Raw genomic sequence first — 72,089 nt, 5'->3', positions numbered from 1 at the left:
CACCGGGCGCTCTATAAGAAGAGCACCGTCATACGCGCAGCCAGATCGCTGCCGGCCTCTGCGGAAATAAAGCTGTTTCGCAGTCCTTCCTTCGTCTGGCCACTCCTTGCACCGCAGACATAACAACTGGCGACGAAGATGGGGGCAACAAAGCCAAGACGAAGGTGAGAAGCCTTAAAGCTGCGTCCAAACAGACAGCGAAACGTCACCGCACGCCGCTGGGTACTCGGCGACAGCAAGTTTCTCAAGATGGCATCTTCCAGTCATATCGGCCAAGTAGAAGCCTTCGATGAAACTGTGAGTGACTGGCAGTCTTATGAAGAAAGGTTGACGTCCTTTTTTCTGATCAACAAAATACCTGACGACCTCAAGGTGCATGCTTTTTTAAGTGTTATTGGGCCTAAAACGTACAGTCTCTTGAAGTCTTTGACGGCACCTGCCAAACCGTCAGAAAACACGCTAGAGCAACTAACCCAATTGCTGCGAAACCAGCTGTCACCGAGAGTATCAGTGATTGGAGAACGAGCGAAATTCCATCGCCGTAGTCAGTTGGAACACGAGAGTATCGCACAATATGTAGCGGAGCTCAGGAAGCTCTCTCAAACCTGTGAATTTGGCGGTTTCCTAGATGAGTCGCTGAGAGATCGGTACGTGTGCGGTTTGTTCCGTGCGGACATACAGCGGTATTTGTTTGCAGAGGATAAAACGTTGACATTTCAAAAAGCCGTTGAACGCGCACTCGCGTTAGAAGAAGCTAAAAAAAATGTTCAGGAGGCGCACGCAAAAGAAAGGAGCGATGACTTGCACAAGATGAGTACCGAAGATTCCGCGAAAAGGAAACAGTCGTTCGAGTGTTATCGCTGTGGCTCTGATAAGCATTTCGCCCGGGCGTGTCCGCACATTGCAGATAAGTGCATGAATTGCGGCAAGAAGGGTCACGTTCAGCGTGCATGTCGGAGTGCCAAGAAGAAGACTGTTGGCGGAAAGAAGTGGGTCCGGACTCTTCAAAGCGACGACACATTCAACGTCAAGATGCTGTCACCGCAAAGCCGGCGACCCATCACCGTCGACGTGGAAGTTCAAGGAACTTCCTTGAGCATGGAATTGGACACGGGAGCCACGGTGTCCATAATACCGAAGCAGCAGTTCAAGAAATTTCAGCCTCCTTTGAAGCTTGAACCCACCGAGCTACGCCTCAAGACTTACACCGGGGAAGTCGTGCAACCCTGCGGTTTCGTCAAAGCGTCCGTAAGATACAAGGGTCAAGAGGACGTTCTACCCCTCTACGTAGTTGACCACAATGGCCCGCCTCTTTTGGGCCGCGAGTGGCTCACACGTCTTCGTCTGGACTGGGACAACATCTGCGGCGTACACAAGCTGTCGGACCCTCATCGGTCTGATGCAAGCAAGAAGTACGAGGCACGCCTAAAAGAACTTCAAGCCAAGTACAGCCGCATCTTTGACGGCACCCTTGGCAAGATAGAAGGTGAGCGAGCCACTTTATTTTTGAAAGAGCAACGTCCGAAGTTCCTCAAAGCGAGAAACGTGCCTTACGCACTCCGGTCGGCCGTAGAGGAAGAGTTGCAGAAGCTTGAACAAATGGGCGTCATTACGCAAGTGTCAACCAGTGAGTTTGCTACGCCTATTGTACCGGTAGTTAAAAAGGACGGCACCATACGTGTGTGCGGGGATTACAAAACAACGTTGAACCCTGTCCTAGACACGGAGCAGTACCCCCTGCCCAAACTTGAGGAAATACTAGCTGCGCTCGCCGGAGGCAAATACTTTTCCAAGCTAGATCTTAGCAGGGCATACCAGCAGGTAGAGATGTCGGAGGACTCAAAAAATCTTCTCACACTAAACACGCACAAAGGGCTTTTTGCGGTGAACAGACTCCCTTTCGGAGTAGCGTCTGCGCCCGCGTTGTTCCAGCGCATTATGGACAACATACTTAAAGGACTACCGGGTGTCATATGCTACCTTGACGATATTCTCGTCACGGGAGCAACCGCTGAAGAACACCTCAGGAACCTTGAAGCCGTGTTTTGTACACTTCAGCAGAAAGGTGTTCGCGTCAAGCGTGAAAAATGTGAATTTTTCAAAGAAAGCCTGCAGTATCTGGGGCACATTATCAGCGAGACCGGCGTCAAGCCAAGCGAGGAAAAAGTTCAAGCGTTGCTGCATGCCCCAGCGCCTACTAACATCGCACAGTTGCGTTCACTGCTTGGACTGATAAATTACTATGGAAAATTCACGCCACGGCTAGCAACGCTGGCAAAGCCTTTCTACAGGTTACTACAGAAGGATGCTCCCTGGTGCTGGAATCGGAAATGTCAAGATGCCTTCCAAGCCATCAAGGAAATCTTGTCTTCGACGGAGGTGCTGGCACACTACGACCCGGCACGCCCGCTGCAGCTATCCTGCGATGCGTCTGCGTATGGTCTCGGCGCTGTGCTGTCGCACGTCATGAAAGATGGCACGGTAAGGCCAATTGCCTACGCTTCCCGAACATTATCAAAGGCTGAGGAAAACTATAGCCAGATTGAAAAGGAGGCGCTCGCCCTAATCTTTGGCGTCAAGAAATTCCACTTCTACATTTATGGTCGGGAGTTTACGTTGACTACTGATCATAAACCTTTGCAAGCGATCCTTGGGCCAAAGAGTGGGATCCCGGCAATAGCCGCCGCAAGACTGCAGAGGTGGGCGGTAACTCTGTCAGCCTACAAGTATAAACTTGCCTACAGGACGTCCGCAGAGAACGCGGACGCGGACTGTTTTTCACGACTTCCGTTGCAGCCCACAGAAGTAGACGACAGTCACGACGAGACGTTTTATACGCTGCGATTGGCATCTCTACCAGTCACCAGTAGGGACATCGCGCGTCATACAGAGCGTGATCCCGTCCTCAGCTTGGTCGTAGACTTCACCAAGAAGGGATGGCCATCAAATCTTGATGATAAAGTGTTGAAGCCCTATTTTGACAGACGCAGGGAACTCACAGTCCACGAGCGGTGCCTGATGCATGGAATGAGAGTCGTCGTGCCCCCGAAACTTCAACAGCTGGTCCTGGAGGAGCTACACCAGGGACACCCAGGAATAGTGCGGAGCAAAGCACTCGCCCGAAGCTACGTATGGTGGCCCTCCTTGGAAACGGACTTGGAGAACCAAGTGAGACACTGCACGGCATGCCAACAGTAGCGCCACATGCCAGAAAAGGCACCATTGCACCCTTGGTCATGGCCGACACAACCGTGGTCACGGGTACATGTAGATTTTGCGGGCCCTCTTCGCGGTCGTATGCTACTAGCCATTGTAGACGCGCATTCTAAATGGCCGGAGGTTTTTGTCATGACGTCTACCACCGCAGAAGCGACGATAACAAAACTGCGCGATTTATTCGCTTGGTATGGGGCACCAGAAGCTCTGGTTAGTGACAACGGTGCGCAGTTTACATCGTCCGAATTTAAAGAGTTCCTTAAAGAACAGGCAGTTCGACAGGTTCTCACTTCTGCATATCACCCCAGCAGCAATGGACTCGCAGAGAGATTTGTGCAAACCCCAAAGAACGCACTACGCAAAGGCCCTGCAACTGAAAGTATGGAGGAAACCTTGTCAAAGTTCTTAATGACATATCGCAACACTCCGCATGCGACGACTCAAGAAACCCCATCTTTTCTTTTTTTGGTCGTCGGCCACGAACACGGTTGGATGCACTGAAGCCGGCTCTGGATCGTACTATCCGAGCACGTCAGTTTGAACAGACTTCACGGCGCAGGGGTGCTAACAGTGTGTTCGAAGTGAACGATGAAGTGTTCGTGCGTAATTTCAGGAGCGGCCCCACATGGTTCCACGCAACAGTACTGCAGCGGACGGGACCAGTGTCCTACGTGGTCAAGGTGCGGACACCGGATGGACTCCGTACTTGGAGGCGACACAAGGACCACCTGCGCTCAGCGTCTACTGCAGTGACAGCGCCGTCCCTTGTGGGGGAGGACGATACCGACACCATCTATCCTGCGTCTGAAGCCGACGTACCACCTCCGTCTACTGTCTCCGCAAGACAAACGGTGCCCGTCACCCCCACTAACGCTGCGCCTCGGCGATACCCACAACGCCAGAGAAGACCCCCCGATCGCTATGAAGCCTCATGACGTTCCAAATTGCGGTGGAGGAAGTGCTAGAGGCCGCTGCCGTTGCTATCAGCAGTACGCGTAGTACTGACGTCAATGGGCGCTCTATAAGAAGAGCACCGTCATACGCGCAGCCAGATCGCTGCCGGCCTCTGCGGAAATAAAGCTGTTTCGCAGTCCTTCCTTCGTCTGGCCACTCCTTGCACCGCAGACATAACACTTTGTTCGTAATATACCCTATAACTGTTCACTACAATTAAAGTTGCTATGAAACATTGGCCACGAGAGGTGACTCGGCCAACGCAGCCTGAAAATTTCTCACATAATTTTCTTCATGGGTCATTTTGGACATTGACAAATTTTCTTATGAATAATGAGTTATGCACATGTGTTCTACTTTTCGTACAGGTACTTCAGTTAGATAAACCCCAGCAAGGGCAGCAAGACAGTCTCATGGGGTCACACCAAGGATAACTGCATTCCTGCTCGAGTCCTGAGTCTTGTCACCAAACTTCACAGAACATAATGGTACATTCCGTTTCCTTAACTTTTTCTTCTGAAATATGTTTTTTTATTGTTGTTGTTGTTGCTTTTTTTTCTATTGAAAAAGGGGTGGTACAACGTTTAAACACCCAATGTTTTTTTTTCTTTTTGTAAAATGTGTAGTACATCGTTTAAACACCCAAGCGTTCATAAATGATCTCTGTACCAGACAATAGGGTGTCTTATACTCGGTTTCATTCTTAGCGTGCAACGCTGTCAAAGGTATTAAAGTGGTGCGCATGAAAAAATAGAAAAAGTGTTGCTCCGCGCGTTTCGTGGACGAGTGGTAGAAGCGCTGCTCTGGCGATACTGACGTCTCGGTGGCCGTGGTTCGAACCCATTTGACGCGCAAAGTTTTTTGGTTTTTTTTTTTTCTTTTTTAGACACTTTTCGTGCAAGATTGTACGCATTGACGAAGTGCATATTTCAGTTCCTCCTTCTTGATTTTTATTTATAAGTCGCCGAGAGGCCAGATTTCTACCATCTGGTCTGCCGCTTTGCAAGTGTTATATGCCCCCAGCACCGAGTTATATTTTTCTTTCGTGCAGCGTGGAATGAGGGATCGCCCTGATAGCGGCCTTGTCCCAAAATTTATAATAAAACGTTAATCGACAATAGTTGTGGCCTGTACAGTTTATTTTGAAATAGCTGTCAAGGGTAGGAATCTCCCTCTCAGAGCACTTGCAATGCACCTTCGGGCGAATGGTGTTCTTTGTGAAATCTTCATGCTTGACGGTCCCCGTGCTCGAAACTTTCACGTTGCGAGGTCTTTGCTTCGGGGACGCCACCTTGCCAGATAGGCACTGCGCCTAGCACTTCGCGACAGTACAGGGCACACTCCAGTGTCGTTACTGGCCGTCTCCAGGACTTCACGACCGAATTCTCCGGGAAATGTGTTCTTATACTCCCGTACATATTGGCGATCATCTGCTTGCACTCTTTCAAGATTTTAGCACAACGAATCTTCGAATACATCCGAGCAGGAGAGGTACTTGAGCTTGCTGCGTAAGACGCCATCTTCTCAAAACCAGCCAGTGCCACACAACCCGAAAACCCACAGCGGCTGCCACAAGGACGAACACGAAAACAATTTAAGGTGGTTTACACTATCTTTTCCTTTTTCTTGAAAAACATATGTGCTCCGTTGAAATCATAACGCCACTATCAGTTACTAGCCCCGAGGAGGCACATTTTCCGACTTTTTTTTAATTTTTTTTGCAGGGGACGCACTATCTTATGGGGCGAACGTAGGCACGGTCAGCAATGCAAACCGGTGCGCTAGCTTTGACTGCGTTGCACTCTAGGCATGAAACAGAGTATAGGATCGCTTCAGACGGGGCAACCTTTCCAGCAATTTTGGGGCTGCTGGCGGGTTGTTCCCTAGCTTTCCCTAGATCGACACGAATTGCTGAGATTGGGTCCGGCTCGAAGCGGACGAGCAACTCTGACTACTCGGAGATGTTTAAAGCGGCAGCAGCCAATCAGGAATGCAATATTTTCACGTGACACCCCTGTGGTCGTGATGAGGAGAACTGAGGACTTAGGTCTGGTTCGAAATGGATCATTTTTGAAAATAAACTGTTTCAAAAAGATGAGTTAGTATTCTCAACGCAATTTAAAGATATAAAAACATGTTTTTAGGATATAACTGTGCATCTAAATACTGTAAGAAAAATAAAAGTTCATGATTATGTTGGCAAGTCATAGCAATTTGGTTGCTGCATGTGAACGCGGGCTGGTGTTGCGACATGAAGTTTCTGGGCGAAATTGTTCTGTCTGAAGCGGGCTTTAGGGAACTGAATTCAAGGGCCATGGAGCTCTGCGTGCAAGCCCACCTGGAAACATTTTTTTTTCTTTTTTGCCTTTTTTAGTATTTAAATAGATTTAAGTTTTAACATATAGATGCATAATTTATACACTCATTCATTTTCAGAAGCGCTTTTATTCACATCTGTGTCTTTCTAGTGCTTGCAATAGCTTCTCGGTGAGCTAATGCCAGCTCTGCAAAGGGAGAGGGATCTTCCCACACTTTGCAGGCTGTAAAGCTGTGGCTTGCAGAGCTGTGTGTCACACCTCGCTCACTGGCTCCATTGCGAAGCATAGGTGCTGCATGAGTCGTGCCACACCGTAAGCCCATATACGGTCGGGTGACAAACCTGGCACTATTTGTCACTGCACTCAGCTATGGTATTTTGGCATGGTCGGGGCATGAAGCAGGGGTACAGCTTGGAAATGCTGATCTTCATGACATTTTAAACACATTTTTTATTACTTTTGTGTCGAGTTGTCAGCATTCTACAGGTGAGAAAGCAAGCAGCAGCGACAGCAAGAAAAGAAAAATTTAAGAGCTTTCACCAAGAATCAATTACGAGCACTAGAAAGGCATGGAGTGTAATTAAAACGCTTCTAAAGGTGAGTTTGCATATAAATTAAGTACTTGTGCCTCAAAAATACAAAAAAAAAACAATGTAAATATAGTTATAAGAATAAAAATATACACCAGGAGGACTTAAACCAAAACTACAGTCTGTAAGTTTGAAATTTGACACCTTAAACCACTTGGCCACCACCCAATTGTATTTCCAGGTTGTTCAACGAGGTATATGAATTTTGTTTGCAGCTGTCGGCTGCAAGAGAGATTGCCTTATTTTCATTTACTTTACTATTCCCACCAAATATGACAAGTGATAAAGAATAGAACCTCATTTGGTTGGCCGAGGCACTGTGCTTGCATCAAGGCAAACTAGCCTGTCTTGCTGGGTTCATATTTTGTTTCATCACCTGTTTAGGATTCTGTTGTCGCTCATCAAAAGAAGAAAAAAAAAACTGACTAATTCTGACTTATTCTGGTGTGCAGGTACCCTTGGCAGTAAACTCTGCTAAATGGGGCAAAATATAGATACTTTTTTTAGCAAATATGCATCGTTTTAGCAAAATGAGCTACACTATTTGACTTACGTGAAACAGAACGAGCCTCTCCACTTGGGTCTTTTTTCATCTCTCGCAGACACTATTTCCTGCTTTTTGTGGTTTGTATCAGACTTTTGTATTCTGTCCGGCCAAAGCATCTGTGTTACACTAAGACTGGATTCTTTAGGATATCTACAGGTATTCTTCGCAGCAAATGGCTGCCAATCAGGAACACGAGTTTGTTCTCGGCCACCGAGAGCAAGTATTTTCAAGGTGAGCTATTGCCCGCCTATATGAGTTTTGTATTTCATTCCTCTTGAATGCCATAACCTATGTGTAGTGGTCTTGCATTAGTATTTTGTTGTCTCTCTTCTGCAAAAACACCCAAGTTTGACTAAGACCGGGTTCTTTCTTATGCATGCAAGTCTTGGTGGCAAGCACCAGCCAATCAAGGCCAGAAGTTTGCTCTTTGCCGCGCATGGCAAGTGTTTTCAAGGTGAGTGATTGACGCCTATCTGAGTTGTGCGTTTCATTCCTCACAGACACTCTATTTCCTGTCTGTATAGTGGCCTTGTTTCAGGCTTTTGTGTCCCTGTCCGGCCAAAGCATCTGTGTTAGACTAATCTTTAGGATATGTGCAGCAATTCTTGGCAGCAAGTGGCTGCCAATCAGGGACACGAGTTTGTTCTCGGCCACCAAAAGCAAGTATTTTCAAGGCGAGCTATTGCCCGCCTATATGAGTTTCAGCATTCATCAAGGAGCGCAAAATCAAAGCCCAGGGGTTGGCCATTGCAAAAATGTTGACTCGGAAGCGCATAGGGAGGAAGCTTTATAAAAGTATCCACCTGCTTCTACAAAACAAACCAAAACTAAGAATGTAAGTTCCATTTGAAAAAAAAACACAAAAAAAAACATTGTCAGCCCGAATTAACTCGGGGGCGGCACGGAGCAAACAAGCCACGGTACGAGTATGCTTGGTTCAGGCGTTTGTAGGGGTGGTAGATGACTCGGTGTTTTCTAAAAAAAAAATATTTTTTTTTCTAAAAGTGTGGTGGTCGAATATTCAGGGATGGGCATTGAGTCGGGATGTTAAGGTAAAAATTTCATCCACATGCCGGGATTCATGTGCCTTGTCCCCCTAGCGAGGGGGACAAGGCCTTCAAAATTTTGGGTTCGCAAAAGGGGTGCGTCAGTATTGACGTCTCATTTTACATCATGCGTCTCAATTTAAAACGCACTATAAATGACATGCCTGAGATTCGTTTGGGTGTACTTCCTCTCAGCAAGTGTATGGTTCTGTCTCGAAAAGGTCTAATCTGATGTTGACCGCTCCTCAGGTCTCCACCGACGATTCATCAGGACGAGACCCAACCGGGACACTAGGGAGGAACGGCTTAAGCAAGGGAGGCTACATATACGACAGCTTCTTGCGGACAAGAAACGAAAATAGATAGATGGTGGGTGTTTCATTTGCTATGCCTTTTGGCGTGCACATTATGTTTGTTATATTTCAAGATTCCTGCAGAGTTCGGTTTCAACTATTGTAAAATACCGAGCATGCGCCCAGGTCGCAGAAGCGTCTACCCTCTGATTAGGAACGATCCGCAAATAAGCAAAGGGCATACCAGACACCCATCCACCTGTTTTGAGCCGTGCTCAACATATTGAAAGACCACATCAAGCGCCAGGTGCTGTGGCGTCTTTGCTACAATAGCGCCAGTCGTAGAGCTGAAAGGTCCGTGACTTGCGCAAACCATGGCATAGCCTTTGGGAACCTGGGAATCGAGATTAAAGAAGTAGCGCAGAAATTGGAGGCGAGTGGTGAAGGTGAGCAGAGTTCACAGAAAACAAGGACGAAGGGAGTTCCGTCGCATGAGGCATCTGTGTCCCGTGCATGTAATTTTGAGTGTGCTGTAGGTGGCTACCCAAAAAAAGTTTTACTTGGACGTAACTAATCGCAAATCTCTCTTGCAGTTTCCATGGCCCACAAGCCAGCCGGCGCCAGTTCGTTCTCGTTCAAAGGTGAAGATTCTAGATTTTCTAGATTGCTCTGAAGCAGCAATACTGAAGCCAGACAAGCGGTACGGCATATTTAATTGACAGAACGACTGGGGACGCTTTCACTGAAGCTTGTTTCGCTGCAATACACGTGTGTATTGCAGCAAAACAAGCTTCAGTGAAAGCGTTCCTACTCGTTCTGAGCTCCGTCAATTAAAGGTGCCGTACAGCTTGTCTGTCTGGCTTCAGTGTTGCTGTAGGCGACAAAACGTGTGCCTAGTTTTGTCACAAGAGGCATATTATGTCACGCACATGTAATTTTGAATTTATCCGGCTTAGTGTGCTATAGGTGGCTGGTCAAAGAAATTGATACTTGGACGCAGCTAATTGCAAATCTTACTGGCAGTTTCCACAGCCTAAGAGCCAGCAGGCTCTTAGGCTGTGGAAGAAGAAAAGAAAAGCAAGTTTGCTTTTCTTTAAAGGTGAAAATTCCAGATTCCCGAAGCAGGAATACTGAAGCCATACGACCGGTACAGCATTTTTAATTGACGGAGCTCAGAACGACTGGGAGCTCCTGCATTGAAGCTTATTTTTCTGTAATACAAGCGGGCGACATTCACACGTGCCCAGTTACGTCGCAAGAGGATATCTATGTCCCGCGCATGTAATTTTGAATCTTTCAGACAGTGTACTTTACGTGGCTACTCAAAGTACCTGCTACTTGGACGCAACTAACCGCAAATCTCTCTTCCAGTTTCCACGGCCTACAAGCAAGCAAGCACCAGTTCGTTTTTCCTCAAAGGTGAGCATTCCAGATACTCTAGTTAGGTGCGAAGCAGGAATAGTGAAGCCAGACGAGCGGATACGTATATTTAATTGACCGAGCTCAGAATGACCTGTGGCAGTGGCATTGAAGCTTATTTTTCCACAATCAAAGGCAGACATAATTTTGAATCTATCCGGCTTGGTGAAGGATTGCTACTGTCGCAAACTAATCACAAATTTTTTATTTTGCAGTTTCTATATGGCTACAGCTAGCAGGTGCTGTTTTCATTAAGGTGAAGATTTCACATTCTGTTTTCAAACATCAAGTTTTTGAATGAGAGTCCTAAACAATTAACTTTCTTTTGCAGTAAATGCCAGATCCTCCAGGTTCTTTATGAACAATTTGACAACAGCAACATTTTTTTTTAAATTTATCACTCAGAAATACACACAAGAAGAGACTGCGTTGCAGAGAAATGTTGCGCGAAACGTGATATTCCAACTCGTATATAGCTTTATTGGTAGCCGATATAATATATTGGATTCCAATATCCATAATACGCTGAGTATATTGGAATCGTAAACCCTTATTGGATCCCCATACGACATATCGGGATCCAATAAGGGTTTATACGGTATTGGATTCCAATATTTTCAGCGTATTATGGATATTGGAATCCAATAACAAATCCTTATTGTAATACAATACAATAAATGTAATGTTTTCCAATACACTGTCTATATTGTATTGCAATACAATAAAAAGATATTGTTTACCAATATCCATAATACGCTGTTTATATTGGGGTTTTCCAATAGGGAACCCACGGTTTCCTAGATTTTTTTAAATTTTATTTTCGGTCGGTTAGGGAATGCTTCATTGTAAATCTGCTTTATCTTCTGCAAAAAAGTTGTATGACTCAAATTTGAGTTGTTATCATTATAGACGTCATTCCACCTCGTATCTTCTATCATGTCACGGAAAGCAGCGACGGCATTTATACCAAAATTTGATTTACATCAAAAATGATGGTCGACCACGACGACGACGGAGTGATGTGGAGGGCTGATTTCGCTTGTCTCTAATAAGGCGGCTGCTGTCATGCTATTCCCGACTTCCTGCAACATCGTTGTCCTCTGGCTCCTGCTAATCTCCTGGCCGTCCCGAAATCTGACCGGGACGGCGAGGGGTTAAGGATGTTTCTGAGATAATAATCCAGAGGCTTTTAAACTGCCCATGCGAAACGCAAGGTGTCCAAAGGTTTATACTTTTCCCGTAATTTCAGCGAACGATGATGTGATACGAAATTCAACAATTTAATTAATCCGTTACAGGTTATTAATTCCCATCAATTATGGGTTGCTTTTGGTAAATCCCTTCCCATTTTCCTTCACTTCTAAAGCCGCAGTTCGCTGTCGTGGTTGTTACGCAAATGCGCAAGTTAGAGAAAGATTGGCAGTTTCTTCGCAGAACTGGGTAATTTTATATCCCGTAAAATGTTATTTCTGGGCGCACTGGACCAATATCTAAGGTAGCGACGCGTGCTAGTTGGCTCATGCTTAGTAGATTCAACGCAGGGCATAACAAATGCAGACAAAGTAGAAGGTGAGTACAGGACAAGCGTTTATACTCAAGTGAAATTTTTATATAAAATTAACACCGAAGTGGACAACAGCATTCACCACCAGCATGGCCGATTCAGAACGTGTTCCGATATCATATCTCTTCGCTATGTAGAGGACCGATGTTTGGCCTACACGCTGCCCAGACCCTTTCTTGATTGTGTAGGCCTCCAAACTTTCGCTAGCCGTCTGATCTCCCCCCCCCCCCCCCTTTCAGCAATCGTAACGTGATGGAAGTCAGCCTGGCATCCACGATTTGCGCAATGAAGCGCCAAATGCCCCCCAGCTATCGACCGTAGAGACCAAGCTTGCTCACCCAATATTTCATTAATAAATCGGCCCGTTTCACCGACGAATACCTGGCAGCACGTCAGCGGAATCCTTCCTGTAGACGACGCCCATCGTACATTCCACATATGTGTTCCTATATTTGACTGAGCAAATGCGCTTGGATACAATTTTGTTGACAACCCTTAGGCACAAGTGCGCGAGTTTGTTAGGCGCAGAAAACACCATAAGCGTGTCGCATCTCTGGGCCACTCTTAGATTGTGGGATATATGATGAAAGTAGGGAATGAATATCGCTCTCTTATTTGACCGATCTTTTTTCCACTGTAGCCCTTCCCTCACTTTCTTAAGTAGTGTCTGTGGAACAGGTACCAAAAACGATTTGGGCAATCCAGCCGCAACCAGATGCTCCAGCTGCTGGCCGAAACTGGCATGCATTACATGGTGGCATGATTTCTCCAAAACCGCATGTAGGCAAGATGAAGTTATGAGTTTAGAATGCGAAGAGTCGAAAGGAAGCAGAACCTTCTTCGACCTTGGGTTTTACGACCAGCAGACATGACTGCCTGTGAATTCTAACCAGAGGTTCCGAAATTGTAAGAAGCAACCATCCCGAAGTTCGTGCGTAAATTTGAGCCCTTCCGAGCACCGTACGAAAGCATTAAAGACTGCCATGACAGTTATTTCCTCCCAAACACACTCAGACCTTCTTATAACAACCAAGTAGTCGTCTACATATCCAAAGACTTTGCATACCGGTTCCTCATCCTGGTCGCAGATGGCTAAGCCGCATTAGGCTAAGAAAATGTCCCATATCATGATAGCCTTTACGTGTAAAAGGAAGGCATTTTTATTGCGTCTTGTGTGTAAAAGCTGATAGGAGCAGTCAAGCAGCGCTGAAAACAAAAAAAAGTACGAATTGTGTTCGTCGACTCTTTTGGCAATCAAGCGCACAGTGCATGCAATGTTGCGCTTTTAGTGTGCGCGTGTGTATTTGTGTAGTGACTACCAAGCTTCAACTTTGTACAGTGCTCTGACTTTTGCGAATATGAGCCTCAGCGCCGAGTGAGCGATAATGGGTCAGTCCATGTCAAAGGTCCCAGACGTTGCGCTTACCACCTTCGATATCTAAAAAAAAAAAATTCATGGCCTTTTGCCGCAATGTCTGTAGCCATGCCCTAAAATACTTTTGACGAAAAAAAAAAGTTTAATGGCTTGAGCGCGGTTTTAACTTTTAAAAATAGCGTGAAACTAGCTATCACTCTATAATTTATGAAAAATCTGCTTTTTTATGAAACACCCAACAATACTTTTTCTTATATCTGCACGGCTTTCGACTTGCAATGTGGTTAGGCTTGTTCAGTTTTGTTCAATTCAAATATATTTTTATTAAGAACACAATTTATTTTGTGAAAATTTTAACATGTTTGTCATTTTATTAAAAATATATAATTGCTCCGGGGACTTAACATAACTTTTTACCGGCTGCCTCTGCAGGTATATAATCTATAAAAATAGTTTAAACCACTCAAATACATATCTCGCAGTAAAACAAAAATCCCGAAGTTGCCAAAAAGTTCGTTTTCACGCATAAAGAGCCGTTTATTCCACCCTGAGGTGGTACAAGTAAAAATACAAGATATAATGGGTATGGAAGAACAATTGATTGTCTTTTGATTCTGAAAGTTTAATCAAATTAATTTTTGTTCAAAGCGAGAAAACAATTTTTGAATTTGAACTCTCGTACCACAATCCGGCGTCGTTCTTAACGCCTCTTCGCCGCACAGCACGCCACCGGTCCAAAGAAAGAACGGAATTTACTGCCGCTTCCCCTTGATCGTCCTTTCAGCTGCAAGGCAAGAAACGGCGGACATCGTGTTGATAATCAGAGGTGCCGCCAGTACGTAGCCATAGCAGGCCCGTTGTGCCCTTTGTATCCGAGGGCGGCTCCTCACACTCCGAAACGCGATGCCTAATCGACGGGAAGCAACAGCTGACGACGTGGCCTTCTCCGAGGCGACGTGGACTTCTTTATAAATGTATCTTACTTCTCCATGAGAAGTAAGATATATTTATTGAAATTTGTGACTTTTTTTGCCTAAAAACCACACGGTATTTGGATTGCTATATATAATAAGCATCATAAATATTAGCTTCAAGCAATTAAAAAAAAAGGAATATGCAAGAATTGTAGCTTTTTGTATAGTTTTGTTACAAACTATCTCGTTGCTGCAGGTGACTGTATAACTTCTTATTGACAGCCTTGTAGGCATACTACATAAAAGAAGAAAAAAAGTTTCAGGCCGTACAACTTAATATTATGTAGAAAAACAACTAAATTTGTGCGATATTGCGTTTTTTTAATTTCAAGAGCCGTTGATTCTGCCTTGAGGTGGCCCCCCAAAAAATACGAAGCATGGTGACTTTTACAGAGGAGTTTATTGCATTTTGTTCTTGAAAGTTTAAATAAAACAATTTCGTTTTAAAGAGGAAAAAAAAACATTTTGAAGTTGAGCTCTCGCGCCGAAGCCTGGCGTCGTTTCTTGCGCCTCTTCTCTGCACAGCACGCCACCGTCGAGCGTGTCAAAGAGTGCGACGGTGTCACGGTTTACGCACGCAGGTACACAGTAGGACTTCGAGTTTTCGCGTACATCTTGGTGGGAAGAAGCTTTTTTTCCACTCTTGTTGCTTGATGGATTTTCCTATTTCGACTGTTTTGCGAGGCGGTGTCCTCCTGGGGTCTTCCACCGTCTTGATATCAGCAGATGCTTTGCGCTGCCGGGTCAGAGCATCCACTAGTAAGCGTGCTGTTCCTTACGTACACATCGCAATCACTCTCTATCGTCAACGCCAGGACACTATTTAAACAGCAACACAAAGGCCCATTGAACAGGCTATCTCAAACGACTAGGCGATGTAATGTTAATGAATGCGCGCCGTTGGAGGCTCACGCCTCGTTTGTGTTTAAATCGGCTTTGAAACGGCAAATTCTTGCGTCGCTGAATAGTTCCGCTTTTAACCGCAGTATGCGTGACGGAAAAGTCCACGTCAGTTGATGACGCCCGTCGATTAGGCATCGTGTTTCGGAGTGTGAATTCAGACGTGTTTGTCTTTTGTGGAAGAAGTCGAGCCATCCTTTAGGCGTCGGGAAGTGTTGTGTAATATTGATATCGCACTTAGATATTCATCAGTCAGCCTCCCACTGACAGGTAGCTGTAGAGAGGACAGTGTTGAACTTCATGGGTGATGTTTTTACTTCAGTACCTATCTCGTGTTTTGGCTATGTATATACGCTCGGTTCGGTCAATCTTGACAGTTACAATGACAACCCATTTCATAAAGACGAACGTTTTTTTTATTTTTTTATTTTTTATTTCTGCAGTTGCGTTCGTCAGCTAATGTGACCCTTGCCCTGGAGTGCTCACGACTTCCGAAGAGAAGTCGCTCCTTCAAAGTAATATTGTCTTCCAAGTGTTATTACAACGAGTCGGGCTCATAATTGTATGTAGCTAGAAAAAGAAACATATATGTAAAATGAAAATATAGAAGGAATAGAACGCGGATCACGCTAATTGGACGCTAAAACTAGATTATACAACCCGCACATCTAAGCGTCAAGAAACTAAAGATGAGCAGGAGACAAGAGAGCCCTGGGACGTCAGAACGCCGAGCTCTGGTTGGAGCGCTAAGTGCGTACACATAAAGCTAGAAGCCTGTCTCTCCACTACGCTCGTCGAACGCGTCAGAACGCGGAACGCCGGCGTCCGGCGTTTGGCTTTCGCATTCGAATTATTATTATTTTTTTTTTTGTTTAGTGAAGCGTAGATAAAGGCATAGCCTCCTCTATATTCCAAAGCCTGGCAGTTCGACGACGGAGCCATAGAGTGCCCGGCCGCAGATTTGGAGCGCGAGAATCTGGTAGCACACAGCATCAAAGAGCCATTTCTCGGGAAGGAACGGACGTCCGCGCACAGCTTTTGCAGCGGCGAGGACCCGAAACACACTTGTTCGCTCGGAAGAAGTGTGTTTCGGTTTCTCGCCGCAGCGGGGCGCCAGTCACGTGGCTCTCCTCTCATCCGTTGCCTGCCGTTCCACTTTTGTTTTTTTCATTTCGGCGGACACTTTTCGTGGCGATCTGCCAGGCGTTGTGAGTTTTTAGAAGGCTATGATAGAGGCGGCCTTTGTTTGTACTGTAGTCGCTGAACGCCTTAGAACTCGTAACACCGGCGTCAGACGCTTGGCCCTTGCATTCGAACGCATTTCTTGAGTGCAGAGAATTCAAAGGCAGCTAGTGTTAATTCTACCTTAATTCTACCCAATAATCAGCTCGAAATTCTGTTGTCATCGCGCGCTCTCGTGTCGAGCTCTTCCTCAGTATTTCGGTGCATTGCGTTTCGTATTGTAATCTTTAATCATATAAATACACAACAGGAACACGTCCTATATCTTGCGGCGGAGCGTTTTTAGACGTCTATTATTCTAGTGTAAACAATTATGCATGATTATACGCCAATAGTTTTAATGCTTATTATTGAAGGATACCTGCAGACAATGGCTACAAACCACACTCTAAAAAGAGCCCCTGCGTCTACGTTCCCGCACAACACTCAGAGAGCCATTCACCGCAACTTAAAGAGAGAATGACGATGCCGAATGACGATGCCGAAACTTGTGTCTAGAACAAAAAACGCAGTCTGAGTTGCGACATTAAGCAATGCAAGCGTGACGTTTTGCATTGCTTAATGTCATAACTCAGAGTGCGTTTTTTTTGTCAAAACAAAAGTTTCGGCATTGTCGTTCGCTGAGCAGCCTCCGTAAGTTACAGTAAATAACTCTCCGAGTATTGTGCGGGAAAGAAGTCGCACGGACTTTTTTCAGAGTGCACTTTGCTTAGCACAGTCTTCCCTCGAAAGAACTATAGTGGTTTGTCCATAAGTCAACGCAATAGTCTCGGGAGCGTGAAACACAAAAGAGCAAAAGCTGCGTCGCATAGCGTCGCCGAGCGCCGTAACCATAGCAACAGTTGCTTGCGTTCTACGGTGGGGGAGCGGCATTCGACCAAGGCGTAGCATCAGAGGTGGTTGTTATCGTTACACCGCTGGGCGGCGCGGCTCGGCGCGATATTGGTGAGTTTTAGCAGACTGTTTCCGCAGCCCGCTAAGCACCCGCATTGCGCTCCGTAATCTGCCACAAGACCTTGAAGAATTCAGACAAGGCTGGCGGCGCGCATGCGCAGCGGCGCGCCGCCAGCCTTGTCTGAATTTTTTGCCAGCCTTGTCTGAATTTTTTTTTTTTTGCGGATATTATGGCGAAGGAGAAAAACGGTCTGCTAAAACTTCCCGTTTGCTCACATATATTTCACGCTTAAGAAAACGAATGACATGACGCGCTTATTTTGAGTCAAGGTGTTGCGTTAGGAAAGGTAACGACGACGACGATGCAGTGGCCGCGGCGGCGCGCATCACCGTCTAGCGCTAAAGCCCCCTCATAATTTAAAAGTAGGGCAAGGTGCGTCTATGCACGAGGCACGTGCAAGGTGTAGCACTTGGGAAGATCATGGCGGCACAGCGCAGCACTGATCTAGATTTCAGACGCCATATTCTTCCAAGAGGTGGCGCGCGGCACGTGTCTCGAGCATTTCCACGACAATGGATGGCATCACTTTTCCCAGGCTAGAGCGGCTTTATGTAGCGTCATCGCCCGTCATAGAGGACAGCGTAAAGGACAAAATAAGTGATGACAGAATTATTTGTGGAGGCCGAGCCGGCACGTGGGGCCTGGCGCCGAATAGTCGTGACTGCCACAGCGGCATTGTCGTCTTCACCTTCCTGGCAGCATTTGTTTTTACTTTGAGAAGAGCGGTTTCAAAGCAGAGAGGTAAAGGAGATAGATAGTATAGGAAAAAATATAGAAGGAATGTGTTGGCATGAATGAGCGCAGCTTGCAAAAATAAGGTCGAATTGCGCAGACCAAGCAACATCACTACACAAAAATTTACTGTATTCATTCCAAAGTACTATGATATTACACTGCATCTGAAAGGGTTACAGAACCGCGGTATGGTACGAAAATACTTAATTCGGTTTGTAATCAAATTGAATTGAAGTAGAGGAAATAAAGAAATAGCTGATTTATCTCCGCTTCATTAACGCGGTTTATTTCTAAACAAACTCGAGAAAATTTAATTATCAAGTAAATCTCTCGGTTTTATGGCCAGGAGCTATGACACATGGGGCATACATGCATTATTTCCACTAGTCAACTTATTCGTTCTCCATGAATATAACATTGAATGTTTAGGTTTCAAGAAAGTTACTTCTATTGAACATCACATTTTTTTATGTGGATACACCTGTCGTGCTTTATACTTACCCGTACACATTAATTCACATTCTTCTTTCGTTTTGAAAAGGTTTGAATCTCCGGTAACACGGCCACGAAATATGCGCTTGCGTACACATTTGTCAGAGTCTATGTCGTAGTAGTATCTTTTTACCAAACCAAGGAATTTATAATCTGGCTTCTGCACACACCGGTGTTTCACGTCATCTGTGAAATGAAATTTCAAACAATAAAACAATTAAACGTTTCAATAAAGTAGTAAAATATAATATTGCTTTTTTTTAAATATCAAGGAAGCCGTCGTTTGATGCCTCATTATAAATTGATAGTGCGTGAAGTAAGGAGGTTTCGCAGGCCGATTAAATCCGGGATTTTAGATTGTGTAGATATCACAGAAGGGTGTTAATAACTAACTGGTTTATTTATGCAACTGCCTATACAGGAAGTTTTATCAAGGATTATTGTCAAGATGCCTATTTATTGATAGACCTAGCCTTCAGAATAATTGCATAATTATATATATTTTTTAAAGATTTTTTTATAAACAATAATCAACTTAAAGTTTTATAATAGAAAGACTCTGTACATCATAAAAAGGTTCTCATTCAGTGAATTTTAAAACGATTTGAAGCGTATTTTTTTTTTAGGTTTCGAAAAGGCATCGATTTCCAACGCGCGGTTTTGTTCATTTGTCTGTTTCGCTCCGCCGGCCAGGCCCCTATAGCACAGAACCTGACTTTTGCGCACTAACATGCTTTCATCGCACTCCAAATATTTCTCAAAGTTACGAATTAATTTGTTTTCGGTTGCACCCAAGTTTCTTACTAAAACCTATGTTTACATTTGCTGATTCAAAAGATTGCAATGAAAATAAATAACCTTATTTATCTCAAACTTTGTGTGCGGCTTTCCAATTCTTGAATCATATCAATCGGGAGCGTTAACCGACGGGCCGTTAAGCGTCGTATTATGGACTGGTGTGGCGATATCAACGAAGATTGGTCCTAGAGGTGACATGAACACGTGATCTGACTTGTTTCGTTTTAAGTACTACGAGAAGTATGGGTTGTTAATAACGTAAACAATGCTCAGCCTCGTATATTAAATTAAATGTTTTTAAGGAATTATTTAAAAAAATTTTTTGTCTAAGGCCAATACTGGAACACATAATACGAAGTATATTTTTTTACCTTGAGCACAATCAATGCAATAAAAGAAGAAAAATATTTCTGGCTGATAAACAAAATATGCTAGAAAATGTGGTCAAGTCTTCTGTCTAGAATACTGACATTATAAGTCTTGAAATCTAACTGCAATAATACTTAAAAAACAAGTGAGCTAGTGATGTTTCATGGTAATAAAACCCGAGACTCAGGAACACCCCTTCTGTGTTCCTGAGTCTCAAGTTTTATTACCTTCAAATCTAAATTAGATTTGAAAGGAATATTATTAAACCGAAGGTGATACACGTTCTTTTATGGTGGTTGGATGCACATTATTAAGTTGATAAAGTACGAAAGTTTTTATATAAAATGCGTCGAATGTGCTAATTGAGATCAGAACAGGATTGTGCACTTACTTGTACAAGTGTTCCAACATTCCTTCGCATTCGGAAAATTGTTTCCACTATCTTCACATCCAAGAAACCTTTCACACCTTTTATTCTTCGTGTTGTAACCATACCTGTTTTCAAGCGTACGGCAAGAACTCATATTTTGAATTGGTAGCTTGCATTTATTTTCTACGAATCCTATAATAATATAGATTAATTAAAATGGCAACAAGTTAAAATGTAAATTATTTTGAGGCAAACATGCTATACAATGTTACACAAGAAGAGGGTTCATCTGTGGATGAAACTGAGGTTGATTGTGCCCCATCAGAAAGAGTAGTACTACATACCATAACATCCGTTTGCAGTCTCAGGAAGTTTCAAGGAAGCGCCTCGAGATAAAATCGAAACATTTCTTATCTTATTTTAAAAGCTATAATGGAAAAGACCTCCAGTGGTCTCCTTTATACTACTGATTTTCACTCTTTCCTCACCAAACCCAGAGCAGCACATCCTTCATAACGAGGCACTATGCGGAGAACAAGTCGGGTGCTCCTTGCCCAGGAGTTGCAGTGACTTCGGAAAGACGCCTAGCTCCGATTGTATTTGATTGAAAGGATAGTTGGTAGACAATGTTAGATGTCTCAAGCTCTACCCACTTTTTCTTTGGCGTTCTGCCTGTAGCTTGCATTTTATGATTCATATGCCGGGACAACCATGCTGGCGCAAGAGCTCGGGCTCGCCGCGCTCGAGCTACGAGCACCAACTGCGAGACCACGGGTGATTATATAAAATGCAGTTTTTATCGTACCAGTCGGTCGGCCAATACTTGTGTCTCTACATGTCATTAGCCGTAAAAACCCTCTATATTGAAAGTAGCGCCAAATTCATCTTTTCCTCTAGAATGTCTCGCTCTTTCCTCCTCTCCGCGAATCTCGCCCTTTCTCATTTCGATGCTAGCGCCTCCTAGGCTGCCCTCCTGCCAATCTCCGCAACAGGTGACTGCTGGCAAACCCTTGCTAGATCGGTGTTTTCTACGAGATTTCGACTCACAGCTTTCATGTTTTCGCTAGGATATGAGCTACGGGTATCCTCGAAGTCTTTGTTACTGGGTAAGTCTTTCCATTACTTCACGTCTGGAGCAGGAACGCGAGTTTTGTCGACGCTTCGGCTGTGTTCTGCTCGTATCATTCTGTTCGAGATCAGATGCGATCTTCAGCTTTATAAACGTGCATGCAATGAACTTTAGGAGTGAGAAAGACCGACCTAATATTTTAAGCTCTTAGCAGACAGGGGAACTAAGGCGATAAGGAAGAACATGTTTCTGTTATAATAATAATAATAATGTCTTTATTTTTTCATCCCATGATGAAGGGTAGGCCGGGGAAAAAAGCTGTGAAAACAGCTTGACGGGTCCCGGACCTCCTACAGTGGCAGAAACATAACAGCTAAACAAACAAACAAAAGCAAAAAGAAACAATAGCTGTTACAAAAACAGCCCTGGGATGACAGATTGCCACAAAAACCGTCACACTGTGTCGTTATTGTGTATAGTAATTTTGAAGCACATTCAAGAAAGCGAATCCAGTTGAAAGTCACGACTATTAAAGCGGTTAAGTAAATGTGGTAAAGTATATTTTAACATTTGCAGGCCATAGTTAGTTCTGTGAGGTACCATCCTTCAATATTCAGCGTGGCGTGTAAGGTAGGTTACAACGTTTATAGTTAACCTCGCGGGAGTCGTCAGAAATTGTGAGTTTCGTTTTTGATCTCTTTTAAAACCAGCGGTCAACCTGTAACTGTACAAGTTATGTATGGTTATGACAGCGCATTTTTTTTTAACAAACCAGCAGTATGAAAGTCAAGTGGGGCGTTGCAGATAATTCTAACCAATTTCTTTTGAAGCAGGTATATCTTTTTTAAGTTTCCAGCTGTGGTCCTGCCCCAGATAAGGCGGCAGTAGCTGAGATAAGAGAAAAAAAGAGAGTAGTAAATATACAGTTTGGCGGAAGTTGGTAAGATAGAACGGTTGCGGTTTGATAATCCGGCAATGCTAGATAATTTAAATATTACATATTGTACATGGTTATCCAATGACATGCTCTCAGAAAAGATGACTCCAAGTGTCTTGAAGCTGTTAATGATTTCAATGGGCATTGTTCAATCAATGGGCATCTCGACACCGAACAACATGGAATGCTAAGCCGTGATATTAGGCTGTCAAAGGAGTAGGCCACACCATAGTTTTCATGTCGCCAAATCGCTCGTTTCCGAAACAGTCGACAGCAAATACGATCACTGCTTGTGCCTTTTTGTTTCGACCTTTACACGGCGAAGTGAGACGAAATAAAAAAAAAAATGAATGAACGTTTTTTTTTTTTAGACACGCGCAATTGATTTAGTAGCGCTGACGTCATAGCGACAGTTCGATGACGTTTCTAACAGCAAAACACGCGCCATACGCTACCGATAAAATTTAAAAAAAAAGAAGTTTCGACGGGCAGCCGTTGTAGTTTGTATGCGTATACAAGGCGCCGGAGAATGCGAGGCCGCGACACGGTAATGCACACGGAGGTTGCGAACCGAACACGGGACAGACGTTCGGAGAATCAAGTGTAATGGAAACGGGAGCTTTGAAGAGGATGAGGAGGAGTTTTGTAGAATGCAAGAGAGTTTCGGAAGATCAATCAATGGCGGTACTTTTAGTATAAAGGGGATTTAATTAGCCACGTATCGAAGAGCCACCTGGTGGTGACGCTTGCAACCAAGGTGAGACGAGGACTTTATCTGGCAGCTGCGACGCGCTCGATGCCCAGATCTGTGCGCCGATAAACTGAGGGAGAGGGGGAAGACAAGGGAGCGCGGGGACGTTAAAACATCGATCTCTGGTTCGAATGATTAGGGGGTAGACCACAAGTTAGCTACCTTTGTCTCCACTGCCCTTCTCGAATGCGTTCAAATTCGAGAGCCAGACGCAGGACGCCGGCGTTCCGTCTTCTAGCCCGTTTGGCGAGTGCGGTGTACGCGCTGATGATTCCAACCGGAGCTGGGTATTTCGGACGTCTGAAATTGCAAAAACAGCGCGCAAAAAGACGAAGACGACGAGAGAAGAGCACAGGACAAGCGCTGACTATCAACTGAAGTTTCGGACGTCGACGCGCGCTATGCGGTACGCAAGGTCGTCTGCTTCTTTTGCAGGGCTTGTGGTGACGTCAGAACACCAAGCTTTGATTGGTTCTGAATAAAAGATAGTGGGTAGACCTCGAGGTAGCTCGCTTCGAGGTCTACCCACTATCTTTCGATCAGAGCCACTCGGAGCTCGGCGTCTTTCTGACGTCACCGCAACGCTTGCGCAAGAAGCAGACGACTTGCTCTCCGCATAGTCTGGTCCTCTCCATTAGTGTCTGGGTGCATTAACATCTTACACCGTGGTTCAAACGCAGCCGACGCTACGAGCTGATGGGATCAAACAGAAAGCGTCAAAAGCGTCCCATCATGGTGTTCCTCATGTTTCAATATCTTTTCTATAATCGCTGAACCAATCGTAAATAAAAGAGGCCCAGTGACTTGCGCTTTCGACGATGCTTGATTGGTTTCATGAACTCGCACCGTCGGCTGCGTCTAGACTTCCGCTGAAACGAAGTACGAACCTACATCTAAACATTCAAAAGTTTTATGAGTGCTCATTACTATCATCCAGTGTTGCGGAGTTGCCACTCAGGAGCTGGAATGATTCCGGAATTATTTCGCACTTTCGCGACCCCGGAGTGGAATGTGAATCTAATGGCGGCAGCACTGGGGGGGAATGGAATGGGAATGGAATTAGAGGCCTTTTTTTCCGGAATCGAGTGGGAATGGAATGGGCTCGGTTCTTACGCGAGCTGTGTTGATTTCGTTTAAAAATCTTGGACCTACGGACTGATGGCTATTCAGAAAGCATCATTGCACTGGAGGTTACTGACGGCTTGGTTGTCTTACTGGCTTTTGCTCCTTCCAGGATGAACATGGCGCGCTCACAGTGAAGCAACCAAAACTGAATAGTTGTAGACGGATTAGCATGAAGCTTTTAACAAGGGTGACGAACCGAGCACGACGCGAAAGCCGGAGCAGAAACCGTCATTTATAACTGAGTCGGAACAAGAATGTAACCGAGTTCGAACATTTAATATTGATCCCAAACCGGAACAGAACCGTAATTTTATTTCCCAGTTACCGGTCTATTGGAAACGGCTCGGGACAATAAAATTGTGAACGGCGGCTTTTTGTGGGTGTGGCGCGCAGGGGGATGCAGCTGGGCAGGAAAAGAGGAAGGGGGAAGGTGCCTTGGCGGGCAACCGTCCCGGGTGTAGCTGATCCCAGTGTCGCCACTCTTTCCGACAACCCTTAGGCTTAGTAGAATAAACGCTTTGAGGAAGCTTTTCCATAATTTCGCAGTTGTCTCAGCCTTCGATAATGTCAGCTGTCTAATGCTGCTTTTTTGGAGTAACACAATGTGCCTGTCAATGGCCATTTTCTTACGTTATAATAATTAGAGGAAAAGAATGATCGAGTTCTGCCATTCCCGGAGTGGAAATGGGCCCAATGTCTCCATTCCGAGGAGTTGAAAGGAATGGAATTGGCGCAAGCTCTAATTCCCCGTAATGAAATGGAAGGGAATGTGTCTGCCCATTACGCAAGAATGCTATCATCAGCGGTTTTTATCCCTGGTGAAGCTGTTTTCTATAAATAGTGACCATATCCCTCGGGCCCCAAAGCGGGACGCTTATCAAGGGCGGAGAGGGGGGTATTGTGTTTTGAGACTTGAAAATTTTGAGTTCAGGTAACGAATCACACCCTTTTTATGTATACGCATTGTTTTTCCTTAAAGTTTGAATTCTGTTTGGCATGCACATATCATACGTTTTGTTAGAATATTTATTTAGTATTAATGTATTTATTTTTTGCAGATACTATGTTCAGAGTACTGCGTACATGTCATAGGCAAATTAACTATCAGCATCAGAGATACAATTCATGCACTTTTACCGATGATAAAAAATGAAAAAGGTCGAACTCAACAGGGAAAAGTCATAAATAAATCACACAAACCGATCACATTAGAAAAAGTCCACGTGTCTTAGAACATTTAAGACAAAAATTAATTCACGAAGGAACTTTTCTTAACATAAAATATCACAAAAGAAGAAAATGGTCTATATCATCAAACAAAGTCTTAAACATAGAGTTCACAAACATAATTTACGCTTGGAAGAGTTCATTTTATCACAAATGTTCTAGCATGGAGGTTCTACATCTATAAATGAGAGTTGAATGCGAATTAATGGAAATAATTGTTCTTCATGGAAAAAAATAAAATAGAAAGTGGTGTCTACAAAAGTGAAGACGGGTATGAAAGTGTACATAGCTTATTTGGTCACCATTGAAGTGATGATGAATTACTTTGAATAGAAAGGAAATATTATTTGGTGAGTTGAGGAGCGGTTAGATTTAAGTTGCGTCACGAAACGTGAGCAGCATCGCTTCTGCCAAAGGTACTCATCGCACAAGAAAAAAAAAAAAAAGAAAACGTTGATTATATACTGATTTGAGCCAAAGGGCCTTGTTAGAAAAAAATAATAATGTAAGGTATAATTCTGAATATATTTCCTTTCGAGCGATTCTCTTCTTAATTATTGCACTTAGAGGTATTCTTTTAATAAGTAACCTTCAGGACGGCATTTATAATCAGTCACCATCATTTGCAGAAGTATAAAGCATGCTCACCATTCTGCAGCTTTCCGAAAAAAAAAAAAAACACTGAATTTGGACGTGTTTGGTACGCTCTGACACGCGTTTGGACGCGCATTAGAGCGCATATTTGGCCGGAGATCCCTTTCCTCACGCCCAAATCGACCAAATAAAGTTCGCCGTAACGAGTTCTTCGCATAACAGAAGTGAACACAAGAATCAAAGCTCATTTTTTGCCATGTCGTTCGGACAGTACGCAGCGTTACATTTCGCCAGCTCGCGCCACACTTTTTTTCTCTTTTGCGAGAGAGGAGACTCAACAGGCAGTAATTACACGCCTTTGTCATGGGGAGTAGGACAATCGGAGCGCATATGCGTTGTGATACAAAAGCGAAAAGTAAAAAAGCCTTCAATATGAGCGTTTTTATTTAACGCTTTTATAATGTTGCACGCGCCTTAAAATTTACGTGCAAGTTCTAAATGCAACAATGCCTTTAACTTTTTTGAGTTAAAAGGCGATTATTTCAAATTGAATAAAGAGCTACTTATATCCAAAATTGAAAAATATTTTAGTAGGCTTTTTTGAGCAGACCATTATGATCGACATTACTTTTTCTTTTTTCTGGGCGATGCTCACCATTAACAGGATAAATTTGGCCCGCGTTACGTGAAACACAAGGTAGAGTAAGATAGCATTTGAGCTAATTATATGTAATACTGTAGCGCACAGATTTCTTCGAATGGAAGTGCTAAAATGTACTTACTTCCACAGCGTCGGTAGCATTCGCGAAATGTGTAGAATCCGTTTCCATGTGTAGGACAATGGTGAGCTGGTAAAGGCTTACACTCTTGTGTTGTATTATCATACCAAATATATTGGTCATCACCATGGCTACAATTGGTACGAAACCCGGATGCACATAATCCCAGGTCAGGAACTTCAACCAAGAAAGTGGAAAGAACAACAATTATCTAAATAACTGCTTTCTAACGTGCGGGGCAGGTGGACCCCAGACTCTAAGCAGAACGATTGAAGAAAAAGAAACCAGAAACATATCTAGAAGGTGTTTTATTTTAATTCGAACATAAAAAAAGTTGTGAGAGTTACCCTACCGCCATCTGTTCCATATGCATTTATTACGCTACACGGACATTATTAGAGGCAATAACCGACACAATATGTCAGGTAATTAAGTGAAATCAGTAAATTAACGTTTTAATTATTAGCTTGATTGGTCGTGTTGCGATTAGTGTACTGACGGCAGATATGATTATGGGCCTATCCAAATAAAAGTCATCGAAATGTCGGAAGACTTCGAGATAATCAACGATCTGCTTTCGCGTTTTTTCTTGTCTGATCTCTGAAGTAGATGCAGAAAAGGTGCCTAAACTTCCATCCAAAATTACCTTTAGCAGCGTGAGTAGTCGTTTCGCACATCGCTTCATGATCTCGGCCACGTGTGCTTGTCAGATGCCCCAAAATCGCACAGCGGAGGTTATGACGAAGCACCCAAAAAGATGAGTGTTATTTTTTTACACAGTATTGTAGACGAGATTTCAGCACTTTTTTTTCGTTCAGGATAGAAATAAGATTACCAATATGCAAATACTGATCGATGAATATCTAAAAACCTGATAGTATTTCGAAAACTAATTAAATTGGTTTCTGCTCTAATGGAAACTTCCGTCGATATTGCAATAATGCGATCGCCACAAGACCAAATATAAAAAAAAACGGTAATTACGAATGTTAGTTAATTAGCCGACTTACTGTGATGGCTATTCCCTTATCTCATGTACTGCGAGTCTGATAAAGGCCCAGTGGAGATTGTACATGTTTAATCCTCACCTCTCTATTATTTATTTTTGTTGAAAATAAATTTAGCCGCCCTGCATATTCCTTTTCTCATCATTTCAAAAGCGTTCCGTAATATTTTGTATGCAATGTGAATATAAGCTACGAAGGGTGATACAAAAGTAATGTGTCCAACTTTTGTTTCTTGAAAAGATTATCGCATTGTTCATATTAACATGGATGATTGCTGGCGTCTTCAGAAATATGTAGTAATTTTAAGTCAAGTTTATATTATTATCTACCTCTTCTTGCCATCTATATGATGTTTAACTCTGATATTCTTTGGTAAAGGAGTAGTATGGGGTGGCCTGAGAGTAATTGAATGGCGAGCAAGCACTGGGTTTGCATCGAAGCAAAGACTTTGTGTGTGCAGCGCTCAACGCAGCAAACGCAGCGCAGCGCAACACATGTAGAAACATTGTGATTATGTGTTTAGAAACCGTCAACAATATTTGCCGTTACAATAAATGCATGGTCTTTGAATAGAGGTGAGGTACGTCTACGTCCATGGAGGCCTTGTTAAAAGCTTTCTATTTATAAAATGAAACCAGATAAAACCTTGGAAGTAACATAAAATGGTTATGTAAAACATAAGCGGTTCATCAGTTACAAAAAACATCTAACTGAATTAAATGACAGTTTTCTTTGAGTGCCCATGTTAGCAATGATAAACAGCCAACTTCAGGGGGTATTACTTGAAATATTGTAGTATCTGTATAAAAGGATTTGAATATTTCTACTAACTTAAAGGGTGATCGAACTCCCAAAAACATTTCTATAGTGCATGTATGAATCACGCATATTACACAAGAAATTTCTCCTTCCTCTTCCAGACAAAACATTAGCGCAATATCCATGCAAGAGGGCACATTCGTAGGTAAAAGGAGAACCCACACGAACAGCGATGCCTCCAAATAGTAGCTTCAGATTAATATCTAACGCAAATTGTTTCTTGTGGCGTAACTCTTGAGCGAAAAATCTCAGTTTTTTTTTTAAATGTCGGAGGGGTTATAGGCTATATGTATTTCCCAAAAATTACACCTTTCTTTTTTTTTTTGGGGGGGGGGGGGGGGGGGAGGGTAATTTTGGGCTATTTGAAGGAATAGTAATAAAAGCCAATATAAAGAAAATACGTCTTCGAGTTCCTGCAACACTGAGTGCAAACAAAAATACATCTCGAATGAAGTTTGACTGGAACAATGCACAACTTGTATTTGGAGAAGAGAACGTGGCGAGATAAAGGAAGATTCATCAGTATGAGTATAAACTCAATCGTTCCACTCACACAAACACGCGCGAAACACTTCGCAAGTTACAAGCGTTCAGTGTGTAGCCATCTTAAGGTAGCATTCTTAAAGAACCCCTGAAAAGAAAACAAATAATTAAACAGTCTAGTTGGGACACGCGTGTAAAAAACTAATCTTTACTCGCAAAAAACATCTAGCGCAGTATTGACGGCTAGAGAGTTATTTGAAATTCTGAACGCAAAATTCATGACGTCACAAATGGGTTCATTGCTCAACGACATGGTAATTCGCTCTTTCCACATCAACGTGAAGGCGAAGCAGGTTTACCTCCCGTCTCCGCGCCCAAAATGCCGAGAGAGAAAACAAGCAAAAAGGAGGCGACTACCGACTATATCGCGTCTCGTGCCGTCAATATTGCTCTATTTTTTTCCGCTGAAAATAATTTTTTTGACACAAATGTCCCAACGAGACTGTTAACTTTTTTTTTTCAGGGACTCCTTAAGGTTTCGCGACTGTCTGGAATTTACGCAAGGTAGACGAGTTTAATATTGTTCTGAATGACATGTATGTATATTGATAAAAAAAAAAAAAAAAAAAAAAAAACGTTTTTACTGGGACCGCAAATTTCGGACGATCGGTGCAGCGGATTTCCTACGATACGAGTTTCATCCTGCTGTCTCTCCAGAGCAACCTTATTTCAAGGATTGAAAAACATTAATGTCACAAGCTTTTCATGACCTGTGCGTACAATTTATTTCATTTCCTTTCGAGAGTGAAACCGTCAAAAACATGCATACACTTACCTTTACATTTGTTTATGCAGTCGGACTGCGTGTCAAAAATATTTTTATTTCGTGTGTCATATCCTTTCCATATAAACTGTACGCATTTTGTTGCGTCAGAATTGTATGTCCATTTATTAACGCCTTCTTTTGGTTTGCGAATGTGATAGTCATTGATGGCGTCATAAAAACACCGCTCCGGTACATGTTCTGTTTGAAGAATGTGATCAAGAAAAAAATATATATACAAGACGGCAATAGCACTTATTATACTCATACTGTATTCCCCCCTTATAGTAATATAAACTTTCATCTATTATATATATATATACACATACAAACACGGCAGAAAGACGTACTTGAGACGGTTGCTTGGGGTTTTATAACATATTATTCGTAAAGTTCGTCGACGTTTCAGCATGAGACAAGCCTTTTTCAAGACCAGTCCTGCAAAAAGTCTCTCTGAGGCCTGTCTCAGGCTAGCTGTTTAGTACAATTATATCCAACAGCTATCAAGCGGCTAGTAAAATTTGATATCGCCAGCTCGACGTTAGTGATCTGAAAGTCGAACTGTAGTTTTGTGACAAGGAGTCTACCTCCCACATCTCCTACTCCTGAGAGTGCGAACTAGTGGTTCACCTCGTCCCTGGTAGCTCGAGAAAGCCTTTAATGTGGTGCATATCCAGACACATATTCACCCCCGTACGCTTGAATTATGTGATTCGCAGTCGCTAAGAGCCTTCTCTATGCTAATATTACTCGCCAATATTCTTTAATGCTCAGATCTCTGACACACGTCTATCGGCAACCTCCAATTTTTCTAATACGGCCTTGACCAATTCAGAGACATCTGTTCGTGAGCAACTGAACTGTGGACTGATTATTGCTTAATCATAAGCTGGGGCACTGCAGAAATTGTTAGCTTATATTAAACGAAGGGATACCGACTCCACTACCTCATTACCGGAGGGCACTAAAGTGCAGTGTGGCGCAACGACCGCCGGAAGGCAGTTCTCTCGGCGTCAGCGTGCACCTTAATTTACAGAAAAATGCTACAGGCGGCTCTGAAGGTACCGTGCGCCAAGCACAGCGGCATTTTAGCTCATATTTTCTGCGACAGTACATCAATACAGTTTCCCCACTAAATCATTTAGCAGAAAAGTTTACGTCACGTCGTCTATAGAACAATTAACTTTCCCCACTAAATTTAGCGAAGAAATTGACGCCACGTGACCAGGTTCCTCACTTTTCCCACTCAGGCAAGCGGGAAAAATGGATAAAAATAGGTTCTTCACACCCTGAAGTGACGGTTTAATTTGTTCTATATTCGTTTTAAAGTACCGCACCTTAAATATTGCATTTTATGTATTAAGGAAATCGGGAGGTAATGGTCGCTGCCAATTATTTCGTTTATTCGCGCTGGTGAAAAACACTAAACCTTACAAATATTTTTTTTTTATTTTACTGTGTTGCCGTCTCTGAAAGTTAGACTAATATGTAAAATAAGAGAAGCAAACCTTTGGTGTGGCTTTGCACGTAGTGCGTCTGGCGGTCACATGGATTTGTGCCAAAGAGGTGCAAAAGATTAATTTTATTTCTGCATGCTTTACAAACACTCATTTTGTTAATTTTTATATTTCTTTTTGGTAAATTATGCTTTCGAGAACGTGCTTTGGATAGAATTCTCTAGTAACCTATTTTAATTTATAACTGTTTTTCACAATATCAGCAGTAATTTAATATCTTGAATTATGAAAAACGTTTAGCGATCTAATGACAAGCTGGAGGAAGCCAATAAAAATATTGAAGACCAGTACCACTTACTCCTGCACCTGAAGAGACAGTCGTCTAGACTGGAGAATGTGTTTTCTTCAGTGCCATCATAATCAGAAGTACCAAGTGTTGCAGACAGGCATTTGTCGGTATTTTTATCGTAGAAGTATCCGTCATAACCGGAAGTGTCATCGCCAAAGTCCGGATCAAGAGAACAGATGTCCACTTTTACGGCAGACTGACATGAACTCGAACAGGTACCTAGAAAACGGAAAGTTATAGACATTTTGTTTGCTCTTTATATATACCAGGTGCGGCACCCCAAACATGGCCCACCGGAGTCTTGTCAAGAAACCGATAAATACTAATTCTCATCTAGGAATGAAAAGATACCAACAACCAGGCCCGAGACAAACGACTATGCCTTAGACCAGCAAGTAGGCCCTGCATTGTTACAATTCTAACATTCTTTTTGAGGGGCGAGTACAACCGCTGACAAGCAGTAGCCATTATTTCCTTTTCGTCTTGTGCGGTGTTTTTTTTTTTTTTTTTTTTTTTTTTTTTTTTTTGTTTCAAAAAAAGAACACTGCACACGAAGGAAAACGGTGGCCCGGCGTTTGAGGTTGACTGATGAAAAAAACGGCACTGGATCGGTTGATGTTTCTAAGTGTCATATGAATGTGCCATAAATCAATAAAAAAATGAATACCTTTACAATCCCCTGTAACGCCGAATTAGAGCGCAGCTCTTGAGGAGCCTGTCGAGCACAAAAACTTTTCCCGCTAAATGTAGCGGGGAAATTTTCTAGATGACGTCACAGATGACGTCATCAGTGACGATGAAAATGACGCTAAATTCCGCGCTAAATTTAGCAGAGAAATATTTTTCGCTAGATTTAGCGGGGAAACTTTTCTGTTAAATTTAGCGGGGAATTTAGCGTCATCCTCGTCGTCATCGCGCGGTTACGCCGACGGCAACGTTACTAAAACACTCAGATGGGAAACTGCCATAGAGACTGCTCTGAAAAAGTGTCACCGATCTGTCCTCGAGCACCGAGTTAATGGAGAACACAACGCCGCCATTTCTCCCGCAGCGGCCACTCGACGAACTGCACGTTACTTTTATTTTGGCTTTAAACGGCCATTTTGGGCCGAAACAGATACAGCGGGAGAGGTTACAGGGGTGCCACCCCTATATCCCCAGCCGACGCGCCGCGTCTTGCTACCGAAGCTAAAATGCACCTAGGTCGGGACGCGCAACCTGAAAGCACCGCTGAGGCATGGTTGTATAAAAACAATATTAATTATGCCGCAAAGCCTCGCAAACTAAAGATATTAAAAACATCACACGTCCTTCATCTTGTATTAAACTCGAATGAATTTCTTACAAAAAGAGTCTTTTCCGTTTGCTTTTACCCAAAAACAGGCTTTCTAAAAGCTCAAGGTGACCAGTGTACAGACAAATGATAAAGAGTGGCGCTGTCGTCGTTTTTAGCTCGGTCTCGGTGGACGCCAGCGGCCCAGGTTTCGACGGCGAGTTTCCCAACTGAGTGTTCTAGTAACGTTGGCCGACGGCGACGCCTCTCAAGCCACAAACGGGCACCTAAGAGCTGCCCTCTAAAACTTCTGCTCGAAACTGAGACCTTGAAAGTTTAAGGCTTGGCTGGAAGTCTCTTTATTAACCCTTGTTTCCCTGAGCTGCTCAAACTATCTCAGATTTTTTTCGTTTACGGTATTAGCTGCTATACGGTATACGGCACAGTGATAAGATGAATGTTTTTTTTAAATACCTCGTTAGCTGAACTTGTGACTCAGACTTGTGCCTATCTCAAAAACTCTACTCAAGATACTGTATTTCAAATACTCTTTCAAGTGTCTTGGTATCTTGGAAATACCTTTGATCGAGGGTATTTGATACTCTATTTTAATTACAATTCAGAGTACCTTGTACTTATTATCTCAAATATATTTTTGACATTCCGCCATTTTCCAAGTTTTTCGGTATGAAGTGGCGTGGGCGTGGCACGAACAAACGTAAAAAAATTTTCAAACAAACAAGTCCTCTTGCTAGTTCCGATAAGCTCCGATGACTTAAAATCTGCTCGTGAAAACATCGCTTTTGGGCCGATTGTGACTTATATTTTATAGCAAAGTTCGTACCAATGAAGGTTTTCCCCTCGCCTTCCCAAAGGCGGCTTTTGTTTCCATAGAGTTTACCCCCCCCCCCCCCCCCCCCGAAAAATCATCAAACAAAAGGTGGGGTCTAAGGGAAGTAAAGATGGCACCCTGAGTCGCAACGCAGACGGGGAAACGACCTACGAAAACAATGGAGACTTGAGTGTCGAGAAAATAACAAATAAAAAAAAAATATGAGAAGTGGACACACAAAAAATACATTTTTGTTTTGGTTTGTATATTTGACCCCGCTAGGGCAAACATTTGGGTTTTCTTTAGTTTCTTTTCTTTTTCTTTTCAGTTCGTAAGCGAACATTAATAAGTAGAGAACAGGACAGGAAACGAACTAAAAGCTGGATGACCTCTCAAAATGTCAACAAAGCGTCTCGCAACGTTAAGTGTCTTTCTGAACGCAACCTAATAGAAGAAGGTGCGACCACTGCCGTGGCTATTATGTGGGTTCTCTTTGTTATCCATTCACTCATATCCGTATTCCAAGTTCGTTCATAGTGAACTCCGCCTATAGGAAATATGGATTGTAGCTAAACGATACGTATAAGGTGCGCCGCAGGACGTGACATTAAGCCATGTCACTATTGGCCAGGCGCTCTGACCCGTTTGTCACTCCCCACCTCGATGTACCCAACACAAGGCCTGTGCACATGCCCACAGGCCTTTTGGGCATGTTCATATCATTTTTCTTTAATAGAGAGCGGGGCACAGTGTAATGTAAAAATACCAAATTAGTAAAGTGACGTTGAGTGCCGGATCTCTCCCGAAAGCAGTCACCAAAGGATGGGAGCTTGACCCCCTTGGGCTTTTGTGCTAAGCTGGGCAGAGTGCATGCTGCATGCTCATGCAAGCTGGAGTGGTAACAAAAGAGTCCCTCCTCCCCCTCACCGGAGAACACAAACTCCAGCCGAACGCTGACGACGCGTTCGGTTAAAGGGCTGTTTATACTGTCATAACGTCAACAAGCGCGCCCGCTCGTTCACGCTCGCTGACGCTGTCTGCAAACGGGGTGTCTATATTGCAACGTCAAGTTGAACGCGGCGCCGCGCTGAGCAGCTCGACGCGGGACAGCGCAGCTTGCGACGGACTTGGACATTCTCTACGTTCAACGCAAGACGTCGACGGCGACGACGGAGGCTATCCCAGAATCCCTCGCGCTAGTGTCTAGCTCATTCGGCAATCCGGTTGTCGCAGTCAGTCGGAGTGTGCGAGATGCTAATTTCTGAGATCTGAATCTGTCGTTCTTGCTGTGTGTCATGTGCTGTTGTCGTGTTCCCGTGTTGGTGTGCGTATTTAGCGTTCGTGCGCTTGACTGGGCGAGTGTGTGCGTGGACGCGGACTGCTTCCAGGATGTGCTACTCTCGATTCTCGCCTATCGACCTAACGAGTCGGTGGTGGTGGGCCGTGGTGTTGGGGTGCCGGCAAAAGCTGCAAGCTCAATGACGCGCCAAGGGCAGGGTTAATTAGAAGTAAGGATGACCTAATGTGTGTGCTATTTATAATCATGTCCCAGTCGCTCTCACCGGCAGTCGTTCCGGATCGAAAAGGCGTCGTCGAATGTACGGGAACGGCGAACACGGTAAAACCTCTGAACTATTTAGCCGGCCAGAAATTTTCGATTGGGCTGTCTCAGCGTGTAAACGGTCTCAACTTGTAAACGATAGTAGCGGTACGCTATGACAATTTGACTGCATCCTGTATGGTTTGTAAAGTGCGTTACAATTTCGAACGCGTACATTGCGTAATTTAGGCATCGTCCGTTCTTTTTGGTGTCCGTTTCTTAAGTCAGCGTGAAAGTCTACTATGATGATAACACACGGACTATCTATCAGAAAGAGGTCTCTGTGGAATATCGTGTGCATCGATTTCATCGAAGCATTCCGGCGGAATCGCCGGAGTCGCTTGGCACGCTTCCGGCGAACCTGCGAAGCGGCTAGGTTCGAGATACGCGATGTCGGTCTTTTTCTTTTGCTGTTCTTGTTTTTTGTTGACATTTGTATGACATTTATGATAAAATAAATAATGATTTGCACTCGTTATCACCAAAATTTTCTTGTTTTTGACTGCTAACCGCTACCCCAAATGCTTGTTTTGAAGCATGACATGACAACACGAGGGCGAACCACACTGACCGATTGGATCTAGGCTAGGTGGCGCAAGCTACCGCCCATAGATAACCCGTACAGACGATGGACTGTAAACACCATCGTTCGGGCGCTTCTCGATGCGGTGTAGTGGCCGGCGAACGTAGGACTGCACCGGCGCGCTTTGTATTCGTCGACGTTGGAGTAGAAACAGCCCTTAAGTCAGCCGAGCTCTGAGTCATTGTATTTGTTGTCCTCATCGATGTAGCTCTAAAGTTAATCGCTTGAGGCGCCACAGTTTGATCTCCTCCCCAATAGCTAAAGCGACCTCTTTCTTGTTGTCCCATAAATGTTTTTTTAACGTCTATCAGTGATATTGCCACGCCCGTTTCCCAACGAGCGTGTGGCCGAATGCTTAGAGCGCTTGGCTGTCGCGCGATGGTTCACGCACGGAGGCTCCAGGTTCGATACCAGGGAGCGGACTCCTCTTTTAGTTTTTCTTTCAACTTGACATTTTCGTGAGTTGGAGAACTCCGAGTGGCGGTCTCCGAGTGGCGGTCCGCGGTCAGTCTCGTCCCGGCGCTCGATCCTGCTGCTCCGCCGTCATCGACGCCTACGACGATACCATTTAGGGCACAAGTTCGCCTCATTAAGCTTTTAGTTTCTTCAGTTATTCGCAGCCTCATCACTCGTGACAATATACTGCTCCTTATAGTTGGACTGCATAAAATAGCCCTATGATATACTTTTTCTTTTTCCGTTTTGTGTTCTTGCGTGCTAATAAACCATACCGGTAACCAAGATATGCGCAGCTGTATAATTGTCGTTGTGACAACGACAATTATACAGCTGTAAGGAGACGTCGATACAAATTACGCAATGCGGAGGTATCTTCAAAAGTAAAAGAATTACATTTCTAAATATCTGTACTCTACTCAAGATACTTTACAGTGAAAGTAACTTGAGTAGTATATAAAATATTTTATGAAGCCGGTACTTAGTAACTTAACTTAAATAATTTTATCGAGTATTTTGTCCAACTCTGTTATGACTGAATACTCGTGTCATATGCGTAAAATCGTGGGGAGGGTTTCTTCCAATTTATCATAAGTGACTATTATAATTTTTTATTGATTTCATACCCACATCGCCCAGACAGAATTGCTGTAAGGTGTTACGATCGTTATTATGAGAACACTTCGGCTGCCCTGAACGCGAAAAGTTCGGTAAAATTTCGATATCGCCGTCTTGCACCGCCTTTGTCGCACTTTACATTATGCAACATGTTTTTTGCAGATTCTGTTAGTACCTCTCATTATCCTTGATGTGAAAGAGTTTATTAAAAAAAAATTGAAGATGGCCGTTCTAAGATCGCAGGTCTTAGGCGCCTCGGCGTCGCCGTCAGCGTAGCTGCGCGGTGCATTATAGGAAACGTACCATAATGCACCGCGGTGACGCGCGCGTTGCATTATGGTACTTTTCTCATAATGCAACACGCGGAAGGGACGAGGAGGTAGGAGGGGATGGGGTAGGAGGAAGAGGGAGGAGGAGCAGGATGGAGGAGGAGGAGGAGAGGGTACGGATGAGGAAGAGGGGCCTTACCGTCCCGTCCGTACTCTTCCCTCCTCCTCCTTCCCAACTCATTACAAGCAATTTCATGGTGTCAAATGGATGCTCTGTAAGCTCGCTTTAGTACCCGCGCTGCAGTACAGAACAAATGATCGGCATAGTCTATTTTTAGACTGGTTACTCGATTAGCAAGCCTGCCCACCACTAACGTCACGGCACTGAAAAGTGCGGGTATATTTGAATGTTGGTCTTTGCAACGTTTTTCATTTGCCGATTTCATAATAGGAGTTATGAATTTCGCGATACTCAATATTATACCTAAAAAGGTAGAGGCCAGAGATTCAGAGAATGCAGTTAGTTGGGGTACCCCAAAGATCTTGCCGGAGTACCACATTAAGAGTGGAAAACGAGAAGAATTTTTGGCCCCGTTCACATCGCCTTCTCATTGGCTTCTCGTGTTCTTCCTGCTGGTGAACACGAAGTGCGGTGGACATGGCCTTGTCAGTAGCGAGTTTGGCTTGCATCCGAAGGGTCGTGGCTTCGAATCCCGCTATAATTCTTCAAACGTTTCTTTATGGCAAATGAATTACTTCATAATGTGAAGCAATTTCAGACATCCGGCGACCTTTAATTCGCATTACATGTAATGTTATTTAATCATTTTCATTACACGCGTAAGGTCACGCTTCACCGGAGCGTTGTGGATTGTTTGAAATTGCCGCGGCAACGTCATGCGGCTGTGACGTCCTGACCCTATCAACCAATCAAGATCTTTGCGTCACGCCACCGACGCCGGCTTTACTGCGATACGGGCTCCTTAACGCTATCGCGCTATAATTTCCCACGTTTCCGCACTATCTTGGAAAAGGTAGTGGTAACACAATGGAATTTATGTTGTTTGGTGTGGATATTTTATATATAAACTTGGCCTCGATGTCACGAACATTGTCGCGAGTACCATCTCTGAAGGAAACACCTGCCAAAGGTTGTGTTCCAGAGGAAGTGAAATGCGACGCGTCATGTCTTTCCCCGTCCCACATCCCAGCTTTTAACCTGCTAATTCGAGCCTCTTTGTTTCTTCTAGGCATCTGATTGTTACCTTTTGCTTTGTCCTCTGGACATTTTTTGAACTATGTGTCTGAGCGATCATGCTGCCTTGTGACAACATTTCAAGCTCGTTCTTCCCGCAAGCGCTATTGGCGCATCTGGTTCAGCATTGGAACCCTCTTTAGAAACCGAAACCACGGTTTAATAATTGAAAACGAGCGTGTTGTTGAATTGGGACGAATACTTGATAGAATAAGACACCGAGGACGTGTACGAAAACAGGACTTACTTCATTGAGGAACAGAACGTAGAATGGCTCAAACCATGAAACCGCCCGCAAAAGTTTCAACGTTCTTTGACGTTGAAACCTTTGGGGGCTCATGAAATAAAGCTACCGCGTATTTCATGAGCAATTGGAATTTTAATTATGATGGAAATTCCAATTGCTCATAAAATACGTGGTAGCTGTAGTTTTCTTTTTTTTTCTATTGTTACGGTTAAAGCGCGTCACTCCAAAAGCTATTGAAGCTCGCCATGAACGTCACGTCGCACCATTAGTGAGATTTAGTATTGCCTACACTATAATCGGGGACTGGTTTCTGTGGCAATGGAGCCAAAGCTACCGAGCCGAAGCACGAAATTCCTCACTCCGTTGATCTATCATAATGTAAAAACAGCGCAAACAAACACGGAGGAAAAAGAAGAAACACGCAGACGGGACAAGCGCTTGTTCCGTCTGGGTGTTTCTTCTCCTTCGTCCGTGTTTGTTTGCGCTGTTTTTACATTATGATCAACGAATACCAATTAGCCCAACTCTCGACATTAATTCCGTTGAACTATATTCACCACGTCGTGTCACTGAATATCCTTCAATCAAAATACTTTGCTAGATGCAACTTAACCAACTTAAAATGATAGAATTGTAATATTTTCCTTCGATTTCACAGTGTTGCCGTAACTCTAATGAGGATGTTAGAAACCTTAAAAAAAAAAAAATAGCTGCATGTTTTTTTTGTTTTTTTTTAAGTTCGTCGCAGATTTTGTATTAGTTTTTATTTACTGCAAAACTAACATTATGTATTTCTCGTGTGTGGTGTATCGTCCATACCTTCCGTGAGCCCGCCCTTGTCTTTGCCCCGAAGGAATGTCGCGAAGTTTAGCAACCAAAAGTTCTCAAAACGAAACAAGAAAGTGGTGTGCAACGTGTACTTACAAGTGAGACGAAGTAAACCAGAACTCCCTAATGCTTCCGTATATCGGCTGGTTAGCGAGTTTACCGGCGTAAACGAGCAGGGGTTCGGATTAAACCCATGACCCCATGGGTTCTGCAGCGCGAGCTTTCACTATACGTGTCCGGAGCTGTTGCGCGCTACCGACGTCCCAAACGTGTTGGGAAGGAGACGCGGGTAACCTGCATGCCCAGTGGTAACAACTGAACGCGATTAAAATGGGAATTGACTTCGCGCCGTAGCGAATGTGTGCTCCTATTTCGGTATACCGCGTTCGCGCCAATATTTGTCAGCACCAGAGGAGTCTACGTATCAATAACCTCAAAACTGCCGCGCGCGGAAGAAGTTAACGGCATTCCATAAACCTACGCAGCATATCATCGTTTGTCTCAGGACAAGCATCGTTCGACGAGATCGAACCGCGGTGTTATTTGCCTTGTAAGTCGGTTCGAGTGATTCGGTGAAAGCCTTGGCTTGTGTGTAGAAATGGGTGAAACGTGTTGGGAAGAAGACGCGGGTAGCCTGCATGCTCGGCAATCGCGGTTCAGTTCCCCCAACCGCGATTCTTACTGTCCTGAGCTGCTTGGCGTTATACAAAAGTGCCGTTAGCTCTGCTCTCTCTCCCCTCTTCGCCCTTTTAACCCTAGGGTTATATTTATTGGCACGAAAACATTTCCCGGAGGATAGCAAGCGGAAGGTCTATGCGTTTGCGTTGGTGTTGAGTGTTCCCCACTTCGCTCGCGCAAAGCCCAAACTGCATCCTGGATTGCTGCACGACGACGACGCACACGAGCATCATGAAGCACGAAACTCTAGTGCGCATGCATTTGCGCCTATACGCATTGCTAAACTCGAAAAGAGCGTGACCTTTTTACAATGCAGTAAAAAAGACGACTCCATTTCCGAAAAACATGCCACAGCAACAGATGCTCGGCGCTTGCGTCAATCGCTATCATTGTTGCGCCGCTGTTGTTTTTGCGCCGCCTCTTGAGTGCGACCTTAAAGGTTTTCACGCCATTTTTGCTTCCGCTCTTCATTCCGCTTTTGTGTCCCATCCGTACTTCTTCTAAGAGCCTCTGCAGGTCGCTGTACCTAATTTGGCGCTGTTGGGACCCGCTATACGGGTCATCGAGGCCTGATTATACGGTGTGCAAGCTGGTCTGCTCGGATGATCGTCCAGATGCGCAAACACAACGGCAGGGCGTCTCTTCTTTCAAGTGCCCAGCCTTTAGCACGAGCTCGTAGCCTTTTGCGTAGCATCCTCTATACTGACAAAGCCTGACCGATCGCCACAAGACGCGGCCGCCGAAATTGAAAAGGTAAAGCGGCAGACAACGGATGAAAGGAGAGCCACGTGACAAGCGCCCCGCTGCGGCGAGATGCCGAAACACACTTGTCCCGAGCGATGGAATGTCCGCTCGTGCTCCTCGCGTTCCTCTCGCTGCCGCTTCTTTCCTCGGCCGGTTTGAAAACCATGTTTCGGCTCCTCGCCGCTGCAAAATATGTGCGCTGACGTCCAGGTTCCCCGAGAAATGCTCAGTGCTACCAGATCCTCGCGCTCCAAATTCGCAACTGGACACTCCATGGCTCCGTCGTCGAACTGCCAGGCTTTGTGAGCATACAAGAGGCTATGACTTTTGTCGTGCACTGGCGTCGCGTTCGCGCTCGAGGTTCACAAGACGCTGAAGAGTTACCGAAGGTAGAAAGAAATGGAATATATACAGCCTTTAACAGATCTTTCGCTAAATTACCCAAGCATCAAGGAAACCGCAGGTACACGCGCTGCACGTGCTAGCCTTCCCTATTCGGAGCGCAACTTCGTCTGCTTCTGGCACAGGCGTTGGAGTCATGTCAGAACGTCAAATTCTTATTGACTGACTGAAAAAAAAAATTGTGGGTAGACTTTGAGGCATCTTGCATTGAGGTCTACCCACAATCCTTTTAACCAAATCCAATGAGAGCTCGGCGTAGCTCTGACGTCACCACAACTCCTCCACAACGTTCCTACATTACCTCAGTTGTGGAACTCCTGCGGAAGGGGGTACCCCCCTCACTCACTTCAATCCGCCTCCTGTCGTTCGAAGCGCCATGTAGATTTTCGTTTACGAAATGTGTGTTCCGTAGAGTACGGTGGGGCGCCATCGAGACGCTGCGCTCCGAAACGTACGTATTCCATAGAATACACTACAGTTACCGAAGCAGCCGTCGGGCGCGTCGAACGATTGGAGCCGAGTGGTGGTGAGTGAGGCGGGGGTACTGCTCGCGCATGCAGCCTCAATGAGCAGTTCCGTAACTGAGCTGATCTAATAACGCTGCTCCTCCACAAGAAGCAGACGTCCAGCTCTCCACATAGGAAAGATTCCAAGTAAATAACCAAAATAAAGTAGAAGAAAAATGAACAGTCGAGGACACGTCTCTATTTTGTTCTTAGCCCGAGACTGAGGCAGGGAAAGAGGAAAGTTTCAAAGTCTCGGGCTAAGAACAAAATGGTTAACATCCACCTGCTCGCCTGCGCAATCACTACATTATCAAAATAAAGCGTCCGCGCAATGCGCGTGAAGAAGTTCTATATGTTTTAGATTGTTACTTTCGAATGGTTAGAGCAGAAGACGCCAGTAGGCGCACCGCGCGTACCTACTTTCCTTTTATTCTTTTTGATGCCTGAGTAAATCGGCAAAAGGCCTACTGATTGAAATGTATCCCTTAGAGAGCTCAGGTGGTGAAGCGGCGAGCTGTACAGGAAACGATTTCTGCCATTCGTAAGTTCACAAGTCGCTGGTTTTAATCCAGCTGGACGGATAGAGTTTATTGTTTTCTTTTAAACTCAGATGCGGCCACGGCGGCGGCTGGGCGCGATAATGTGATTTGATAGCGCCACCGGGCGTTTTCTGAAAAAGGACAATGCAATTTTTCGGGGAAAATTTTCACGAATAACTGTCCCTGTAATATCATCTTATAACTTTTCCGACTCTTAGCCAACCTTTCACTCGGAAGTCTCGGACGCAATGGTAGGCTACCGTTATTCAATCGGTATAGTTGCAATCTCTCTAATTATTTCTGATATAGGGGCTTCAAAGTTTAATGGAACACGAGGTAAAGCAATGTCCTACAGGATGAGTCAATTGAGTCGATGGTTGTTTGAAGGGACCGTATAAATAGGTTTCTGTGCGTATCGAGCTAAGGTTTCACACAGAGCTGGCCGAAGAGCGTGCATTAAGGCTATAAGCATTTCACTGAACAAACTTCTCTGAGTAAATAGCTAGAATAAAAAAAATACTTGAAGTTTTAATACAAGGCGGTCGTCTGCTAATGAAGGCATGGCCTCCGAGATCCCAATGCGCACGAACGCTTCTCCGGCGGTTCCATTCGTGTGGAGAGGGCGTAATCGAAAAAAGAGAAGGTGGCGACGTTTCCCCGCGTGGAGGTGCTTCCAACCCGGTCATCGACAGCTTGGCGCGAGGCAGAAGAGTTCAAGAAAAAGGTCTTGTTACGTCGAATTACTGCAACTTCTACTCACGGATTTCCGTGTATTGTAGCAGGCCGGTGAACAGCCGCTTTAGGGAAGTAGATAGACAAGTTGTGATGCTTATTTAATTTTACATAATCATCTGGACATGCGGCGGCTAGAGTTACAAAAGTGCCTTTTGATATATTTGACTGCAACCTATAAAAGTGAAAACAAAATTACCTCCATAAATACAAAATTCGAATTTCCCTAAAAAAATCGTTCTGGATTTTTTTTTTCATTTCTGCACGTTGTGTACGTAGCTTTTTTAGTATTTATAACGCGATTTTCGCGGATCATATTGCTGTCTTTGCTTCAACTAGATGTACCTTTAAACCGGGGTCACACTGCTTATACATTATACAAAAGATGGTCTGCAGATATCAATCACCATGATATCCGTGATTCAAATCCAGTGTGCCGAGTATCTCCTTGAACTCGTTGCTGTGAGCTTTTCAAAGCTCAGATATCGTGGTGACTCAATTTATAAGCAGTGTAACGCCGGCTTTAGAGAAACAAATATGGCGGTGAGGTACGACCACCCCACAGTGATTTCGCCATTTTTTATATATACATATATACTTCATGATAATTGTAGGTACTGATTTAAAAGGTGAGGCGATATCTTGTAAACGTCTAGTTTTTGGAATATGTAGTACACACCACCGTATCCCGTTCTCCACCTTGTGATGTAACTAACTGATATGCAAACAGAGAATGGGATTTTAAGAAAAATAACTCTGGTTTATTCATATGATGATGATGATGATGATTAACGGTTTAATGGCGCAGATGCGACGAACGCCATGCTGCGCCAGACTACAAGGCTAATGCGACTCACAGTAACGGTAATTGAGAGCACACATGGAGCTGATGTTTTATATATTTATGGTGAACAGAAAATGCAGTACTTAAATTTTGTGTAGAAGGCCACTTGCTTGCAAAAAGTTGAGTACCCGATTGAATGGAATGATGGGATGCTCGGCCTAACAAAAGTGTTATATGGAAAGGAATCTGATATGTAAAAAGCTCTGGAAAACAGGCAAGCCTGTTCTGCTCAAAGCCTGGACAGGCGCACAAAATATGCAAAATTGTCAAAGGCTCACCGCAATGCTCACAGCTTGGAGCATCTTCTCTACAAAGAAGATGTCCGTGAGTCAGGAAGGTGTGGCCGAATCTAAGACGGCACAAGAAAACCTCATGAAAACGGTTTTTACGAGATGAATTTTCCCACAACCCCAAAACTGGCTTAATAGGATGTAGCTTATTTGCACTCTCTAGGTTCCACTCAGATTGCCAAGCATCGAGGAGAGCTTTCCTAAGGAGGGGTTTGATATCTTGAAAGGGTATGCCCCGTCGGATTTCTAGGAGATTGCTTGCGGAGGTAGCCAGCTGGTCTGCTTTCTCATCGCCTTTGATCCCAACATGGCTTGGGATCCAGCAGAATTTGATAACAAACCCACGCTCTAAGCAACGATTGATTTTATAGCGTATTAGCTTAGCGAGCATGTTTTCTGTATCTCTTACACAACAGAGGGCAAAGATGACACTTTGGGAGTCTACAAAAGGAATTGCCTTCATTGTTTTGCTGGTGGTGATATACTCAATTGCAAGGAGAACACCGTATAGCTCCGCAGTAACAATACTAGCCATGCAGCTAAGCCGCTGGGCCTGTATGAAACCTTCTGAATAAACAGCCGATCCCACTGCAGAAAACGCCTTGGAGCCATCTGTATACAATTGAGTATAGTCGTCATATTTATTCTGTAAGTCAAGAAATTCTTGTTGAATAAGCAGAGGGGAGACATTATGCTTGCTATACCGTGTGAATGACCAGTCGCATGATACTGGAAGCATTTTCTAAGGGGGAATACTCTCGGCATTTTGGAGAAGGTTAATGCCATGAAGGTCGATCGAGACCGAGAGATGACTGATCACTGTGAACACGAAAGCTCAATGGCCACACAATGCTTGATTTATTTTCAAAATGGCGAGCAAATTGAGATTGCTGGAGAGCAAAAAAGGTTGGATGGTGAGGATCAGACAAAATCCTGGAAGTATAGCTCAAGCCCAGGTACCGCCGTCGCTTGGAAAGGGGCATCTAGTGAGAGTCCGCGTACAAGCTTAAAACAGGCGATGTCCGAAATGCACCCGTAGCGTGGCGCAAGCCGAGGTGGTGTACTGGGTCCAACATCTTCAGGGAGGATGGTCGCGCTGAGTTGTACACGGCGGCACCATAATCAAGACGGGATCGTACCAAAGCGTTATACAAGCGTACCAGGCATGGTCTGTCAGAGCCCAAAGCTTTATGTGACAAAATTTTCAGGATGTTTAGGGATTTCAGGCACTTTTGTTTCAGTTCCTTTAAGTGAGAGATAAAATTCAACTTCTTATCAAACATGACTCCCAGAAACTTATGCTCGGCTTTAACTGGTATAGGTGCTCTGTTCAATTACAACACTGGCTCAAGGAACAGCCCTCGTCGAAGAGAAAATGGAACGCACACCGTTTTTCCGGATGAAAACCTGAAGCCATTTTCGTCGGCCCACTCACTGATCTTATTAATTGCTAGCTGCAGCTGGCGTTCACAGCGGGACAGATTACAAGAGGAAAATGATATCTGTCGGTCGTCGACATACAATGAATGTTCAATGGACGGTGGCAGTATTTGAGCAAGGGTGTTAATCTTTAAAACAAATAATGTGACACTCAGGATGCCCCCCTGAGGAACCCCATTTTCTTGAACAAATGTGTCCGATAATGTGGTGCCTAGTCGAACCTGAAAGGTCCGCCCAGTCAGAAAAGCTTTTATACAACGCAACATGCGGCCCCGTACTCCGCAGGCATAAAGGCTCGCAGGATTCCATATCTCCAGGTTGTGTCGTCCGCCTTCTCCAGGTCAAAAAACACAGAAAAACAGTGCTGCCTCTTTACAAAAGCCTCCCGGACCTCGTCTCGAGGCGCACGAGGTGATTTAGAGTAGACCGGCCTTGGCAGAAACCACACTGATTGTTATCAAATAGGTTGTGTTCTTCAAGAAAAAACACCAGCCGTTTGTTGATAAGTCTTTCGTACGTCTTACCAAGACAGCTCGTAAGGGCGATTGGGCGATAGCTCGAGCAAAGAGAGGGGTCTTTGCCAGCTTTCAAGAGGGGGGTATAACATGTGCTCTTTTCCAGTATTCAGGGAAGTAAGTTCTTTCCCAGAGAAGGTTGAAAATCTAAGCAGATGTTGTAGGGGCAGCTTACGAAGCATCTCATAGTGGATGAAATCAGGACCTGGGGCAGACTGTTTCCTGATGTCAAGAGCCAACTCCAGTTCACGGAGCGTAAAGGGCAGGTTGTGTGGTGTAGAGGTTGCCCCCGACATAACTATTCGCTCGCATTCTGCTTTCATTTTAAACTTTTTAAAAGTGGCACGGTATTTTCAGAACTCGAAACGCTCTGGAAGTGAACGCCAAGAGTATTGCCCAAGTCTTTCAGTGATATGGGAACAGTCTTGAACAATGGAGGGATAATAAAACAGCGGTAATCCCCTTTGATTTTGCGATAACGGTCCCATACCTCCTTTGCGGGGACAAAGCTGTTCAGTGAGGAGACATATTTCGTCCATGATTTCTTTTTTGCTTGCCTTCTAGTCCAGCGGGCTTGAGCTTTTCGCCTTTTGAATTTGATCTTGTTATTTACGGTGGGGTACCGTCGAAATATGCCCCAAGCTTTGTCTTGTTTCTTCATTGTCGTGGAACATTCTTCAGTCCACCATGGCCTGCACTTTCTTGGTAATTTCCCAGAGGTGCGAGGAGTACATTGGTCTGCAGCCTCAATTATCTTTTTAGTAACATAGGCTGTAGCATCATCTGGAGACAAGACAGATAATAAAGAAATATCAAATGTTGCAGATGAGCAAAAGAGTTCCCAATCCGCTTTGTCAAGGTGCCATCTCGGCGCACATTCTAAAATAGTTATAACAGCAGCAAGGCTCTCTACGACAATCGGGAAGTGGTCGCTTTCGAATGGGTTTTCTAAAACCTTCCAAGAAAAACAAGGAAGCAGAGATGGCGATGATAAAGATAAGTCGGTGCAGGTGAAGGAGTTATGTGCGTCACTAAAAACGGTTGGAGATTTTGTGTTTAAAAGACAAAGATTCGATGACAATAAAAGTCGTTCTATGAGTTCTCCACGCGAATCAACTCGTGCAGTGCCTCACATGGTGTGATGAGCATTAAAATCCCCTAATATTAAAAAGGGTTGTGGTAGTTGGGCAATGAGCTTTTGAAGCTCAAGCATGTGCATTGTGATCTGTGGCGGAAGGTACAATGAAACAACGGTGATTAAACGGTCGGTCAGAACCCTCACAGTTACTGCCTCGAGCGGAGCGTCCAGGGGCACCTCGGCACATGCCACCCCTCTCTGCACAACAACTGCCACACCTCGGGCTGAATGAGATGATGGGCGGTCTTTACGAAAAGTGTGATAGGACTGTAAAACATTTGAATAACTGGAACTCAAATGAGTCTCCCGCAAAGCCAGAGCTATCGGTCGTAGCTCACTAAGAAAAAAAGTAATGTCATCAATGTTGCGTAGGAGACCTCGACAGTTCCATTGCATAAAAGAGAGATGACCCATAAAAATTATTTAAAATCGATAAAAAGTCGTGGGCAAAAGTGCATAGAAATATCGGTGTTGCTGCCTTTTAGTGAAATCCCCTAAAACCCATAAAAAGTTAAAAAGATACCTTTATATAGTTCAGCTAATTTTCTTTCGGAGCTAAGATCCGAGGAATATTTCTTTCCTTTCTATAGCATTGCCCTTCTGTCGTTCTGCGGGCTCACCCGCGGAAGACGACAAGGACTCCGCTCCCGAAGGAAGCAAGTCGTCATCTGAAGCTGGACTGGCCTCTTTCATTTTCTCTTCCGTTGATACATCTGGGCCCTTCAACGAGACTGCCTCGTCAGAGTGACCCGGCTTTCTCGGATTGTCGGTCAGGCGAGTGGGCTGTGCCGGGCCTGCGCCTGACGGGCCGGCAGGCACCTGGCAAGCAGGTGTCTGCCAGGTGCTTGACCCCACCTCTACACAGGGGTGGCAGTTTCCATGCTACCCTCGGTGGATGGGACATTGACCTCTATGGCCTCCTCCACCCCCTGTGTAGGGGAAGGAGGGGATCCCTTTCGGACTTGGGAACGGGTGGGGTCAAGCACCACCCGAACCTTCGGGGCCAGGCGTAGCGGAAACGCCTTGAGCTTCGTGAGCTTCTGTGGGGCATCAGGTATCTGAGATCCCATAGAAGTCTCTGTAGGGGTGAGGGGACTGGGTAGGCACTCAGTGTCTCTAAGACTATACAGGGTACCCACCGATGGCTTTGACAGCGACCTAGTCCCCCTGACGGCCGCCTCGGCGTACGTTCCTCCTTGAAGGAACGAAAAGCGTTTTCGTGCTTCATGGTAGCTCAAGTTTTCCTTTGTTTTTAATATTGAAATTTCTTTCTTCTCTTTAAACTTCAAACACGATCGCGAGTAAGCAGGATGGGCACCAGTGCAGCTGATGCACTTAGGGGTCGAGCTGCTACACGTATCTGTTAGGTGGCTTGTTCATGCACACTTTGCGCAGGTTGTTTTTCCGCGGCAGGTGGCAGAGCCATGACCAAAATGAAAATAGCCCGCCTTGATACTTTGTGGCAGCACCGGGGAAGAGAATGTAAGTACTATATGTTTTGTTAATCGCTAGTTTCCGTCTTTACGAAGCAGGATTCGTCGTACTGCCGTTACTCCTTGACTGGAAAGACCTTCCAAAATCTGCTCGTGACTTGACTCCAGCAAATCATCCTCGGAAATTACTCCTTGGCAACTATTTAATGTTCGATGTGGAGTGACGGAGACTCTATACTCGGAAATCTTGTTTAGGTCCAAGAGGGCAGCACTCTGTGTGCCATTTTCCACTTCAACAAGCAAGTCACCAGATACTAGCTTCTTTGCTTTGAAGTTTTTGCCTACAAGGGTTTTTAGGGTTTTTGCGATCAGAAAAGGGGACAACTTCGCAAGAGGTTTTTCTTCTTGTTCAGAGTGCATAACAAGAAATCGGCTAAAAGTGTTCTGTACCGGTGAAGACTTATTCAGTTTTTCTTCGGTCCGACCCCTTTTCAGGGGCCGATCAGAGGGTTTAGAACGGAGGGGTGCCATAAGCGGGCAAATAATGTTCAGAATCCGCGGTGCACCGCCCACCACCGAGCCCAAAAAGGGGTTAGGTAACGCACCATAACAAGAAGGGCTCGGCTGGAGACGTTACGCTAACAGTGCTGCCAGGAAACTATACCCAAGTGTGGGTCAAGACAGAGGTCTATTGCCACCCAAGGTTAGCCCTTGCCGCCAAAGAGCGGTCAAAAAGGAGTAAGAGAAATGAGTGAGAAATAAAAGAAGCAGGAAAGGTAAAGGTAAAAGATTGGAGGGGATAGTAGAAGAAAAGGCGACTAGACTGAATCATCCTGGTCGGGCCTTACCAGGACCCCCGTCTACAGGAAGCAGGGGCCAAAGTGGTGTGTTGCCTCGCCCGGGGGTCCCCGAAGGGTCCAAACCTACCCCGGGCTCGGCTCAACCACCAGGATGCCCTTTTCCCTGGACACGGGCTCGCCACGCACAGCGAGACGTGGGTGGGTCTCACCCACTTTTTACTCAGGGTCCGTAATGCAGCCAATGTGGCTGGGGTCCGTGGTGACGCTACTCACCAAGCACCTAGCACCTAAGGCGCAGGCGCCCCCTGCGGGGCTCGGGGTCCGTGGAGACGCCACTCTCCAAGCACCTGCTTTCACAGGTGCCCCCTGCGTGGTGGTTTATTTATATATTCCATCCTTGTTTCAACCTGGTTTATTCAGTGTTCCAGCCTGGTACATTTAGATTCCAAGTCTTGAATTTTTACATTAGACGCAAAGTACTTTGCAATGCAAAAGCTTCAGGCGGTTTCTTCCCTGTCTGTCATAGTCATGCTTATGCTGATCAGGAATGGCCTTACAAACTTTTCTATTACGTAGCAGCTTGGGCGAGTTGGTTGCACATGATTACACACACCACAGCGCACTATAGCAAACAACACTCACACCTTACGCACAAAAATAAAGCAAAATTCAAACAAACCGCGCTGACTGGCAACTCTTTTTATATAACTTTCTCTTCTTCAACCTCTAGCACCACCGAATTTCCCAAATCACGCGCACCGATCTCCTAGATGCCTAAAAATGTTTTCTCTTTTTCTGTCAGGTGTAAAGATGGTGTACTTATACAGTTGTTGTAGTTCCTGGCGATACGTTCTGCTTCGATAATTTCTCGAGTTAATTGGTTTCTGTTCCTACCTAAAATTGTACAGGATGGCAGGTTAACGTCGCACCCACAATCCCGACAGTGTATGCCTAGATGCCCTCAGTTGGCTCTGGAGCTGTTGTTGTTTTGTTCCCGGAGTCTATCATTAAGGCATCGTCCGGTCTGACCTATGTACACTTTCCCGCACGAAAGGGGAAATGAGTACACCACTTCATCGGCACACTCAACGAACCTGTTCTGATGGTTTTTGGTGCAGCATACTGTTCGGTGGAAATCAGGTGAGTTGACTTGTTTACACAAGTTGCCAAGCTTATTGGGAGCAGTAAAGACGACATTGATGTTGAACTTGTTCGCGATTTTCTTGATGCCATGGGAGAACCTGTGGAAGTTTGGAGGCACGACAGGTCTCGTAGATCTTTCTCTGGCTCTTGGTGTGACATATGATCTCGTATTTTTTGTTTTCAAGATGCTCTCAGCAATCAATGTTAATAATGACGTGGGATATCCGGCGGATGTTAATCTGGAAATTTGGGCATCGAAGCTTATTGAAATAGAATGCTCGCAAGATTTTTGAAGAGAGTTACTTAGACGTAATTTGACGATTCCTCTTTTTACTAGCTTAGAATGTGCCAAATTGTACGGAAGGATTGGTTTTTTACTCCTTGGCTCATATTTCCAGCATATATGAGTGTGTTGTAAATTGAGCCTGAGATCGAGGAATCGGATTGATCTTTCTTCCGGAAGCTCATAAGTAATTTCCAGTAGTTTTAGGCAGTTTTTAAAAGTTGATAGAACACCGGCAATAGTGGTTGGAACATTACTGTTCTCGGCGTCAAGAAAGATCAAATGATCATCGACGTACCGAAATACTCTAGCAACTCTGGTGGAGTCAAGCCAATTGTTCAAGAGTCTGTTTTGGTGGGCGAGATAGAGATCACTTAGCACTGGGACGTGGGATATCCGGCGGATTAACATCCGCCGGATATCCCACGTCATTATTAACATCGATTGCTGAGAGCATCTTGAAAACAAAAAATACGAGATCATATGTCACACCAAGAGCCAGAGAAAGATCTACGAGACCTGTCGTGCTTCCATACTTCTACAGGTTCTCCCATGGCATCAAGAAAATCGCCAACAAGTTCAACATCAATGTCGTCTTTACTGCTCCCCATAAGCTTGGCAACTTGTGTAAACAAGTCAACTCACCTGATTTCCACCGAACAGTATGCTGCACCAAAAACCATCAGAACAGGTTCGTTGAGTGTGCCGATGAAGTGGTGTATTCATTTCCTCTTTCGTGCGGGAAAGTGTACATAGGTCAGACCGGACGATGCCTTAATGATAGGCTTCGGGAACACAACAACAACAGCTCCAGAGCAAACTCAGGGCATCTAGGCATACACTGCCGGGATTGTGGGTGCGACGTTTACCTGCCATCCTGTACAATTTTAGGTAGGAACAGAAACCAATTAACTCGAGAAATTATCGAAGCAGAACATATCGCCAGGAACTATAACAACTGTATAAGTACACCATCTTTACACCTGACAGAAAAAGAGAAAACATTTTTAGGCATCTAGGAGATCGGTGCGCGTGATTTGGGAAATTCGGTGGTGCTAGAGGTTGAAGAAGACAAAGTTATATAAAAAGAGTTGTCAGTCAGCGCGGTTTGTTTGAATTTTGCTTTATTTTCGTGTGTAAAGTGTGAGTGTTGTTTGCTATAGTGCGCTGTGGTGTGTGTAATCATTCTCTATTACAATCCTAGAATTTTTTTGTCTCAAGGTCCATCTCTTGTAGCGCAAATAAAACTCCAAAGCAAATTTAGCTTCGTAAAGAAAAAAGAAATATATATATTTCCCTGAGTAAAACTAACCATGCTGTATTTCTTTGTTTGGAGCGCAGCTCTTAGGCGCCCGTTTCCGGCTTGAGCGGCGTCACCGTCGGCGTAACCGTGCGTTGTCACTGGTGACGTCATTAGTGACGATGACGATGGAGACGACGTCATCGGTGACGATGACGGTGGAGATGACGTCATCAGCGACGATTACGATGACGTCATGAGTGATAATGCCGTCATCAGTGATGTCACTGGTGACGTCACTGATAACATCATCAGTGACTATGAAGACATCGCAATGACGTCACGTGACGTCACAGGTTACGTCACTGATGACGTCATCACGATGACGATGAGGACGGAAACCATCACATCCGTTATGTTGCTGGCACTTTGTGATGTAACTTGTTATGCAAAAAAACAATAAGATATATATAAAAATCAGTTTCTTTTATAAATTTTTATCTTGTTTCAAACTTGTTTCTTCGTCATCCCAACTTTCAACCTGGTTTATATAGATTTATATACAGAATCCAAACCTTAAACGCTTTAGACATCTTTTTTTCTTTTTTGCTGATCTCCAGGTTTAGGCAGCTTGTTAAAAAAAAATAACCCGATCACCCCTTCCTGCGACCAAATCCGCACGGAAAGGACGGAAAAACAAAAATGACAAGCAGCAGTAAACTAAACCACGTGTCACAGTTCAAAAGAAAGGTAAAAGTCGCGAAGGGTTTGGACCAAACGCGGACAAAGTTCTAAACTGCTCACTCTCGCTACGTATAACCTAAAAAAAAATTTAAAAAAATATCGCCGTCTTTTCCGGTGGTCCGAGAGAAATTGTTCAGGAAAAGCGCCCCTCAGGGAACCTCTGCTCCCAAATTGGGGATGCCGCACTCGTACGTACAGACAGGGGCGGATCCAGACCTCCATTTTAGGGGGGGGCGGATCCTTGGTGTAAAACGGCGGGGGGGGGGGGGGGGGGGGAGTGCTGATATTTTTTGTGGGGTTATTGTTTTTACTAAACTCGGCTACCATAATATAGATCTTGAGAGCTTTTGTATCGGTTGACCTGTCGGGGATGAACTCTTTAAATTAAAACATTTCGGGTGACCACGCTAGAGGTAATTGTATCTAAAAAATTGTGGTGGCACTATCCTTTCTGAAACTTGGGTTTCAGACCGACACTATGTGAGCAGTCGATTTAGGGCAGCTCAAAGACATTGCCTTGGCAGACATTCTGGTTGGAGCTAGTGCTCAACTGCTGCGGCAACGGGAAGAGCGGCTTAAATCAATGGAGCGAGTACGTTGCAAACAAGCGACAAAAATGGCCCGGCGGCTTCGACGCTGCTCGCGGCGCCAAAACACTGTCGACGCAGCGAGCGAAACGAACGCTGCCAGGCAAGTTCGTCGGTTGTTCGCCGTATATTTGGAATGTCCAGAGCGCAGCACATGTGGCATTGCCAACCCAAACTCGTGTTTTCACGTGTTCTGGATGCAACTCGAGAGAACGAAAGCGAATAATTGTTGAATATGTCTGAAAGCATGCTGCAGTTCGGCAACTATAACTTTTAAACTTTGACAAGACCTTAAACCAGCAATGGATCCTTCCAAATTATATTCAACTGCACTTCGTCTGGATATTTTCTGTATGAAAGGAACACTTACTTGTTCCTGGGTAGTTAGCTCATTTGTCAGGGTCGAGAGGACAGGTGCAGAGATATGATGGGGCAGAGCGGTTGTGCGGTCGGCGAATCTCAACTGGGCTAAAGGCCGATCACGACTGCAGCATGGACGTTTGGGAGTCGGTGTTCACTCGAACGGGCACAGGCACTGTCTATTTAATTTATGTGTAGTCGCATCTTTGAAAGGGCTCGTTTTCCCCAAGTCCCTAAGTAGGGAATTCGAAGCCGCAGTTGGAAACCAGCAAGCCCCGCCTCTGTTCCGTTCGACAGAATCGACACACACATATTCGCCCCAGCAAAGCCGCACGAAAGCTCTGCCCTCAAACCACAGAAATCGCGTTTAACTCGAAAAGTGAAGACAGCGCCAAGGGGAGACAAGGGGTAGCGGGCGCCTTTCCTGAAATATGTCCCGCCACCCTAAGTTGAAACGGCATTGTCTACACATCAATGCCTACGGCGTCGGCTTGAGGACCCCGTGTAAGCAGCCTCCAGCCTTTAGAGTGCTCGTACCGTTTATCTTTCTTTTATTAGCTTCCCGCCACGAGAAGTCGTACCGCAGGCAGTATGAAGCCCATTAAGCGCGATCCAAACCAACGCCTCTTTTTGCGCCTGTAGGTCGTGCGGCTGCGGATGTGACGCATTTCGTGGCGTTTTCGCTGTTTCCGGGCGCGCTTTGTGAGTCAGAACCGTGCGCTTTGGTTTGGACGGGCGAAACTTCGGCACGAGCGCACAAGCAAAGTGCAACTGCGACCGACTGGCCGGCCAGACGGCGAGAGAAAGAGAGAGAGAGAGATCGCGTTGTCATGCTGGAAGAGAATAAAAGGGGGGTGGGGGGGGGGGGGGAGGAGAGGGCAGCCAGACGGCGAGAAACGCGGAGCCGGAACTAGCTTGCACTCCACCGATTGGCCGGGACACAGGAGCGTTCTACTACGTCACCGCGCGTTTTTGTGCGCGTTGAGAAAGAAGTTGAAATCAACCAACTTTTTTGTGCGCGCCCGGAAGGAGCGAAGAAGCGGCGCGACGTCACAAAAATACGTCACATCCGCAGCCGCACGACCTACAGGCGCAAAAAGAAGCGTTGGTTTGGATCGCGCTTTAGAGGAAACATCTCTCCCTTCTGGCGTGCGTCGGCTTCTTTCTGTATTCCGCGCTGCAGCGCCGATCCTCAGTGAGGGACGGAGGCGAGGACGAAAGCGGGCTTATGTTTAAGCCAAGGTCGTGGGGAAGTCCGGAGCGTCTTCAGGAGAAGCTCAGACCCAGACTACACTGTACCTAGAGCATTTGCTTCCTCTCTTAGTTGAGAAGAAAAGCAATTGGTCACCTGGTTGTACAAGCTGCATCCTGCGTCGATTGCTTACATTTTTTCTTCGAGCTGACGAAGAACCCCGGGGGGGGGGGGGGGGGGGGGGGGAGTTGCCCGACGAGGCGTCTGGGGGGGGGGGGGGCGATCACCCCCACCGCCCCCCCCCCCCCCCTTGGATCCGCCACTGCGTACAGATGGTTTACGCCGGCGAGGGTGCACATTGTGTAGGCGCGTATGTGTGCGTGTTGATGGGCCAAAAGAAACGCCGGACCGCTAGTCCTCTGGAAGAGCGTTCGCTGCACACACACCGAAACGTACAAAAACATACACGCACAGACAAATGCTTCAGCATATGTTTTTTTCTTCCCTGTGGTTCCTCTGCCAACCCCCCGAACACACTTTCAAAAATCTTGTTGCCAAAAAAAAAAAAAAAAGTAATGGTCGGCTTTGCCCGCTTTGGCCTGCCTCGTAGACTTGAATGCAAGGCCCGCACCCGACCCGGACCCTTCATGAATGTAGCCATGGAGCCTGAGCCCGGCCCGCGGGGCTCAGGCTGCATGGCTACTCAACTAACTTGAATCGACTGTAATCTAATATTGTACCATGCTCTTCTAAAGATGAGAAAAATGTAATATTTAACATATTTAACTATTATCAGAAATAAAAGATATATCTTGAAGTGGCACATTTAGCAGAAAACATAAAGCGATATGCGCTGGTACATTGAGGAATATATACAGAAGAAATGCTTACATGTTCTTGCGATCGCCAGGATCCATACACTGTGTTTGAGCATTGCTAGATGCATGGACGGTGATGTGTAGTACGTAAGTCAGAAAATTTTTGTTTAAGCTCATTTTTCATCACCGGCAAGATAAAATATATACAGATTGCAAACACAAAAAAATAAACGCTGGAAATTTATCTTATTGCAGGTTACAAACTTCTGAGCTAAAGGGCAGCTTCTACTTGCAGCTGGAACCTGTGACGCGCCCATGGCGTCAGTTCGTGGGGTTAATGCAAGCAACTTGGTTCATTGACGCATTTAGCAAGCCGTTAGATATGACGTGCTCATTAGCAGATGGTTTGAAAGCACGCTTGAAGATGCAAACCTGTTACGCATAGAAGACACAAACAAAACAGTACGCAAAGTCATATACGTGTGAGTCTATTCCCTGTGTAAACTCCTGCCAATTCTGTTTTTCGGTGTAAAAAAGAAACTAACCTATTGTAGAAAGTAGTCAGGAACCATTCAAAGCTGGTCTAACCGGTCGTAATATTTCAACAACAAATGTTAGAAATAATTTTATGAATTTTCGGTAAGGGTCATAGTATAATTAAAAAAAAAAAATCCATGTCCTGCAATTTTGGTTTAATATTAAACGAAGTGAATAAAAAGAGGGTTGTGACAATGTCTTGCTGAGTAGGAATTCGCCGGACGTTTGAAGTGAATATATTCATAAGGAGCGCATCGAAAGTCTACTTTGAGTTCAATACTTTCAATTAATTACCACAAGCTGTTCGGTTTTATAAATATACGTTTCTGATCTGTTTGCTCATCTTTTGAAACGGTTTGCGCAATGGTGAATATACATATATGTATTGCAGAACATTTCGCAGTATTCTATATTCTACTAGACTGCGCCCTCAATGCCAAGGGGTAGTCAAAACAAAAATTCCGTTATATCTTTCCTTGGCAAAATGCGCGTATGAAGGTATATGCCCATATATGTGAAAATAATCTTTGTTTTTTTCCCTCTCCACATTATGAAAATAAACATGTTAAGTGTATAGCTTTACGAAACATTAAATACCTTTCTGATCTTGACGTCAGCATTTTCAGTCTTTCACTTTATATTTGAGGAAACGTGCGTAAATATCTCTTCCCCAAAAATATATGTATAGCTAAACAACGTGCTTTTTATCTTTGTCGAAAGTAGAAAATGGAAAAGTTATGTACTAGCAAATTTAACGACGCAAAGCAACAAATCCAGGGTTTGCACGCTGCTAAAATATAAAATTTAAAATTATGAAAAACTAAAAAGTGTGTGCAGGCGTCCGGTAGCGAGCGGTAGTGTAAGGTGAAAACCTACCTTAAAAAGAAACTTATTTCTATAACTATTTGTTTAGAGGATCTCCTAAACACGTTTAACGTGACGGTAACTGTTCCTGCGTGCAAATTCAACGTTATGAACGAGAACAAAGAACAGTGCTTCATTCAGAGTTTAAAGATGACTAATTTGAGCGTGTTTATTTCCTATGTTCACATAGCGTTTTAGTTACTAACTTATAATAAAGAATATATAATGCGCTATCTTCATGATATCGAGACGCATCTCCCCAGATCTGAGGTGGTGTAAGAAGGCATAAGGCCACAGTAAATTCAGCGTAATATTTTAGTCATCTCTCAATCTTTGAAAATGTATGCAAATTACAAAAAAAAAATGTAGAAGAAAATACCGTGTCGACGATTATATATTTTTTCTTACTTCTTTATTTGTTGAGCGTGTTTTTTTTAAATTTCAGAAAAAGGGAGTACACGTCATTAACAACGAAGAAAGGGTAAAAGCACAGGCGAGCTGGTGAACAACTTCCATCGTAAACCGGTGTTTTGTCCGTTTTTTTTTTAATTTTTCCGTGTCTCCGGTTTACGATGGAAGTCATTAACAAGTTCAAAGTTAGTTTCAATATCTAAATGTATTAATTTTTTTTCAAGCCTAGAAATATATTCATAATAAAATAAATTTCAACATTATCAGCAGAGACGTGAAGCACTAAAAAGAAAGTAGTAATTTTAATGCTTTAAATTTAAAATACCGCGAAATATTAAACATTTAACATATTGGGAACATTTGGTTTCTGAATATGACTAACACCAGCATTAAAACATGAGACAGCGTAATTCATAGCTATGTACTTCTAGTTGTTTCGTCATGTCACTTCCAACCTTTTGAGTGTGATTGCAATCCAAGCTTCAACCGATATTACCTGGGATTTATAATTGTAATTTTGTAATGGTAAAAAAAAAACAAAAAAAAAAACGAAAACGGATGAAAGGTGAGGTTTTGCATCTAGGAATAATTTTTAATAGTCCAAACCACGAAAAAAGATCAGTTCAAATATGTTATTTTACTGCGAAATTCGGAAGTTGGAAAATAATTGTATAAAAATTTCGAGGCATGAATTTTTCTGCCATTTATGCACTTTATATTCAGAGCGCCTAAATTCTTAAAGGAGGTATTTCATCTGAGGGACTGCGATGACCTATCACACGTAGTTCTGAAAAACATATAAACGATCTAATTGATTTGCTTGTCTGGTTTAGGATGAGGCCACGATCATCAGCTTTGAGCTCATGTCTGTAGTTTAAACTATAGAAATCGAGAAAAAAAATTGAATCGAACTGCTGGCAGGTGTGTTTTTTAGTATTGGTGATTCCCTCCCCCCCCCCCCCCCCCCCCAAAAAAAAAAGAATATATATCCCTTGTGCGAACGTCCTTACCTAACGACGGCAATTTTTAACAAAATAGTTTACATTCACTTATTATAACTATTCCAATAGAGATATGCGTATAGATTATTAGTTGACTTATTTTACCACGAACCTACCGTTAAAAATGTAGAACGATATTAAGAAAGCAAGCATTCATTAGTTAAATATAGGTAGGACAGCAAGTAATGGCGCACAACATTTTTAATTGGCTGCGGTGTTACGGCGCTAACAACGCGAAATTGAGATGTTCTAATTTCTTGAAAAGATTCGGCCTAGCTTGTCTGCATATTGGACACAAACAAAAACAATGATTATTTGTGCACATGTCTCATGCGCGTGTTAGTACCATACACGTCGTATGAAAACATATCCGTGATCAGCTCATAGGAAAACGATTCGGCAAATTAATGTGTAAGAAAACTGAATAGTTGAGGTGTTCAGGCTAACTAATCGAACACACACGTATCAAGTTTAATAATAAAAAAACGATCTTGATAAGATTGTCAGGCTACATTTTTCATCAAAATCAATATTAAATTTAGGTAGTAGAATCAAAACGATGAACGCTTCAGTAGGACCAAGTTGAAAGTCCACGTCTGTTTATACATCGTGAAACTAGTTTCTAACATTACGGTTTCCGGAGATGGAATGGTACGGACTGCATCTTGATTCAAAGTAGCAGTGAGAAACAACGCGAAGCAGAGATAAATGGAAGCAAAACAAAGATCAAAACAAAAGCACGAAACATGTGAATGTTTCATTAAAGTGGCACTCCTGAGATTTTTCGAGCTACCCAAGGTGATGGCGTTATCGGAACGTCGGTGATCTGCTCTTTCTCAAATAGTGTTTGGTGTCTTGCAGCTCTTCTTCGTTAATTAGAAAAAAACAAATTAACGCGATACCGGAAGCAGGTTTTTGACTTCCGCTTGTTAGGTGTCGTTAGGTGTCCTGCGCGGAGCCCGAAATTCCGGTCTTGGATTGGTGCATGGGAATGAGGAGTACGCACAACATGGAGCACGCAACTCTAACGCAAACGCACAGCGCTTTCGTTTGCTTCTATACGCAATACCGGCTGCAGCACTACGTTGGGACAGTGAAGAGTGTTGTTTGCGTTCAGAAATAGTATTTCGCGAGCCATGATCGCGCGTAGTTCCGTTGTGCCCGCTGAACAGGAGAATCGGGGGTCCGCTTCGCGGTTTCCACCGCGGGAGGGCGAGCAACCAGCTGGAGCCGCGAATACAGACTTAAGGTGGACAACTACTCCGATGGAAGTAACAGTGAGTCCGATCAAGCTATCGACGATTTCGATTTCGATATCAGCGTGTCACCATTCGCATTTGACCCGTCGACGTTACCTGGTTTAACGACAGTACAGACGCAGGCTGTACCCTGATGCCTGAGGACAGGCATGACTACCGGTAGGAACCTGTCTCATAATATCATTTTATTTCCGTTTGCTTTGTTTTCATCCCGTATGCGTGTCGTAGGTGTTTTTACGGTGAATGCCGACCCGCACAACAAGACGCCGCACTTGAAGACGAAGATCTTTTCTGCGCATAAATGACCGCAGTGAACCTGCTTCTCGGCAACAGCTGCGTCACTCGGCACGAGTTGTTTCCGCTGTTGTCCCTCCTCAGGGATTAGTTGGAGGTTCAAGCCCTCCACTTGCGGTATTACACTCTAACGTACTTGGAGCGCAGAGACGACCAGAGGTACGGCCAGCCTTTTCGGTCACTTCTACAAATTTAGCCAGTGAAATGTTAGCGCTTGCTCGACTTTTGGACATTTCGGAGGGGTCCTCGATACACTCGAGGCCCCGTTTCAAATCTCACAGCACGCGCTAGTAACCTTCACTGACCGAATGCTGTATACGCTTGAGCACATCTTTCTTCTATTTCACAAAAAGTGCGAGCGAAGCAGAAACTACAAGCGCGAATATGTTGCGTTGAAAATTCGCTTGCACTGCGCGAACCCACCCACCGATGATTCTGCATAAGCGCCAGCGGTGTCGTGTGTGCGTGATGTGGCATACAATAGAAGAGCACCTGGGACTATAAATGATACTCGTGGATAAGCAAGTTGAAAAAGAAATTTTGAGGGAATTGATATGCATTTGTTTTTCTCTGAATACTCCGGTATTACGGCGTACCGGCTCTTCGTGTGGTAAGGGGCTTCCTGGGTCAAGGAAATGACCAGGAGCTGCCAGCCTCCGTGCTTAGGCGAATCCGAGAAGCCTTGCCATCATAAAGCTATGTCATGTTTGCATGACATAGGTAAGTTAATAACAAAACTCAGTTCGTACATTCACATTTATTATTCAAGAATGCACTATATAAAAATAAGTCCACGCATCACAATTCTAAAACTGCGAAACAACTATATTTCATAGCTAAAGATTGTGAAGTGTGCAAGCAAATTTTGCGGTTAATTCACGAGGTAAAACCGACCTTTCTCAATTTTTTTTTCTCAATTCGAACAAATTTAATATATTTATGTGCCCTAGAGAACCTCGGGCATTACGTAGGAGGGAAAGTTATACATGGCTTGAATTGGTGTCACATCAGCTGCCACTGTTTCATACCAAGCTCCCGTGCCCGTTACTTTCTGAAGCATACATTTGATCGAATTAGTTATTTTCGGCAAGGCTTGGCAAGGAGAACAAATTTGATAGAATGAGATGTATGCTGGAGAAGGTGCGGACACAAGAGCATGGCATGCATAATGGCTGCTGGTACTGTGCCATATGACGTAACGTTTAGGCTATGTATACGTACAGTAAGTCTTCGCGAGCAGAACCAAGATACACCAAAATAGTAAAAATACAGAATATACAAAATACACTCTTCTGGCGCATTTATAGCATTTATAGCACAGGTAAGACATCAAAACAAACGACTAAAAGCAAATCATGCGAATAAAAATACACACGGGAATCAGTTAAATAGAGCCTTTCCGAAATTCAGTGCCATCTGGTGGCTGAAATGGCGGTTTAACCTTTGCCTTACGAATGGCGGCAATGAACCCGTAGCTTGCAGTATTTTATCGGGCACCGTCACTTTTGCATGTCAACGGCAGACGAGAATAAACTTTTCGCTATACAGGTTTTTCTGGATCATCTCTTACAGTGTCCATTCCAAAAAGTTGCAACCAGTCAGAACTAGGCGCCAACCGAGACAGACGCCTTGATAAAGTTCTACAAGTCAAGGGGTTTCGAAGTCGATTTTGTGCCATTAACAGGTTCACTGGGCTCGAATTAGAAAAATGAACGCTTACGCAGCCCTTGCATTCAATTCCGGTTTCGCAACGTGCTAACGTCTAGAATGTATAAGCCTCGAATCCTCAGCTTAGAAGTATCTTCAACATGTTCCTTCATCAGTAAATAGAAAGCCGCCATTGGTATGCACATATGCCGTTTTTCAGTTGATGATGATGATAGTGATCAAAGTGTCCAGACTGAATTTCGGAAAGAGTCTATTGTTGCAGGACTTTCGCGACATAGTGAAGCTGGAACATGTTAAGAAAATAAACAAAAGGACAAGTGACCATTGGGGGCGGCTATTTCTCCGGGTAGTCTGTTCCTAACTGAAATGGCGAAGAGAAAAAAGTGAATTCTTTATATAAGTGACGGATCTCAATGACAAGGCACCATCATCAGGAACCTTGCACACAGCGATGGCCATCAGAGCTTGTGCAAGTGCGCAAGACACACAAATACTCTCCCACGGGACTTCGAACTGAACAGAGGTTGGGCCTAGCTGGCCGTCTTTTATTTTTTTTATCATGCTCTTGGGTAATTCTCATATTATTGCACTTATACATGCGGGGCACAATAGTATGGTGGCGAGAAAAAGCTGTGCCGAAGCTACGTATGGTGGCCGGGGCTTGACACTGAGATCAAAGAGGCAGTACGGCACTGCCGTAAATGTCAAAGCACACAGAATAATCTACGCAAGACAACGATTCCTGTATCGGAATGTCCAAAAACACCTGGCACACAATTCATCTAGACTTTGAGGGAGCAGTACACGGGCACACCTAAGGCTCCTATATATTCAAAGGTAGGGCCAATAATTCTTTGAAGGCGGGTTCATAAATTTCTCCCTGGCCATGCCCTTCCCCTCTAAAATATATCTTTCCCACCGCTTCAATTATATTGGGCACGACACATGACCGTTATCTTCCACAAAGCCCTTTAATGATCCCACGCGATTTTGTTGTCTGTTTTGTATGGGCGCGATTTTCGTGCGAAGTATGGAAGTGGCTCCTTTGTTGACGGCCCGGCCGTAGTTTTTTTTTTACGTACCACGATCTCGGCGGTAACGTGATGCCATCTCGCTACGCTGCGAATTGTACGAACAACATTGCGAAGTAGAGAAGCTTTTTACCATCCCGACGGGAAAAGAAAGTCTTTAGCGACAAAGGCATTGCCTCCAACGGATCGGTCGGAAAAGTTTCGACTGCTTCCAAGGGAGATGAGTGTATTCGATGGGCAGTTAAATGCATGAGGCGCGTAAGCATCAGACATCGCATATTCCTCCATGTGCACATGCAGAGTTACAGGTAGTAATTAGTCATTATAAAATAAGTATGAAGTAAACAAAGCTGCTGGTTTGGCAAAACGATCGGTAATGCTAAATGTTACCGTAAAGCCCTGGGTTCGCACGCATCGTGCTATCTTTTATTTGCCTAACTCGAGTGATGCCGAGTCTCCATGTGTACTTCGTTCAAGACACAATAGGGGGTATTCACTGGAGGGCAGCAACGTGGTGTCGTTAGTCCAGCACCAAATGAGCCGTGTATCAATGTTGATGCTGACAAGCATGGCCGCCAGTGAAAAGGTGAATGCTACTAAACAACTTAAGGTAAATGGTTGAAAAATGTCTCGTGATTGACCCGAATTCGAAGGACATCCAGGCGAGGCTGCTTTGGCTCCCAACGTACTTGGAGGCACGGCGGGTCGCTGAAGCCCTCGAGACGCATGGCAAGCTGCGGACCATCACGAGAAAAAGGTGGAGAGTGCCGGGCATAGGCAATTTGGAGGCTCTAAACAAAGAAGTCTCTTTGACGTTGCACAACGCCGTGACCTCCGCGGACCTGCCCCATATGCTGAAGGTGTCAGCTGTGCAGTCACTTGTGCTGATAGCTGGAAGACTGCCACTGTATTTGCGATGCAAAAAAGTATGTCATATTCGGAGGCAATGCTGCGCTCCAAAGAGCTCCAAATGACACCGATTCGGTCGCGAAAGCAGTGAGTGCTACTCAAAGAACGCCTCTGCATTACGGGGCAGAAGTGACAAGACGCAACCCGAGAACACTTCATGGACGTCTCTGATGGCGAAATCGCGTTGTTCTTTCCGCGCTCTCGCGAGCGCTCTTACCAGAGCGCGCGAGATAGTGTGGTGGAAAGCGAGTGCTGTGGCCTGATCGGCTGGTTTATTCCGAGGACGCCTCTCCCTCGCAGAGCGCTCCCTAGCACTCCGTCTGTAGCCGTCGGAGTGCGGAGCGGCGCAGGCGTCACGAGGTACTTGGGCGAGGATCACGTGGTTTTGTTGACGATGGCCGGCAGTGCACTCTTAAAAAAAAGGGTGCGCGAAGCAACGAATTCATAGATGTGACTTGCTCTGAAGTCGAGCTTCAACTTGCTCAAGTCCGTCTTGCGACGAGCAAGCGCGCTTCATAAACGCACCTTAACTTGAACCGATCTTGAACGGAGCTTGAAGCGAACTTGAAGTGCCCAAATTTCAAGACTGGGTTGGACCTATCTTGAACGCGACTTCGTAGTCATTTCAACATGGCGGCTTGCTGATGTTATGTCGCATATGGGATCGCCGCGTTCAATATTTGTGTCCTGTAATTGCGGTGTTGCCCTCGGTGACGGGTATTTTTCGCTGAGAGAAGCGGCCATTCCTCCGTGATTGAATGCATCCCACCGGGATATGCGACGACGAACGGCAACGGCGCGGGAGCTGCTCGGCCGCGACTTGACGGTCTGATCCGAACGGCGACAACAGGCGGCTGCCCAAGCTGATACCCAAGCTACAGTTGCTCGTCACGCTGCGACTTTTGCTGGCAATTTCACAACAGACGGCGTGCGGCGCAATCGGGAGAGTGACGCGTCTCACCGTAAGGCATCTGTTGCTCGGACTGCTCGGACTCGTCCACTTCCCCGGCGCTCCCGAAATCATCCGCCTCCTTCGAGTAACCGGGTTCACGCACGCGTGTATCAAGAGCCCGGGCCCCGGTGGCGATTATGCGGACATTTATGAGAACTTCAAAGCAGTTGCCCACATAAACTATCAGGTGGGAATTCCCCCGCTTACCGAAAATAAACAAGTCTCCAGAGCTTCTGGCGCGAAGGACCTGAGCAAGCATGTGTGGTGCGCACGCACGTTTGCTGATCCAAGCTCTTGACCCCTAATATGTAACGTTCCCTGTATGCATGCTAGCAGTTGTTAAAAACAAAAAGCGCCGAAAAAATACAAGGACACAGAAAAAGAGAAAATGGACAAGGCGCCTTGTCTTGTTTCCCTTCGTCTGTGTCCCTGCATTTATTCGGCGCTTTTTATTTGCAATGAACCAACTGCCCCAAATATCCACTTTATTGCAGCAGTTATTCCCACTTCTTTGTTGTTTGTGCTGGATTACTTGTTTTAAAAAAATGACGTGTAGTATGTACTTGCCCCCTGCGTCTGTGAAATAAATATGAAAAATCAGGAATGCTTTCTAGTTTGGTGTTGCCATGCATTTCAACTTCTCAAGTGATCTCTGAAGGGTCAAATGGCTGCTTAGAACAAAATTGGTCATATAGCTGCTGAAAACTCACTCGAATCCATTTACAGATGCGACACATTTCAACAATTTTTTTTTAACAAGTTTTGATGCATTGTTTCACTACTGTATTTGTTGAGTAGCTGTTCACCACAAAACATTATACTTCTCGAATTACATCTCGCTTAAAGTTAGTCGAAAGGCTTTGCTGAAAGAAGGCATATCTTCTTTTCTTAAGATTTCTGCAACATTTGACAAGTGGATGTGTCGAAAGCATTGTTTAGTACTATGCTGAGGAGTGTTTACCAACTTTCCCCGAAACAATACCTAATGAAACAATAGCCACCGGTTTAATTTTTTTTTTGCTCTAAAAGATTTATTACTATGCACAGGTTTGCACCAAGCTCAATTCGCAGGCACAACACTTTTGTGCCCACTCCACAATCAAAATATTATTGCCTTGTGAAGAAAAAAATACATAACAATTCTTCCACTGCAATAAAGGCGAGACAAAGTGAGTTGACCTTTTTTATGATTGTTCACTCGCACTAAACTTGACACCCATGCACATATTATCTGCATGCAACCTCCATAATGAAGATGTTGGGATGATAATTTGTCAAATTCTTGAAAACATCATATATTGTCTCTCTGACTCGTAACATTTATTAACTCATTCAGGTACAACACCGCCCAAATAAAGACTCGCAACACTGCTGAAAGAAAAAGACAATCCCTATGCCTCGTTGGGTAGTTGAAATCATCACTATGTGCGCAGCATCACGTAACCTAGGGAAAACGAGCCATCCTTGCTGCTCTGCCAGTCATACCAGCCAGGGGACAATGTTGAGAAGATCAGTGTGACTGCCGGCTGAAAGGGGTAGAAAAACAAGCAGTCTGAAGCCAGAGTGGTACTGTATAGGTATGGTGCCTGGAATGCATCTCCGACTGGTGTGTCTAGAGTGTCCAAAGAAGTGGTCCCTCAATTTCTGCCCGGTGCGTCATACAAGTGTCATACTGTCGCCGGTCGCAATCCTCCCAGCGGCGGTGGTTGATGTGGCAGACGCCTGTTCTGCTGCAGGTCACTCTCCAGTTCGACAGTCCACTGAAGCAACAGCAGCCGGTGGTTAGGACGCCGTGACAACAGCGACACTCGTGTTCGCCTCGTGGTACTCGCGGCTGCTCTTTAACTTTTCAATGGCCAACCGCCAGGATCGCAACATGCAATAGCGTGACACTTCGACTTCTGTGACGTCATTCGTTGCCTCTTCGTGACCACTTTTGATGTATGGGCAGTAAAGGAGGCTAAACACACCAGTCAAAGACTCGCTCCAGGCACCACACTCGTCGGGTAGTTGAAATGGTCACTCCGTGCACAGCATCACGCAACCTAGGGAGAATGAGCCATCCTTGCTGCTCTGCCAGTCATGCCAGCCAGGGGGCAATGTTGGGAAGATCAGTGCAACTGCCACCTGAAAGGGGTGGAAAAACAAGCAGGCTAAATTCAGAGTGGTACTGTATAGGACCCCCCTTCCTTGTGGCACCAATGTGAATGGGGATAATACGTATGTTGCACGGTGTGCACATTTTCAAACTTTTGAGCACATAGTGGCCACAGTTCATTAATCACAATCATTCATATAATCCCTAACTGAAATGCTTTGTTTAACTGATGTTTATGTATATGATGTTTATCACAAATATGATGTGATTTATGCTTTGCTTGGGCATGATGACCTAAACCTAGAACAGTCGAAATAAGATAAAGATGAAGGAAGGTATGCAAAGCGACCATCCATTTTATATGCGCACCTCCCTCCATCCTTCTCTTGTTTGCATTTTTGTGATCTTCTCATTTATTATGGGATCATGCTTTTTTCATTATTTTACAAGTTATTTTCTCTTTGATTCTTGCATTTCTAAGTGGCATGCCTTGTGAATGCTGTGTCCTGCATGTTTCTTTCCCAGTGAAAATACCCGTTTTCTTTTCTTGATTGTGTTTAGAACTAATGTGAACCCTGTGCTAAAAATATGGTGGAACGTATTGCTTCCTTTGTTTACATTTCATTACTCGCTGCACACTTAGAAATGTATGAGCCTCAATATTGCTGTCCCACTTCCGAAATAAAAGAATTTTAATGGCTGCAACCTGTGCATTAGCCTCCTTGTTTGTCTTGTAATCATGAAACACTACCGACATAAAACCTGCAAAAAGGGAATGGCTCAAGCTGTTGACAAACAAACATACAGACCAGAGCTGCTTATTTAGATACGTATCCCAACATGCGGCTCTGACGGGCAAACACAAAATAATTTTCTGGAGGTGGCCCTGCACATCTAGAGGCCCTGAAAGACTCCAAGTTTTGTTTACAGATAGCTGAGATGCTAAATTATAGAAAAAAAATCATTCTGACCAACCTCGTATAGCCTACACCAAATGCTGCACATACATTTGGCAGTTGAGGAAAATAGAAGGAGTGCAAGCTTGTGCTTATATCTAGGAAACAACTGTGCTGGTGAACAATTTATCTCCCGGTGGCCCACAATGAGTGCATTTCAGTCATCAGTTTAAAATTGTGCACAAATAGAAAGGAACAGAGGAGAGAGAGAAGAGACAAGCACAAACTCACAATTCAATGTATTGAAGGAAGAAAAAAGAACAGCCTGTAGTAACAGCTCGAGCCGAGGCCACACCGGCCTCGGCTCGAGCTGTTACTACAGGCTGTTCTTTGTTGTTAAGGTTAACAACACTGCCTCTGCGCACCAAACATCAGTGACAGTTCCACTGCCTCATGCACAACATGTCCTGGGCCAGAGTTTTTGCCCGTAAAAGCCCGACGAGGTAAACATAGCTGCGAAAACTATGATGCCCGGTAGCTACTTCCTGGTTTCGATCACCGAAAGCACAGGCACCGCGCCCAACGCTTTATGTAGTGGCGCCCATTAACACAAGCCTTCGTAGAAACATGTAAGCAACACAAAATAACGTTTAAAACAGCCGAAAGAGCGCTTAGGCCAGGCCGCGTAGTTTACAGTTTACATATCCGAGAGCACTACGCCGCATAGTTTGCAGTAAGGAAATGTTGTAGAACACTTACCTACTTTGAGCTCCGCTTCAATTCACAGTCCTTTACCTTCCGCATCGGGAGTTCCAAGCGCTTTTTCGTTACTAGAGTCCCGTAGGAAGATCCTATGAGGATTTTAAACTTTCTCGTTGAGGCGTGTGGACGCGGCACCGGAGTTAGGCACTCACTCGAATACCTTTTCATGTTTGTTGAACCCAGATAAGCATTTGTTTCTCGTCTTCAGTGAATCCTAGTTCAAGCTTCTCCCGAGTTTTCATAATGAAGGAGACGTCGAAACTCACTTGACGCCAAATATGTCCACAAGCGAGGGACGCCAACGAGCAAAACGAAAAGAAACGGGCCAGGAGCCATCGCTCAAATGAGCCAACGTTGCTAGACGGAAAAGCACATTTGTCTAGAAAACGCGTACAACGTTAGTTTCGAAACCTGCTAAACAGCATCTTTCACGATTTGCGTTTCGTAAAGACAAGCTATGAAGAAAATTTTAAGAACCAACTGCTCTTTGACGGTTGACACCCTTTTTAAGAGAAAAATTGCAACCTACTCTCGCTCCCAGGCGGGAAGCAGCGCGAGCGCTCGCGACTTGAACGGGACTTGACGAAGGAAGTTCGCGGGAGCGTCTATGAAACGTAAAAGCCAGCTTGAGCGTTTTCAAGTCGAACTTGGTGTTGAGGCGGACTTGAGCAAGTCGAAGTCCGGCTTCAGTTGAAGTCACATCTATGAATTCGGGGGTTAGGGTGATAAACCGGAAGTTCGCAAGTGGCACCACCCCCCCCCCCTGGTTGCCGCCATGTTTTACGCAAATGTGACCACTCATTACGTGACCTCCCAAGAGCCGTGACGTCACAGGTAAGATGGCAGCGCCCAGAGCTGGCGGATGCGAGTTTGTTCGATGCGCGGTAGCCGTGATGTGCAGCTGCTTTCCGACGACTTCCGGCTTTTTCGTGTTCGCTGACGCAGGTATAATGTGAAAATATGAAGGAATGAGACTTTATACCCTTTTTTCGCAAGATCGCACTGGATCATCTGGATATTAACACCTGTGAGGCAGCATCAGCCGTATCGCCATACCGGTGCTCCGATTCGGGATCTGTTCGAGGACCGATAGAACTTTGAGTGCTTTTAGCATAAAAATTTCGCATTCTCTTAGCTTTGTTTGAACGTTGGAATGTCTGAGGATCGACACGAAATGTATCCGTCGGATGTAGGGACTAGGGGAATTTGTTTCAGCCTTAGGTAACTGCATAATCACAGCAACTTTTAGCGAGGAAGCTCCTGCGACCTTTGCGTTTAGCACTTATCAACAATTTTACGATATAACTTCAGGCATAATTACAGCAACTTTTAGCGAGGAAGCTCCTGCGACCTTTGCGTTTAGCACTTATCAACAATTTTACGATATAACTTCAGGCATAAAATAATCACATTTTTCCAGCTTTGTTTGAACTTTGGAATGTCTGAGAATCGAAGCGAAAGGTACACGTCGCGTTAAGGCCTAGGGGAAGTTGTTTCAGCCCTGCGTCACCGAATAACCATAGCAAGTTTTAGCGAGGAAGTTCCTGCGACCTTTAACGTTTTGTGCTGATCGACGATTCTACATTCGATCGCTTTTCTTCCTTTTTTTTGTGAGTGCGACGTGCACACTTATTTTCAGCTACGTGGATGATGTTTTATTGAGTGTGGGGATGAATGAATCGTTGCAGGCACCTGGTTCAAAGCTATTCGACTTGCTATAAGAACAACTGTTTTGGTGTATGCATAGATTAACTGCACCTTTTTTTCTTTCGTAGGATTTATTGCAGCAATACTTTTTTTCATCAAGAGTGTACTGCATTAGTCGGTCAATTATTTGCTTGTTCTAATTACCTGGATAAGATGATTCACATTTGTGTTCGTCCCTCGCCTGAAGAGCAGTCGTTGAAAAATGTTGACCATTCCTCTCGGTCTCTTCAATAGACTTTTTGGAAAGTGTGGGCTGCCTATACTTCGTATCACTGTAACTTGGAAAAGGGCAACCACCACAGCCCCCTCGAGCCAATCAGAGAGACGGAGCGAAGGTGTGTGACAAATCTGTGCAGACGAGCACTCTGACGTAATGTTGTCATGTGTCTCTCCAATGTGCCTATCGACTCGCCGAGACGGTAGCCTTTGCCGTTTGCCAGATTGTGATGAAACGAATTACAGTAGCTACTACTCTAATTACCCCAGGCTTTCATACTTTGGGCATTTGTTTCGCAAGAATGTTATGTCCGCCATCACTGTGAACTCGGCTCGGCGAACTCGGCTCGGCGCCTATTGGACTCTAATGCTGCATTAGCATTCGACGTCAACTGGGGCCCAGTCGTGTGCTTTACGCCGAAAAAAAAATGGTGACAGTTTGGCTGGAGATCCTCTTCGTGGATGTTACTGTGGAGTCGTACTGCGGCAGAATGACATCACGGTCTCACCGCTTGTGACGACTGCTCTCGCCGTGCCCCTACGATGACTTAGGGCCGGTTGCACCAACGTCGCTTAGCGTAAAGCGGAGCTTAGCCGGGAACTTAAGCTTAGTTTCGGTTTCGTTCGGTTGCACCAAACTCGCTTATCGCTAAACCTAGCACTAAACTACGCTTAACTTAAGCGCCCAACATTGGGCGCTTTGCTTCTGGTTGTTTCTTAATCCTGGATTAAAAACATGGCGGCTGGTTTGTCGCGGTCGACGCGGTGGACGAAATTAGTTGTGCAAAGTGTTTTAGGCTACATCAGCGTGAAAGTCTCGACAAAATGACTTTCGATTGTGACAAGGATGCGAAATATTGTCCCGTGAAGTGTTGATCGACCCCTGTTTTCAAGTTGGCTCTCCACTTTCAGGGCGTGTTAGCCCTAACCGAGAAACGTACGGAGCTGTGGGGCTCACGTCTGTATTCCCGTTGATTCTTCTGTCAACGAGCTTATTCGTATGTACTTACTAATTTTCGCATAGCTGTAACGTATTGTTATTTACCACCTTGTTTATTTACACTTGCAGCGCGTATCCTTCAATCTGATCAGCGCGTTGAATAGTGCATGATCTCGGCGATCAGCTGATTGTCGACACCTCTGCCGTTTGCATTAGATTGCGGCGCTTTTAAGTAATAAAACAGCGAAAATTCAATTTCTTTCGTTTTCTGAGTTTTGAGACAATCTTCAGTCAATTTTCCTTATCTCGCGAGTAGAATCTTGGCTTCAGAAAACTGTATCGTTCCATAACTGTAACTTTTTTGGTGATCGCATTTTTTTTTTATATACTTTGCTTTATATCTTTCATTCGTTTCCCGAGAACGAGACACTGTTGTTTCCGAGTTGTGCTCTGTGATGGTGTTTTCCCTTTACTTTTGTCGTTTGTTGTCATTGTGACGATGGTTGAGACTATATACCGGAACACGTTTTCAATAAAATGCAGTTGAAAGTTGCGCCTTGTTGTGTCCTCCGTAACTT

General features: G+C 44.6%; 1 protein-coding gene across 1 annotated transcript; it reads right to left on the bottom strand.

The window, feature by feature from the left end:
- Positions 1 to 15,734: 15,734 nt before the first annotated feature.
- LOC115317254 (papilin-like) lies at positions 15,735 to 56,094 on the bottom strand. Its single transcript, XM_040205247.2, has 7 exons — positions 56,040 to 56,094; positions 31,587 to 31,796; positions 29,784 to 29,972; positions 26,643 to 26,816; positions 20,179 to 20,349; positions 18,630 to 18,806; positions 15,735 to 15,766 (listed from the first exon to the last, which is right to left on the bottom strand). Exons 1-7 carry the CDS (start codon positions 56,092 to 56,094, stop codon positions 15,735 to 15,737), a joined length of 1,008 nt encoding a protein of 335 aa, XP_040061181.1.
- Positions 56,095 to 72,089: the final 15,995 nt, after the last annotated feature.

Source organism: Ixodes scapularis, unplaced genomic scaffold (genome assembly GCF_016920785.2).
Source record: "Ixodes scapularis isolate PalLabHiFi unplaced genomic scaffold, ASM1692078v2 PGA_scaffold1__304_contigs__length_218370807, whole genome shotgun sequence".
NCBI classification, from domain to species: domain Eukaryota; kingdom Metazoa; phylum Arthropoda; class Arachnida; order Ixodida; family Ixodidae; genus Ixodes; species Ixodes scapularis.
Note: the sequence above shows the minus strand (reverse complement) of the source record. Positions and strands in the feature narration are given on the sequence as shown.

Bases quoted from the DNA above. Each gene is read 5' to 3' on its own strand.
- LOC115317254 (XM_040205247.2), bottom strand. From the start codon at position 56,094: ATGCATCTAGCAATGCTCAAACACAGTGTATGGATCCTGGCGATCGCA. The intron at 29,973-31,586 runs GTAAGTGGTACT...TTCTTCAAACAG, and splicing joins CTGTCTCTTCAGGTGCAGGA to AACATGTACCGGAGCGGTGT. The intron at 20,350-26,642 runs GTAAGTACATTT...ATATTATTATAG, and splicing joins ATGCTACCGACGCTGTGGAA to GATTCGTAGAAAATAAATGC.